The following is a 72089-nucleotide window of genomic DNA, read 5'->3' as shown; positions in this document are numbered from 1 at the left end:
CACCTGACTCGGGGGGCTTCTTGTCTCCCACGTGGACGATGGTACTGCTGAAGCTGCACTGAGAGTTGACTGAGGCTACGCTCTCCGCCTTGTGGCTGCGCAAGGCCAGGGGGGGTACCCCCGCTGAGTCCCCAACCAAGGTGACTGTAGTCGCTGGACCACCTGCAGCGCCATGCACACGCAGCAACAAGCACCCAACACACACACACACACACACACAGACCAACGTACAGACCTAGGTGAGTCAATCCTACGGATTGCTCTCATGGTAAACCCCGCCCCCCCCTCCCCAGTTTATTTCAAGCGTGTCACAACAAGCAGGCCTTTATAGAACAGACGGAAGTTCTCTTTAAGAGTCCCCTCGCTCTCGACACACTCTTTCACACTCTCTCGCACTCGTGTGTCCTGTTTCTCCTGTGGTGTGTGGACTGCAGAGACCAGTGGTCTAGTCAAAGTCTAATATAGAGACACGTGGTATACAGACTAGTGTGACCTGGAACACAGAGTCTATCTAACAGGGGCTGTAGTGTGACCTGGAACACAGAGTCTATCTAACAGGGGCTGTAGTGTGACCTGGAACACAGAGTCTATCTAACAGGGGCTGTAGTGTGACCTGGAACACAGAGTCTATCTAACAGGGGCTGTAGTGTGACCTGGAACACAGAGTCTATCTAACAGGGGCTGTAGTGTGACCTGGAACACAGAGTCTATCTAACAGGGGCTGTAGTGTGAATGTACCTTTTGCGTTCCCAGCGGTTTCCTGCTGCTGTATGTCTTCGTCCGATGTGGACGGGCCAGAGGACGAGCCAAACTTCCTCTTAACCGTGTTGGGAACGTTACAGCCGTCCAAGTACCTGGGAGGGGAAGAGGAAGTGACAGCGTAAGTCAATTTGGTTCAGTTTATGAAGTGCACTTGATTTCAATTTAGGATTCAGCCCATAAATTGAATCATTATTAATCACTTCACTATTCGCAATAAAATACCATAATTATTCACAATAAAATCACTACTAATACCATAATTATTCACACTAAAATCACTATTAATACCATCATTATTCATAATAAAATCACTATTAATACCATCATTATTCACAATAAAATCACTATTAATACCATCATTATGCACACCAGTAAATACCTTATGATGCTGTCCAGACTGTTGATCTGTTGGTAGCTGTAGTCACCGGGGGTCTCCTTCACCAGCTGCTGGGTGTTGGGCACCGGGGTTTTGGGTGGGCACACCACCTCCGGGATCAGACTCTTGATGGGGTCCACTTCTCCAATGGCTCGTAGCGTGGTTACGGCGTGTCGCCGGGGCGGGGCTCGGTTGCGAGAGTCGATGAAGACCTGCTGCCCGCTGGTCTTGACCATGTGCACGTTCTTGCAGATCTGCTGGAACGTCATCTTGGGGAACGAGAGGACAACGATGGTCAGACGTCAGTGGGGTGAATATACGGGGCGGCAGGTAGCCTAGCGGTTAAGAGCGTTGTGCCAGTAACCAAAAGGTCGCTGGTTTGAATCCCCGAGCCAAATAGGTGAAAAATCTGTTGATGTGCCCTTGAGCAAGGCACTTAACTAATTGCGCCTGTAAGTCGCTCTGGATAAGAGTCTGCTAAATGACTAACGTAAAATATGAAGACCTGTGTGTGCGTGTAGGTTTTTGGTGCGTCTCTGTGTGTCTCCATTCCACTCACCGGTTTGTGCAGGGCGACCACGGCTGCTTCCATGGCCTCCATGGCGTTGGTGGACTTGCTGTCGGACGCGGCGCTGCGGTACCGCTGCTCATGGGAGTGGGATCCATTTGAGCCCAGGCTGCTGTAACCCTGCGACCCACCGCTGTGCACCGGCTGCACCAGGAGACGGTGGATCTGCTCGCTCAGCTGCACGACCTCCGGGGCCACGGGCCGGCCCTCGCACCCCCGCAGAGGGGTGAACACGTCCTCGTTCAGGGGGCTGGTTCGAACTTTGTGGCGCCCCACGATGAAGGCCACCTTCCTGCTCCAGGGGTTGATGAAGGAGGACCAGCTGGTGTCGATGGTCACGTACTCCCCGCTGCGGGCACACATCCTCAGCGGAGAGCTGTCGAAGGGCTGGCCCGCAGACTGGAGGACTGGAAGATGGAGAGAAAAGGGGTTAGAATGCAAGAACACTGCAAGCTTTACAGAAAGAGAGAGAGTGAGAGAGACAGAGACGACAGGATTCAGTAAACCAGACAGAATGAGACTAAAATAGTAAAAAGAGTCAAATAAGATTGAAAGATGTGGAGAAAGACAGAATAAAAGATGTGTGTACTTACTCTTCCTGTGTATGGCCACCATGATGGGTCTGTCCTCTGGGTGGAGGTAGAGCAGCACGGGGGTTCCCACCAGGTCCTGGGGGAGGTATCCCAGCAACGGCACAGCCCTTTCATCTACTTCCTGGAAGAGACAGCTGGGAGTATGACTGGTGGAAAAAATCCTCTTGTCCGCAGGGATCCTGGGAGCTTCGTATCCGGAGTGTACCCGCTCAGCGATGAGCAGACAGCAGGGCTGGGGGTCTGACGTGTCAAAGTCCCTCAGGGTTAGCTGGTAGGGGGTCATGCGGAAGGGGTGGTATTTCATCTCACCTCCCTGTGCCCGGTCGGCGCTGATGCGACAGTACATGAACTTCTCCTGGGTGCAGTCTGTCGGTGGGGAGACAGAGCCCATGCAGGTGGCCCAGGGGGGCAGGCGGCAGGGGGCCGTGCTGCTGTAGAAGGTGCTGACGTCTTGGGGAGCCAGCAGCTCAGAGAAGATGGCCCCATGGAGCCTCTCTGGCTTGCAGCGCAGCAGGGACGAGCCCTGGGGGGAGATGTACACCACCTTGCCTGTCAGGAAGGACACCGCCATGGAGAAGGTGTCCTAGAGGGAGGAGTAGAGAGGAGGAGGGAGGAAGAGTGTGAGTCAGGAATGATTGCTTTCGTACTGTGAGATTCGACTGCATTACAGAATGTTACTTTTAAAAAAACAAAGTGAATTTGAATGTGTGTGAAATGCTTAGTCATTGTTTTGAGGATGTTGACGTACTGTGTTTTTTAGGGTGTACTCGGAGGTGATGTTGTCCAGCTCCTCAACGGTGTATGAGGACAGATCCAGGCTGCAGCCGTGGCACTCCTCCACGCTCCACTGGTGGTAGTACTCCTGGTTGGCCCGAACCTGCTTCACACAGTTCAGGGCGTACTTGAGGGCATCCAGGGTGCTGGAGCGACCTTTGCCCTTGCACTCGGCCGGCAGGCGGACCTTGAGCTCCTTCAGGGCTTTCAGCATCTCCTTCTGGGTCTGGACACGGGCCGTCTGGTGCTGCTCATTGCTGCTGCAGCCGGAGGTGGAAGGAGGGTCCTGCTCTGAGCTGGCTGACAGCAGGCTGTAGGCCAGGGAACTGCTAGGGGGAGACGGGCTCTGGGACTGGGAGTTAGAGCTCTTGTTGCTCTCTGTGTTCTCCAGCATCATGCCCGAGTCCTTCTGGCTGGAGGAGCAGTGGGAACTCCTGGACTGATGTCCCCTGGACCCGCTCCCTCCTTCACTCGGGTCCCTCTCCCCGGAGTCGTTCCCGCTGGATAAAGTGTCCCCGTCATCTGAGCTGGGACCCCTCTGGTCCCTTCCGGACGAGCCACCGGAGCCGGATCCACTTGGAGAGGATCCTCGCTCCCGATTGGCCGAGTCCGACGTTCCCGATTGGCTGCCACTGTTGTTGTTGCTCCCGGGGGAGCTCACTCCTGTTCCCGCCTCCTCCTCATTGGTGCTTCCCACTCGCCCCCGAGTGTCATTGCCAGGGGCGGAGTTTGAGTTGTCATAACTCATAATAGGTTAGAAAGAGGCTGGTTAGGCTTGGTTGAGATAAAGCTCTCTCACCAAGTGTAATGTAAGATAATTATAGAAAATTATATTTTCCAGTTGATTAGGTGGGACTAGTGTGACTGTAGTTGTGAATCATGATTGGTTGATTGGTTGATAAAACACTAAGGAGAGAAAACATTGTTTCTCCTGAAAATGTAAAAAAAAATATGAAATATTTGTTTTTGCTGAAACCCTCCTTTAAAGTGCTGAAGGGTGAGGAGATACACCCGCGGATTTGGAACCGAAGGGAGAGATAATATTTTGCTTATGAAACGGAGTAGCCAAACACGACTGTCACAGATGGACTGATAGAGAGACGCTGCTGCTTCTGCTCAAGACAAAACTGACTGGGAAAGAGAAAATAACAAGTCTCTACTTCTCTCTTGGCGTCTCGCCTGCTCTGTGCCGTAACTCTCTGTGCCGTGTTGCCGTTACTCTCTGTGCCGTGTTGCCGTTACTCTCGGTGCCGTGTCGCCGTTACTCTCGGTGCCGTGTCGCCGTTACTCTCGGTGCCGTGTCGCCGTTACTCTCGGTGCCGTGTTGCCGTTACTCTCGGTGCCGTGTTGCCGTTACTCTCGGTGCCGTGTTGCCGTTACTCTCGGTGCCGTGTTGCCGTTACTCTCGGTGCCGTGTTGCCGTTACTCTCGGTGCCGTGTCGCCGTTACTCTCGGTGCCGTGTTGCCGTTACTCTCTGTGCTACAGGCCACCTGGTGAGGGGGTGAAAAACAACAGGTTAGACTTCATTGTGCTCAAGTCTTCTCTTAAGATAGGATTAGTCTGATGTATTGAAGCTGGTCTATGCATTGTGTCAACCTTAGGCTGCTTTGTACCAGTACAATAGTATCTTGCTTTGTCCAAACTGCAGTACAGTGGGCTTTGTGTGAGGTTTGGCCTACAGATACAGTGAGGGGGAAAAAGTATTTGATCCCCTGCTGATTTTGTAAGTTTGCCCACTGACAAAGAAATGATCAGTCTATAATTTTAATGGTAGGTTTATTTGAACAGTGAGAGACAGAATAACAACAACAAAATCCAGAAAAACGCATGTCAAAAATGATTAGCATTTTAATGAGGGAAATAAGTATTTGACCCCCTCTCAATCAGAAAGATTTCTGGCCTCCAGGTGTCTTTTATACAGGTAACGAGTTGAGATTAGGAGCACACTCTTAAAGGGAGTGCTCCTAATCTCAGCTTGTTACCTGTATAAAAAGACACCTGTCCACAGAAGCAATCAATCAATCAGATTCCAAACTCTCCACCATGGCCAAGACCAAAGAGCTCTCCAAGGATGTCAGGGACAAGATTGTAGACCTACACAAGGCTGGAATGGGCTACAAGACCATTGCCAAGCAGCTTGGTGAGAAGGTGACAACAGTTGGTGCGATTATTCGCAAATGGAAAAAACACAAAAGACTGTCAATCTCCCTCGGCCTGGAGCTCCATGCAAGATCTCACCTCGTGGAGTTGCAATGATCATGAACGGTGAGGAATCAGCCCAGAACTACACAGGAGGATCTTGTCAATGATCTCAAGGCAGCTGGGACCATAGTCACCAAGAAAACAATTGGTAACACACTACGCCGTAAAGGACTGAAATCCTGCAGCGCCCGCAAGGTCCCCCTGCTCAAGAAAGCACATATACAGGGCCGTCTGAAGTTTGCCAATGAACATCTGAATGATTCAGAGGAGAACTGGGTGAAAGTGTTGTGGTCAGATGAGACCAAAATCGAGCTCTTTGGTATCAACTCAACTCGCCGTGTTTGGAGGAGGAGGAATGCTGCCTATGACCCCAAGAACACCATCCCCACCGTCAAACATGGAGGTGGAACATTATGCTTTGGGGGTGTTTTTCTGCTAAGGGGACAGGACAACTTCATCCCATCAAAGGGACGATGGACGGGGCCATGTACCATCAAATCTTGGGTGAGAACCTCCTTCCCTCAGCCAGGGCATTGAAAATGGGTCATGGATGGGTATTCCAGCATGACAATGACCCAAAACACACGGCCATGGCAACAAAGGAGTGGCTCAAGAAGAAGCACATTAAGGTCCTGGAGTGGCCTAGCCAGTCTCCAGACCTTAATCGCATAGAAAATCTGAAGGTTCGAGTTGCCAAACGTCAGCCTCGAAACCTTAATGACTTGGAGAAGATCTGCAAAGAGGAGTGGAACAAAATCCCTCCTGAGATGTGTGCAAACCTGGTGGCCAACTACAAGAAACGTCTGACCTCTGTAATTGCCAACAAGGGTTTTGCCACCAAGTACTAAGTCATGTTTTGCAGAGGGGTCAAATACTTATTTCCATCATTATAATGCAAATCAATTTATAACATTTTTGACATGCGTTTTTCTGGATTTTTTTGTTGTTAATCTGTCTCTCACTGTTCAAATAAACCTACCATTAAAAGTATAGACTGATCATGTTTTTGTGTGGGCAAACGTACAAAATCAGCAGGTGATCAAATACTTTTTCCCCCTCACTGTATATATAGTGAGGGGGTCTCCTAGTCAATACTTGCGGTGCCAACTCCATAACCCTTTGATAGTGGCTATAAAAAACAACATACTGAAGCTCCTTTGATGTACCATGGGGTTCCGGAAGCTTCAAGGCCTCAAATGGAGGCCACCTTTTCAGTTGAAATGGAGGCCACCTTTTCAGTTGAAATGGAGGCCACCTTTTCAGTTGAAAGCAAAAGGGAATATCAAATAAACCCATTGCAGACAGCTGACTTGTATCTCTCTCTCTGTGTGTGTGTGTGTGTCTCCACACCTGTCAATACCTTTACTATTAATAGTATACATCATTTTGTTCTTCCTTCTGTCTAGCTCCCCATCTGTCCATCTGTGTGGGTACAACACTACCCCTGAGTCTCTGTCAGCTGGTCTGTCTTTGAGAGCAGCATGCAGTTAAAGCTGGTTCCAAGCTGCCCAGCATGGATGAGTCTGGCTGTGTGTGTGTGTCTGTGTGTGTGTGTGTGTGTCTGTGTGTGTCTGTGTGTGTGTGTGTGTCTGTGTGTGTGTGTGTCTGTGTGTGTGTGTCTGTCTGTCTGTGTGTGTGTCTGCACATGTGAACAGCACCCAACTGTTGGTCCATTTCCCAGACAACCTGTGCAAACCAGGCCTCCCTCCAGCTTGCAATAGAAAGACGCCCATCTGCAGCCCATCTGCTGTCAATATGCACCCCAGTACCGATAAACGAAAAATGGAACAAAATCCCAATTGCTGCCAGCAAACTTGTCATTTCAGCTCTGATTCTCTTGCAGAACAAGTTAAAAAACAAAATTAAGTCTGTTCAATTAAGAACATCACTCTCCCTGGGTTGGCGCCATAAAGATCACCGGTTATTCCTGAATGGTCCTTCGCCGGATCACCGGCAGGCCGGTCCTGTACCCAGGTAATGTTCCTTCTCTAGTCATTCCCCAGAGACATCTCCCCCTAATCCCACAAATATTTAGAACTAGAAGCTCTCTCTCCCACATCCGGTGGCCTGTAATTGGGGTGACGCAGGCAGTGTCGACAGCAGCCAGGTTTTAAATCCAGCAGCGCACCGTCACCGAAGAGCCGTCTTAGTTCTCAGTCTGAGTGAAAGGGCTCAGAAAGAAGCTGATGACTCGGGAAGGATAAGCCTAATTTAGTAAATGCGTGTATTAGTGTGTGATGAGTGACAAGGCCGGATGTGATTACATTTTTTAAAAACAACAACAAGGAAAGAACATCACCTTGGATTACCGGTACATGGTAAAACACATTATCTTATAAAGTGAATGCAAGTAGATTGGATGAATCGACTCATACTAATTTGATAGACAAGACACCATCGATATACACTACAATAGCCATGTTGGACCAAACCCTGTGTCACCATGTTAAACTGTTGGTCTGGGTGGCAGACAGACCTGGTCAGTAGACATACGGATGACACACAACAGCACAACACAGTCACTGCCTCAACTGGGAGATGGATACATTCATGCATACTTCCCAGACTGGGTAACTGTTCTCAGGCTACTGTGGTACATGGATACAGCTGCCATGACCCAGGGCCCCATCCATATCACCTCCCGGGCCCCATCCATATCACCTCCCGGGCCCCATCCATATCACCTCCCGGGCCCCATCCATATCACCTCCCGGGCCCCATCCATATCACCTCCCGGGCCCCATCCATATCACCTCCTGGGCCCCATCCATATCACCTCCCGGGCCCAACCGCTAACGCCTGAAGCAGTCACACCCAGCCAGCCACGCAGTCCCAGTACCCCATTCCTACACTCACCTAGCCTAACCCTAAACCTAACCCCAACCATGATATGACAGAGTCATTATAACTCAGTATTATTAGGATAATATTAACTACGGGCCTAACGGTGCCTGGCTTTTACCCATTTATTGCCGTTAGGGTGTGCTCTATCCAAACTTGGGCTAACTGGATCCTGATTCAAGCTAAAAAAAAAAGCTTTTTCTCTGAATGAAGAAATATTGGCAGGAAATATATTGACTGTTCAAAGCTGTGTAATAATGACAGGAAATCCGACGAGGAGTGCGTCAGAGTGCGAAAGCCAGTGGGGAAACGGGGGGAAATGTTGTGAAAAAGCCGGGATGTACCCAGATGAGTTTCTCAACATGGCATTGTGCCACCCTAATACAACAATATTGCAGCATTGTGTACATAAATACAACTTCTCAATATAAGTGGCAACTTCCTGCTTACAGATGACGCCAACTACACAGTTCAATACACATGCTTTGTTCAAATAATTGTCCCTCCCTCCAGCCCCAGTTTTACAGTTGTAGACTCACAAAAGCGTTTACAACTGTGGTCTATTCCTGTTATGTAACAAACGATTAAGAGCTGAAGTTCAAGTGCATCCAGCGGTCGACGAAATCAACCTTTTTTGGGGGTTATTTTACCCCTCATTTTTTATAAACAGCAGTAAAATAGCCGAGAATTCTTGTAAAGAATCTAAAAAAGGCAAGAACAATAACATTATGTCCCATATTGAGAAATGCATGCATTACAGAGCATCAATGTAACTACAATACATCTAGAAATGGCTAATAAATTAAATTCCTACCACAATGTGCAGATGGGGTTGCAGAGGCATGTGGCTGGCGCATGTCGATGAATCAGAAACATGTGTACAATTATCCTCTACTAATGTTGCTAAGAGGTAGCAGAGAAGATGGCATATGGCTCAAACTACTCAAAACGATTAAAGTTATGCGTGATCATATGTGCATTAAATATGAAATCATTCACAGTCATAGGTTTGAGGCGGGCGGGTCCGTTGGTTTCTCTATGCGCGCCTGTAAATTCTGTCCCTTGCATATAACTCCCGGAGTCTACTGGGATTTTATTGGCCCGTCAGCGCTCCCTTCTGTTGCTCTGTGTGAACACATGATGCACGTGTACTCTGCTGTGCTTTACCCGAGCCTTGCAGGCTGCTCATTGGACAAGAGCGCCCAGCCAATGACAGAGAACTCAGTACTGTGCATGTTTCTCACAGTGGCCGCACCACTCTGATGAAATACCAAATGGGCCTGCTAAGAGTCTGTTTTTTTTCTAAATAGCGATTTAAAAAAATGTATTTCCCACAGTAGTGATAAACATATTTATTAAGAAAAAAAATACATTAACTATGCCTTCTTCAAAATAATGACATCCTGATATAAAAATTGTCACGATATGACGACAGGTTACCTACCCCTCCCTCACACCTTAGGAGACTAACCTCATCAACTCAACTGATGCAGCCCAAGTCGGACCCATATTTAGTAGGCCAATGTATAGGATTTTGAATGACCCAGTACCGACGAGTAACTAAATCGATTTATTTCAGCAGGGGAAAGTAATTTTGTGTGCCATCACACTGTAATTACAGGAGCCATTTATATATCATCATGATATTATTATTATTAGGCCTAAGGCTCAAGTGTTGTGGTTTTAATAGACTTGCGCATTAAAACCACGAGTCGTCATAGACTACACTAAATAATGGATTAAAAAACAGCCACCAAAAGAGAAGAACTGGAGACATGATTGTACATTTCCAATCATTCAATCAATACATTCCAAGTAACAGTAGTTGTCAGAGCTGACCGAGACGTAGGCTCATCAGCACTGACGCCACATATAAATGCAATGTGCCCAAGCAAACCATTCAATGACCACAATGGCCATCAGAGAGAGCCATGCTCAATAGAAAACTGTAAATGACCCAAATGTTCAAGCTCATGAGAAACTGTCAAATCCATTTCCCAAGCAGCTTTCTTCTCAAAACCTAGCATATTAGACCGATTGGCCGACTTTTTCCACACAAGCCTTTAGCCTGCATCAAAACGCTTTTACTTGAGGGCCGCTGTCAAGAGCCACAGTGAAGTTGTTCGTTTCCTTAGAAACTGCCACTTACAGTGTGACCTGACAACATAATTGGTGTGGACTTACTTGACTATTGCGATAAGACGTGATCTGTAAAAAAGGCGACTGCAAAGTGGCATTACAGTTGTGAAACAGTTGATTGAGCTGGTAATGACACCCATAACACTGGAGAAACTGTGAATGTAACAAGTACAGAAACGTAATGTTACAATCTATAAAAGTTATTTCCTCAACCTTCTACGCCAGTCACTCACTGATATGCAACCTACCTACTAAACTTCCAATGAAATCTCCCAGCATGCTTTGTTAGCCAGGTGGCACTGGCTCCTCTAACACACAGACTGTCCCGCCAGTGACTTGTTGATGCCATGCAAGAAACAACCACGGGGCATAATGCGATAATGGATGTCACCAACAGGTTCCAGAAGTCTCTCCGGTTTCGTGTAAAATATTAAAGCGAGAAAATAGGTACACGTGAACAGACCATTGTTGTTTACGCCCAATGAACCACACACACCTCTCTGAGGTAAACCAAACGTATTCCTCTAGGATAACGTGCTGTTTCTTAGAAGAGGCCACCAACAGTGACCCGTCTAGAAAACACATCCAAGCTCTAACGCAACCCTACAGCCCAGCGCCATCGACACGGGCCTTTTCACTGTCTCGCCTGGAGAGGTGCGTGGCCTTTACCCAGCAACGCTGCTGTAGCCGTTTGCTAACGAGGACACCTGCTTCCAAAGGATTACGTTGTTTTCTCAGACAGATACCATTAGGCTGAGTCCGAGTCACAGTGGTGTACGAGTCCTTGGCTCTCCCCGTCCCCCCTCTAGTGATCGTGACCTGTGTCTATCCTAATCCGTTGGTTTTGGGTGTCCTCTTATTTCGGCCAGGTCAGGACAGTAAGTTTCGGTTAGGCTAACTGTGGTTTATTTTGAAAGTGCTGAGTGTTATCTGTTCCGTTGTGTCTTCATGGCCACTATCAATAAGACACAGTCCCCCTCTATTCTGCATATGTTCTCCCACCTACTCGTCTCCCTCTCCCCTTTGTAAAAGCCTGATGGCTGGCATGTTCAGCAAAGCTGGTCATTCTAAAGTTATTAGGTGACCATTGCTGCCATGCACAAGGCAAGTGCACATCCATCATTTTAGAAACATTAGGCCAGACAGGATTTCTTCAAATATGGGAGATGATTCCAGAGAGGTGGGGGGGGGGGGGGGGGGCAATAGGGTTCGACTTAAAAATATGCGACAATTATAGATACAATGTATTCGTTTTCAACAACAAGCGACATTTGGGAGTTCGTGAACATTTCATCAGGGTTAGACCAGCGGAAAAGTAATAGTATATCGTTCATTTGAACCACGTCCAGAGATCTACCTAAATCATATTACAATTACATTGTTGTTACCATGAAACAGAACTGTTGGAACAAATGTTTTTTTTTTTTTTAGGATAGAGGGGGGACTAGCTACAGGACACTCTTGCAAGTGAAAATGTAATGTGTTTGAAATACAGTAACACGATAAAGTTAACGTTACAACAAAGTTATAATACGTCACATTTTCAACACTTAAGAGTAAACTTCGCACATGCGCATAGACCCTATCCCCATGCATAATTAGTTAGAACGTTGTTATTCTTTTGGGTCAATCAAAGTCACAGTCAACGAGCCAAAAGCAGCAAGTCTTCATTGCTCAGTGGATGTATTTGAGCCCGCGTGGTCATGTTAGCTGCCGGGTGATCTTTAGATACATTTTGATTAGATTATTTAGTTAGTTTTTGTCATATGCTTTGTGAACAGCTGGTGTTGACTAACAGTTGAATGCGTTTACCAGCCCTTCTCAACAATGCAGACAGAAAAAATACAATAATAATAAAATAACACGAGCAATAAATACACAATATGCGACTACCTATAAATAAATATATGGCAAGGTATCAATTATCAACAAAAACTGTAAACAAACCGGAAAAATTCAATATTTGAAATAGTATTTTGTGTCAAGGGTCTACATAGCTAGTTGGTATTGGCTGACGTTTCATTCAAACGCTACTCCCAAAGCGCGAGCACTGTTAATGTATACAAATAAAAATAAACCTTACCTTTAATTTATATTTTGTCCTTTCAAAAGTGTAATGTCCTTTTTAATAAGTAATATCTTAATTCAAACGGTATGGACCATAGAGATGCTTGACTTCACTCCCCTGCTCCGTTTCGGTTCTATTGTATGGCACACATTTCGCTTCACCCAAGTCAGTCTACACGCATAGGTACACGTGCCCTGTATCGGTTCCATGGTAATTTTTATTGAACAAACTCATTGGCTCCCAGTTAGCAACAACCCCGCCCAGTTACGCCCAGGAATGTTTTCATTGGTCGAGGAGAGCGGCGCTTGCTGCACGGGACTCTGCTGCTCTCCACTCTCACGTTGCATGGTGCCTGCTCTCGGAAACTCAAAAACAGACTTGTAGATAGGCGCAGTGCCCTCACTGCTCTTCTATGGACCAAACTGTCTCAAATATCGGCGCACACATAACATCTTAAAACAACGAAAACACAACTGTTATTAATTCTGTTGAATGCAATCCTGAAAAAATAGAATTGACTGAAAAAGCGTCGTATAATGAGTAGTAAACGGGTACGTTAAAAACAGTGGCATTGTAATTTGTTTACCTCTCAATTGTTTTGCTCCACGTGCGCCACTATACAATTATTTGCAGCTGCTGGAAGGCTTTCCATGCACAAGGCAACGTGCCTCTGCAAGACGAGCATGGTGACGTTGAATGTTGTCCCAACCCACCTCGAAAATCACGCGGCTGGCTGGGTGGTTGAGAGAGACCTGGTATTTCTGGTAAACAGTCCTCAAAACTAGGGCAGTGCGAAAGGAACAAGGACATGTGACCGTGAATTAGAGCTAGAATTCTGCAGAATAGCCCCCATGTCCTGATCAGGGCACTGATATGAGGTCATCAAATAATTTTCAATTATTTTGTAGACTATAGACTATTACTAGATCTTTGCCCATATGTTCTAGACAGACAAGTCACATATAGGCTAGTGGCCTATCCTCAAAAAGGTATATATATATAAAAACAAATACCCCTACCTGAGTTAGAACAAAACACAACCATGTTTTTCACATCTCTAATGTCTCCCATTTATGAAATGGATGGTTGTGAAAACATATTTTACTGCAAAAGTGGTTAGATTGATAGATATTGTAGCGACCCGCACAGACAGCTGTGTGTTATGTGTTAGGCTAGTAGATGGTTGTGTTGTACCTACCAGTACCCAGTGTTCGCGGGGTCCGACATGTCAATCAACCTGCTATCTGCCAATCACGGGAATGCCTGGAATGTTCTGATGCCGGGCATCCTGGCGGTTGGCGGAGTGGCGTGGAGGGGGGTTGGGCAGGGGGATGGAGCATTGGAAGTTAAGACCAGGTTTAGCCTTTGTTCTCTCTCTTTTTACGTCTGGGCTTCACAAGAGAAGGTCACGATTGGCTTGTGGGTTATCTTTCATTTATTTGGCGTGGGCTACGGCCAAACAGTAGCCTGTGTAAAGTTGGTTTAATAAACCGTCCATTCGTAAACTCAATCCTCTGTCTGGACAGTTGTTCTTTTATGATCTAGTCAGATCATCACAATATTATGACACACCCCCTAAACTCAAACAGTGTAGAATAATTCCTGGCTGAGGGGGATGGGCCACATAGGCTCATGTAAGCCAATATTACAAGCTCCGATATTGCTAAAATGTGGAATAAAAATAGTTAGTTGTCTGCCCTACGTACACAAACAAACAGCATTAGGACATCTTAATGCATCTTGGAAATATAGACCTATGAATATTTATGATGAATGTAAGCTTCACTTTTTGTTAGCTGATTATTAATACACAACTTTCCAAGTCAAATGTCCTCCCATTCAGTGCTGTATGGTCCTATGTGACAAAAATACATAGTTACACGTCTTTTGATGTTGTGACAATTTTAATTGCTCTAAGGAAAACTAGTGGGCTCAGACATCAAAATTACATTTTTTTTTTGTAAGGGGGCCACCACTGATGATCTTTGGGGCCACCCTGGATTTTGCCTGAAATCCAATATGGCTGCCATAATACCATTTGATGGAGGTTAAATGACGTGTAAATACCTTTATTTTTATTGTATTTTTTTTGTACAACACTCATGCCCATAACGACTATTTTGGTGTGAATACATTTTATTATGAACCCAACATGATTACATTCAAACACCTTAGTAAATGTTAAATAATAAATAAAAATGATTTAAATTAATTAAATAAAAAATAAATGAAAGGGCTGCCACAAACCTACCCTTAGATCTTTGCAACATCTACTGTAATTGACCTGTTATTGGATAAAACATTTTTATGTTGAGTGTGGCAAAAAGTCATGCAGGTCACGTCCTACTTATTTCTTTATATTACATTTACATTTACATTTTAGTCATTTAGCAGACGCTCTTATCCAGAGCGACTTACAGTTAGTGCATACACTATTTTATCGAACCCACAACCCTGGCATTGCAAACGCCATGCTCTACCAACTGAGCTACATCCCCTGCCGGCCAAATCCCTCCCCTACCCTGGACGACGCTGGGCCAATTGTGCGCGCCGCCCCATGGGTCTCCCGGTCGCGGCCGGCTACGACAGAGCCTGGATTCGAACCAGGATCTCTAGTGGCACAGCTTGCACTGCGATGCAGTGCCTTAGACCACTGTGCCACTCGGGAGACTATATTCCTTGGAAGTCGGGTAGAATGATTATTTGGCTGATATTTACTGTGGGTAATTGGCTGTGATTACGGTCTGGGGCAGGCCCAGTAGGAGATGAGGACAGTGACAGGACCTGTGAGGGTGACCTAGAGGTTACCTAGAGGTTACTTAGAGGTTACCTAGAGGTTACCTAGAGGTTACTTAGAGGTTACCTAGAGGTTACTTAGAGGTTACCTAGAGGTTACTTAGAATGTAGGTCATGTTTGTGAGCAAAACAACACAGAAACCATGTTGAGGATCAATTCTGCTTTTGTCGCTGATCATCGACTTTGCACACGACTGATCAGACTGACCTAGAAATCATAATGAGTAGTTGTATTTATAAATCAATCAGTTTGCTTTAGTCGGTGATAAGCAACAGAGCTCTAAAACAGAGGCTAGCTTCACTTTGTGCTGGATGTAATCAAACAGTTGTGACACACCTGTGAAAACAGCGTCTGCTAAACGATGTAAATGTAAATGTGTACAGTAACAGGCAGAGCTTGTGCACTATTAATCAATCAATTCAATAGAATTAACTGTAGCGGTTTAGGTGTAAATGGCCCCCCCCCCGCAATGCATTACAACAGCATCGTAATGCATTATAACGGCATCATAGTTGGCATCATAATTCATTACAACAGCATCGTAATGCATTATAACGGCATCATAATTGGCATCATAATGCATTATAACGGCATCATAATTGGCATCATAATGCATTATAACGGCATCATAATGCATTTGTCTAGTAACACATTCTAGTAACACATTTTACGGGTTTTAAGTCAAATGTGTTACTAGAATATTAAATGAAGTGACAATTGGTTCATGTACAGACGTAGTTTGCCTGCGTGACCTTGAAAGTGGCCCCCCAAACCTGAAGCTATATTTTCAGGGTCAGGTGTCACCTATTGACTTTTGAACAAGGAGTGCAGGGCAAACCAAGTTGATACATATTTGACCAAGTCACACACAGGTGATCATGGTATACTTTCATACTGTTTGAAAGGAACTGGCAACAAACAACGTGCAGAGGTAATCGTGATGCGTGTTATCATACATTTTATCATGAATAGAAAAGTGACAGCTACTTGTACATTCTTCACTTCACTGACTAAACATGATCCAATAGACCATAGGACTGTGAGGCTTGAAATGGACTGAAAATAGGTGCCGGAACTCCGTAATTAAGCCATTATTCTATAAGAGGTACGGTACCAGTATTCAAGCAGTAAAATGTTGTATTTTAGGTATTCATAGGTACTACTTTAGTACCAGTGTGTTCTGGCCCTAGCCAAGCACCCATACACAAAAAAAATGTATGCACGCATGACTGTAAGTCGCTTTGGATAAAAGCGTCTGCTAAATGGCATATTATTATTATTATTATTACTATGAGCACACAGGCCGGATGAACATGTCTCACCCGGACAGGATGTTAAAAAGTGTGATCTAAATTGTTTGGTAATCATTCATGACAAAATTAAATTATGTAAATGTCCTCACTATCATGTCTCCATGACAACAGGTGTGAGAACAGTAAGACCCCTATGCCAGAGCCCACAACAGTGTCTCAGGGTGTCTTCCCTACAAGGTCATTTTAAAGGTAGACTCAGCGATATGACGTAGATGCAGAAAGTAAACAGCATAGTGGGTAAATTTCCGCAACAACTAAGAGCGTTGAAGTGTGAGGCTCAACTTCTCCGCTGTTTTGGTGCCCCGGCTACCAGGCTGTGAACAGCGTGAAGCTAACCCGTGCTCAGATACTGTGTGTGACTGTGTGAGAGCAAAGTGTTGCATCTCGCTCGTCTCAATATCTCCGGTGCTGCTCGTGGCAACATCATGTCGTGGAGTCTACCTTTAAATGGATTAAACTTGATTAGGTCACCTTTCATTCAGATAATTGAACTATGAGCAGTACTTGACTTGGAAAGGAGCTCACCGGAACTGAGTACCGGCATCTAAAATATTTGACTGCTTCAGTTCCTGTACCTAGCATAAAAACTGAGGCAGCAGACTTTGTGAAAATTAATATTTGTGTCATTCTCAAAATGTTTGCCCACGACTGTAAAGCACCACAACTTGCAGCAGTGGCTGTGCATGTGCAGACACTCATAGACCACGATGGGCTGCTTGTTAGGAAAGGATAGGGCACCACCTAGGGTTAGTTTGATGTATTGATCTTTAGTTTGCAGTCAGAAATGACATGTGCACAGCGTCAGTGTTCTTCTTACCGTGCCTGTCCATTTCCTCACTATCAAATCACCACGAAAACAGGTGGGGTGCATTCCTTAGACTTTTGCTTGAAAAACAAGAAAAAAGCGGCAATAGCACTTTTTGTCCATCTTGAGACGCCGTAGCCAGTATACACTTCCTCAAAATAGTTTGTTTTAATTCATGTTTTATTGCCAATGTACAAAATCAAATACAATAAGGCATAACATACGTTCAAATCGTGTCAGTGGGAAACAGAGCACAAAAGGGTAACATAGCTAAATAAACAAACCAAAATACAAAAGCAAATAAACAAAAAAAAAAAAAAAAAATAGGCTACAAATGAGGCATAATTTAAGCTATAGGGTCTTCCTCAAAATAGTCAGAATTAATCTAAGGTAACTCAAGAAATCTGTCATTAATTTGTATGTTTTTGCAGAGGAGATCTTAGTTGCCCAATTTTACATCTAACTAGTCGTCTCTCGTTCTTCTTCTGTGGGTTTTATGTAAAATGTATGCACACATGACTGTAAGTCGCTTTGGATAAAAGCGTCTGCTAAATGGCATATTTATTTATTTATTTATTTATGATTTCTATCTTCCTGGACCTTCTCTCCACCTTGGCAGTGACATTTATCACCATAGCTATAAAGGCCACAAAGTCCACCTTCTTAACCTTTAAAATGTCAGGATCCTGCTGGCGAAAGGCAACCCCTGCAGCCTGCAGTGAAGTCCTATCCACCACCATGGACTCTTCAGGAGCACCATTCAAACCCTCAACCCTTTTAACAGCTGCTGCATATGATATGCTCTGGACAGCCCTGACTTTGGCCACCTCCTTCTCTTTAACCTTGGTGGGGCGTTCAAAAGACGTGACTTCATGGTTCCCACCACAATTGCAACATGTCACTTTCATCGCTTTTATAACACATACAGTGAGGGAAAAAAGTATTTGATCCCCTGCTGATTTTGTACGTTTGCCCACTGACAAAGACATGATCAGTTTATAATTTTTATGGTAGGTTTATTTGAACAGTGAGAGACAGAATAACAACAAATAAATCCAGAAAAATGCAAATGATATAACTTGATTTGCATTTTAATGAGGGAAATAAGTATTTGACCCCTCTGCAAAATCAGCAGGGGATCAAATACTTTTTTCCCTCACTGTAATATGATATTTTCCACAACTTGGATATCTCGGCCTCTCCCTTCTGCAAACACTTGAAACATGACCAAATGCTTTACAATGATCACACTGCATTGGTCTTGGAATAAATGCTCTGACTCTGTAGTTAATATACCACACCTGTACTTGAGTATCAAAAAACAAAAGAACAGAGACTTCACTTTTTCTTCATTCACCACACATCAATTACTCCAGGAATATTTTTTCATCTCTTCAACATCTAAACTCAGCAAAAAAAAGAAACGTCCTCTCACTGTCAACTGCGTTTATTTTCAGCAAACTTAACATGTGTAAATATTTGTATGAACATGACAAGATTCAACAACTGAGACATACAGTTGAAGTCTGAAGTTTACATCTTAGCCAAATACATTCAAACTCAGTTTTTCACATTTCCTGACATTTAATCCTAGTAAACATTCCCTGTCTTAGGTCAGTTAGGATCACAACTTTATTTTAGGAATGTGAAATGTCAGAATAATAGTAGAGAGAATTATTTATTTCAGCTTTTATTTCTTTCATCACATTCCCAGTGAGTCAGAAGTTTACATACACTCAATTAGTATTTGGGATCATTGCCTTTAAATTGTTAACTTGGGTCAAACGTTTCAGGTAGCCTTCCACAAGCTTCCCACAATAAGTTGGGTGAATTTTGGCTCATTCCTCCTGACAGATCTGGTGTAACTGAGTCAGGTTTGTAGGCCTCCTTGCTCGCACACGCTTTTTCAGTTCTGCCCACACATTTTCTATAGGATTGAGGTCAGGGCTTTGTGATGGCCACTCCAATACCTTGACTTTGTTGTCCTTAAGCCATTTTGCCACAACTTTGGAAGTATGCTTGGGGTCATGGTCCATTTGGAAGACCCATTTCCGACCAAGCTTTAACTTCCTGACTGATGTCTTGAGATGTTGCTTCAATATATCCACATAATGTTCCTTCCTCATGATGCCATCTATTTTGTGAAGTGCACCAGTCCCTCCTGCAGCAAAGCACCCCCACAGCATGATGTTGCCACCCCCGTGCTTCACGGTTGGGATGGTGTTCTTCGGCTTGCAAGCCAACCCCTTTTTTCCTCCAAACATAACAATGGTCATTATGGCCAAACAGTTCTATTTTTGTTTCATCAGACCAGAGGACATTTCTCCAAAAAGTACGATCTTTGTCCCCATGTGCAGTTGCAAACCGTAGTTTGGCTTTTTTATGGCAGTTTTGGAGAAGTGGCTTCTTCCTTGCTGAGTGGCCTTTCAGGTTATGTCGATATAGGACTTATTTTACTGTGGATATAGTTACTTTTGTACCGGTTTCCTTCAGCATCTTCACAATGTCATTTGCTGTTGTTCTGCGATTGATTTGTACTTTTCGCACCAAAGTACGTTCATCTCTAGGAGACAGAAAGCGTCTCCTTCCTGAGCGGTATGATGGCTGTGTGGTCCCATGGTGTTTACTTGCGTACTATTGTTTGTACAGGCATTTGGAAATTGCTCCCAAGGATGTACCAGACTTGTGGAGGTCTACAATCTTTTTTTCTTCTGAGGTCTTGGCTGATTTCTTTTGATTTCCCCATGATGTCAAGCAAAGAGGCACTGAGTTTGAAGGTAGGCCTTAAAATACATCCACAGCTACACCTCCAATAGGCTAATTGACATAATTTGAGTCAATCAGAAGCTTCTAAAGCCATGACATAATTTTCTGGAATTTTCCAAGCTGTTTAAAGGCAGTCAACTTAGTGTATGCAAACTGGAATTGTGATACAGTGAATTATAAGTGAAATAATCTGTCTGTAAACAATTGTTGGAAAAATTACATGCACAAAGTAGATGTCCTAACCGACTTGCCAAAACTATAGTTTGTTAACAAGAAATTTGTGGAGTGGTTGAAAAACGAGTTTTAATGACTCCAACCTAAGTGTACGTAAACTTCCGACTTCAACTGTAAACTGAACAAGTTCCACAGACATGTGACTAAAAGAAATTGAATAATGTGTCCCTGAACAAAGGGGGGGTCAAAATCAAAAGTAACAGTCAGTATCTGGTGTGGCCACCAGCTGCATTAAGTACTGCAGTGCATCTCCTCCTCATGGACTGCACCAGATTTGCCAGTTCTTGCTGTGAGATGTTTCCCCACTCTTCCACCAAGGCACTTGCAAGTTCCCGGACATTTCTGGGGGGAATGGCCCTCGCCCTCACCCTCCGATCCAACAGGTCCCAGACGTGCTCAATGGGATTGAGATCCGGGCTCTTCGCTGGCCATGGCAGAACGCTGACATTCCTGTCTTGCCGGGAAAGCACGCACAGAACGAGCAGTATGTCAGGATGAGTGTTACGTTCTCCCTCCCCTATCCCACTGGCTATAGGGTGAACGCACCAATTGGTGAGTCGTTCTGGATAAGAGCGTCTGCTAAATGACGTAAATGTGCCCTTGAGCAAGGCACTTAACCCTAATTGCTCCTGTAAGTCGCTCTGGTTAAGAGCGTCTGCTAAATGACTAAAATGTATGTAAAAATGGGTGTAGTTCGTCTGAGGAGGAGACGTAAATGCCTGTGCCTACGCACACAATGTAAACTAGACGGATGGGGAAGAAATGTGGGGTGTAACTAACTAAAATAACCAGACACAACAACCAGAACTCAATGTTACCCCTCTGGGGACGTTTAGTAAGGTACTGAACAACATATACAACACCCATAAAGAAACAGTAGTAAAACATAGACCAATCAAACAAACCAGGGATGGTAAGAGAAGGGAATGTTTGGGAACGGGGTCCAAGTAATGAAAATAAACAAAAAGTCCCTCCTCTTCTACACACCTAATCCTTCCTAACACACTCTAAGCCTTAACCCGCTTTCCCATGGGCAGAACTACCTTCTCTCTCTCTCTCTCTCTCTCTCTCTCTCTCTCTCTCTCTCTCTCTCTCTCTCTCTCTCTCTCTCTCTCTCTCTCTCTCTCTCTCTCTCTCTCTCTCTCTCTCTCTCTCTCTCTCTCTCTCTCTCTCTCTCTCTCTCTCTCTCTCTCTCTCTCTCTCTCTCTCTCTCTCTCTCTCTCTCTCTCTCTCTCTCTCTCTGCAAACAGTTTATATACTCTAGTCAATCAGTCACTCAACCACAGCTGCCAGGACTCCGGACCGAAGCCACGCCCACCATCGTCAGCCGCAACTCAGCACACCTGTAATAACCTTAGTAGATTGACATAGGCTAGTGCTTTTGCTGTTCGTTAGGCCTACTCATCTTGTTGGCTGACGAAAAGTAAATGTGGACAGTTCTTCCAATATCTTCAATATGCACCTCGGAATTGGATAAGGACGTGCGCAGTTGCGTCCCCGATATGTCTGTCTTCACTTGTAGCCTGTGAGAAAGACCCGATCACGTGACGGAGCTCGCAGCACTCCGGGAGAAGCGCACAACAGCCACTGGCACATAAAGGAGATGCCACCGTGAAATTCTAGGCATTATCAAGTGCTTGTCAAATTGTGAATGAGTGACTGATGTAGTGTTTACAGCCTGCGCAAAAAACAAAGCACAGCTCATGCCTTTCAAGCTAATTTTTTCTAATCATCATTAGAGTTGCATCATGCATCCTTACAATGTATTAAAAATCAAAACATATAGCCCAACGTTTGTAGAACAACTAAAGTCACATGAATAACTCTAAATTAAGCATATAGGAATACCTATTTCTTTGTTAACCGCTCAACACAGAATAGCCGCATGTGTGCACTCCCTCAAATCGTTTGGAGAAAATATCCTTTCTAATTTATTCAGCTTTGTTCAATTGTATTCTTCATACTATAAAATAATGCCACGGAATTCTAAGCAAATCTTGCCTGCTAAATGAACTAGTGTAGCCCACAGCCATTTGGCATAGCCAGATCAGGACCTAACATAAGGACAATTAAGAGTATGCTATTCTGTTCATCTGAAATAGACTACATTGTCTTCATATCATGTTTCTTTAGACCTGTCTAAAATAAATAATGGATTAATTGTGAAGGTGTAGGCTATATTACATGGATTTATTCAACTTTTTAAAATATAGATGTTCCAAAGGTCTGCATCAGTGGCTTGGTGGCTATGTGTGGAACCCAGGAGGTGCTAAATGTGGTTATGTTAATTAACGGTCAATTACCGTGAGACAGACAGTTATTTGCTTGACAATCAAATTTCGTGACCGCCACAGCCCAAGCTGGAACCTGTCCCGAGCGAAATAACCAAGGGGTCAAGACTATCTATAGACTGTTCTTATTGCCAGATCTGTTTTCCCTATCAGCCACTGCATGTGCTTCTTCAAATATTTTGTTTAACATTTATTTAGAGGCTGTATTTAGAGGCCTGTATTTAGAGGCTGTATTTAGAGGCTGTATTTAGAGGCTATATTTAGAGGCCTATATTTAGAGACTATATTTAGAGGCCTGTATTTAGAGGCCTGTATTTAAAGGCCTGTATTTAAAGGCCTGTATTTAGAGGCCTGTATTTAGAGGCCTGTATTTAGAGGCCTGTATTTAGAGGCCTGTATTTAGAGGCCTGTATTTAGAGGCCTGTATTTAGAGGCCTGTATTTAGAGGCCTGTATTTAGAGGCCTGTGAGCTGGGGGTCTCTCTTTAAGGGGAGCTCTATAATAAAAACAGTTACAAAACACAAATGGAGTTCTAAAATTATTCCGCAAGACACCAGAACGCAAAAAAATGATATCCTAAATTGCAATGCCTCCAATTATTTTTATTTGGATAGGCCTAAATTCAACATTGAATTATTAAAGTGATAGGCTGAAGAACTTTGGAGAATGTAGATAATTTTGGACACACATGAATTTCAATAAAACAAATGGATAAGACTGTTCTATTCTATTTGATTTAGTTCCTATTGCAACTTAGACAAATGACAGAATGAATGACATACTGACTGACTGAACTGAATGACGTTGGGAGGATGAGTTGCACGCATCATGCTCTGCACTTTATTGGGCTGGTAGGCAAACAGGCCTACATTAGGGTATAATGACTCTATGACTGCATGCCTCCAGAAGGGCATCTTCTGAGGCTGAGGGCTTTTCAGAAGGCGCATGGTGCTGTGGCGCTGCATGGAGATCACAAGCTCTTCAACTGGGCAGCGGTGTTGCGATGGAGGGAATAGCCTATACGGAGACTACCTAAGACCAACAGAGTTATTGTAAAGTGTGGGAATAAGCTTATGCCAGACTTAGCCTACGTTTAACCTCTCCCTTGTTCATTTAAGTCCATATGTTCATGACCCGATTCATATAAATCATGTCAAATTATTTTACATTCATGTTAACATCTCCTACAGAATATGCTTTGGCAAGATTTTGAGTGATTAAATAAATATCAAAATATTCTAGAAACAAATATTTTGAGTGGCAAAGACTCCAGTGGTCATACATCATTCATATATTCACCAAACATATATTATTATTCTGTTTCATTATTCCTGGTATATACTACTGTTTATGATTGCAGACAGAGCCCAGAGAATGGGATGGTGCAATATTGAATTAGTCATATCATGCATGGGGATGTCCACGTCACCCAGAGATATGCCCATGCTGTAGAGATACACCTAGCAGACTGAAACTTCACTGTTTACAAACTTCACTGTTGTAAACAAATCCATTACATTAGCTACCTAAATGTGAAGTAAACTCAACAGGAGTAATAGAGAATGGAGACTTCACTTGAAAACATGCAGGATACCTCTTTCCGGTTTCCCTGACTTCCGTTTTTTATATACTGCGTTATGCTTGTTCCAGTAGCACTCAGTGTTGCCAACTCCTCAGTAAGGAAAGTAGCTATTGGCTGTCCTAAAAGTCGTTAAATGACTTCATCACTTAATTTGCATAATTGACCATGTGCATGTAATTGCGATGGACGCTGTAGGAGAGAGGAATAACGCTGTAGGAGAGAGGAATAACGCTGTAGGAGAGAGGAATAACATTGTGGGAGAGACAAAAAGTGAGTAAAAAAACACCCTATATTTACATCCCGCCCTGAATGTAACGTTTTTTTTGTTTGTTGGTGAGATGAAACTGCCAAAACTCTGAAAGGTATTATTGTAAGTCAGAATTGCAACACAAGATTTGTACAAGACTAAAATGTTGGTCTGTAATCATAACATGGTGTTTGTATGTTCACAGATTACATTTCACGTTTACGTTCATGTTTCACGCGTGGCTTTTCTTACGATCCTAACAATTTAGTTATGGATTTTCTTACGATCTTAACGATATGTACGTTCAAACTTTCGCCAGGTATCTGGCTCCATAGCCAAACGCGGAAACTATGGATACAACTTTCTCTGCGCTCATGCATTATCATAATTCATAAGTGCGCCACTAGAAATCCCTGCATTTGCATGTTTCTGTTAGCTGATACATCCTGACAAAATACACCATATTACTGGCATGATAATGTGCCTGGACCTTGTAGGCTAAACTGCCGAGAAAAAATCCATAACTCACCCAAATGGTTGCCCAATCAGGCAGGCTACAAGCAGTTATTTCGAATGACATAGGCTATTCACTGCAGTTTGACTTAAACAATAATACCATTCTTCATTACATCGTTGTTGTTGCCTAGGTATGATACATTTCTTGTCCCTAAACTGAAACAATACGCATTCTTCAAGTGAAGGTATTTTAAGGCGTCATCATGCTTAGCAGTCGAAACAGTTCGGTAGAGTATGTGCATTATATTATGACAAAGGTTTTTGACTTCGGTGAGGGTTTTTTCATGTGTTTAGGCAAACTACATTTTTTATGGAGGCAAGCCGAAGTTCGGAGCTGAAGTCTACGCCCCTTCGTCGGTGATTGGTCAACAGTAGGGATTCTTTAATAAAGTATTTGTCATTCAACGAGACGACTCCTCGTTTTCATAGAAAAATACTGCACCAAACATCTTAGTCAGATGTAAAATTGTGTGACTAAGATCTCTAAGGCACAAATGTCGAAATTAATGACAGATTTTTGGAGTTCTCTTAGATTCATTCTGACTACTTTAAGGAAGCATATACTGGCTATGCCGTCTCAAATTGACAAACGGTACAGTCGTGGTCAAAAGTTTTGAGAATGACACAAATACTAATTTAGCTGGTTAACCATGCTGGTTAAGTGTGCCTTGAATTCTAAATAAATCACTGACAGTGTCACCAGCAAAGCACCCCCACACCTCCTCCTCCATACTTCACGGTGGGAACCACACATACGGAGATCATCCGTTCACCTACTCTGCGTCTCACAAAGACACAGCAGTTGGAACCAAAAATCTCATCAGACCAAAAGGACAGATTTCCACCGGTCTAATGTCCATTGGTCGTGTTTCTTGGCCCAAGCAAGTCTTCTTCTTATTGGTGTCCTTTAGTAGTGGTTTCTTTGCAGCAATTCGACCATGAAGGCCTGATTCATGCAGTCTCATCTGAACAGTTGATGTTGAGATGTGTCTGTTACTTGAACTCTGTTTAGCATTTATTTGGGCTGCAATTTCTGAGGCTGGTAACTCTAATGAACTTATCCTCTGCAGCAGAGGTAACTCTGGGTCTTCCTTTCCTGTGGCGTTCCTCACAAGAGCCAGTTTCACCATAGCGCTTGATGGTTTTTGCAACTGCACTTGAAGAAACGTTCAAAGTTCTTGAAATTTTCCGTATTGACTGACCTTCATTTCTTAATGTAATGATGGACTGTCATTTCTCTTTGCTTATTTGAGCTGTTCTTGCCATAATATGGACTTGGTCTTTTACCAAATAGGGCTATCTTCTGTATACCACACTTACCTTGTCACAACACAACTGATTGGCTCAAACGCATTAAGAAGGAAATACATTCCACAAATTAACTTTTAACAAGGCACACCTGTTAATTGAAATGCATTCCAGGTGACTACATGAAGCTGTTTGAGAGAATGCCAAGCGTGTGCAAAGCTGTCATCAAGGCAAAGGGCGCTACTTTGAAGAATCACAAATATAAAATATAATTTGATGTGTTAAACACTTTTTTGGTTACTACATGATTCCATATGTGTTATTTCATAGTTTTGATGTCTACAATGTAGAAAATAGTAAAAATAAAGAAAAACCCCAGACTGAGTGCGAGAGGTAGCTTAGTGGTTAAGAGCGTTGTGTTAGTAACCGAAAGGTTGCTGGTTCTAATCCCCGAGCCGACTAGGTGAAAAATCTGTCGATGTGCCCTTGAGCAAGGCACTTAACCCTAGTTGCTCTGGATAAGAGCGTCTGCTAAATGACTAAAATGTAGTAAAAATAAAGAAAAACCCTGGACTGAGTAGGTGTGTCCAAACTTTTCACTGGTACTGTATATATATTTTTTTGCTAAACATGTGGGTCTCAAAACAGGTGGGGCTCTGCACCTGCCCTGAATGATGTGTCGACACTGAAGGGGAGGAAATTAAGAGGCATAAAAAAACAATGCACATGATTCAGATAATATAAAAGCTTTTAAAGTTTTCACTGTGGAAAATATATTGTAGCCTAACAAGCTACTAAACCAGTGTCTATTACATTGGTTAATTATATTTTGGCTACTGTATCATCCAAAATAATGCATATAAACTGCATTTGAGTATTATTATTTTTTTTAACAGATTGAATTGATACTCCTTTTATTTGTGATTCCAGATCAGTTTTTCGCACAGACGTAGCTCTTGTTAAGCGGGTATGGTACATCTTTAAGAGAAGGGTGTTCCTCCCGGGCTCAGATACGAAAGAGGAAATACAAGCAACAGTCAGAAAAAGTATGAACGCGTATCCCTCGGTTTCAACTGCCAAAGTTAGCTGTATCGTAAAAATTCATGAAAACAACAATTAGCTTTTTGATCTTAATTCAAGGTTAGGTTTAAAATCGCATTGTAAGAAGAGAATTGTAGAAATAGGCGGGGTTTGTGGCTGTAGTGACGACCATATCCCTCCCTCCACAGACCCAGACCCAGACCTGTCGTTGACCGTAGTAGCCAGCGTCCAAACCAGGCTGCCACAAGCCGAAAACATCGCCACACCCGGGCAGCAGTAGTTTTGAGCATGGCTAGTTCAGCTGTGACCGGTGTCGTACCACGTAAGTTATTAACTTATTTACTTCGCGTTTAGGGACAGACTCTCGCATCCGTCTCCTGAAATCAATGCGGACTCAGTAAGCTTGTGATTTGACACGTTAATTTCTCTGCAACTTCCACCATCAGATTAAGATCCATGTGTATGTGCAGTGGCTACTTTAAATGAATTCATAGTCGAGGTTTCTGTTTAGAAATGTAACCACGTTATATAAAAGGTGGACACTACACGACTTTCAAAATCCTAAAATCGCTGAGCCTCCTAAATTAAACGACTGTTTTTCCGGTCGTTTCTTTGTGGCACAAACGGTGGTCACGCACTACAATATTCTTCACTTGGGCGTGAGGATGGTTGATACCGTGCAGTCTCCCGAAAACAACGTGATTTTAGATTTAACGTAGTTACTAGCTGTGGCTCAAAGCAGCCTCACAAACGTAACGTCAGACATTCACGCATACCATACAGTTGTAACATTTTTGAATTGAATAACATTGCTTGTCAATTTAAGAGCTGTAACGATTTGACGCTTTGGTTAAAAGCAGGTACAAACGCATGCTAGTAATCAATCGCTCCTGCTCGAGAGTACACATTACATTTTTACATTTTTAGTCATTTAGCAGACGCTCTTATCCAGAGCGACTTACAGTTAGTGAGTGCATACATTTTTTATTTAATTTATTTTTTATTTTTTTATTTTTAATGTTTTTTTTATTTTTCATACTGGCCCCCCGTGGGAATCGAACCCACAACCCTGGCGTTGCAAACGCCATGCTCTACCAACTGAGCTACATCCCTGCTGGCCATTGCAACAGAATAGCCTTACATCAACCTGGTATTGGATAGCCTACAGCGGGGATTACACGACCCTCTTCCTGGACATCTACCGTCCTGTGGGTTTTCAGTCCAACCCTAATTTAACACACCTGATTCTACTTATTAGCTGCTCAACAAGACCTTAACTAGCTGAATCAGATATGCTAAATTAGGGGATCCCTGGATTTTCGTCTACTATGTTACGTCTAGTCTGAGACCATCCTCCCTACAGTGACACAAAGTTTCAGCACCAGAGTGGATACTGTTGCCGACAGCCATGTTGTTTTTGAATTTCCTGTGAGGCACATTGCATGGATCTAGCCTAGCAATGCGCCTCTGTTGTCACCTTGTGCAGAACGTAAAACTGCACCTTATAACATGCCTATCCTGACCTATGGATCCCTTTCATCTAAATGTGTACTGCCATAATTGGTAAGGTGGTATGGGCAGTACAGAGTGGAAACCTGTAGCCTACTGAATGAAGATGAGGCGTACACAGGCAGAATTACTTCTGCCCTCTGGGTAACGAATTACATTTCATTCCCAAACCGGTTTAAATGCATCATTTACAATGTGAAACGACAAGCATTCATTCCATGTGAGTGGAGGAGGCGGGAGTTATTATTATGTCATTGACATGCCAAGAAGAAGAAGAAGAAGTCCTCAAAACACGAGTTTAGTTTGTGTTTTGGCTCTGAACTTCAGGCCCTCCTTTTAGATTTACAATAACATAGGATATGCCCTTTGAGGATGTTCTGCGTTGTCCCCCTTTTCATGACTAACCCATCTGTGTGACCATGCAGCTGTTGCCTGTCGCTCACGAAGGCCAAAACTTAATCCTCAGCCTCGTTTGATTAAACACAAACATCCAACGCATGGTTTTAAAATAAGCACGGGAGCACGTGATTGTAAGACGTGCGTGTCCCTCTGTCCGTTCCTGCTGCTCTGTGTAGGCCTACAGGCGGAGGTAGAAGTGACTCAGACAGCAGCTGAGTCTTAATCCAAATGGGCATGACACTCAGAACTCTCTCCGTTTTTGTTTAGCAGTGTCTGGGACAGGGAGAGGGTTTGACATGCATGAAATTCAGGGAACTCTCTGGAAAATTAGGCACAAACTACATCTATAAGTAGATACTTTCCCTAATGTTATTTTGTGACATCAGACTAGCCTGATTTAAATATTATGGACCATACTAATCCCAGATTCTGGTTCAGTGTTATAGCGGTGTCAATAAATTATTTGACTAGTTATAATCTTTGTCTAAAATGTAATACATATAACATGTAGTTGGACAGTCTAATGGGAACAGACAGGATATATCTAGAAATAGATTTTAGGAGGCAACCACATCCTCTCTCCTGTCCTTAGTGGAAACATTTTCACTGACACATAGCAGGAAGCTCCCCTTAGCCTTCTAGGTTCTGTTGAACAGTAGACTTACCCAGAGACCTGGATTTACATACAGCTCTGGACCTACCAATAAAAGTAGTTCCACACACCTTCAGCATTTCTTGGAGTTACTGCTAAATGAATGCGGAGCACTGAACAATAATTACTCACCTGCTCCATTGTCCTTTTGACATAAACCTTCTTTAGGAAGGGAACTTTCTGTGCCATTTTTGAGTTTTCCTTCCTTGCTTTAAGTAGCTGATGAACTGTGGTTAAAGTGTAGTCTGGGATTGTTTTATATTGTCACTGTTCCTTTAATGGCAAAACGGACAAATCGATGATGACTATGGGTTCACTCAATGGCTGTTTTCTCGTAGAACATATTTTCAGACGTGTTTGTGTGATGCAATGTAGAGACCATGGCTTATGATATTCAACCACTTTCAGGGGCTTCCATAGAGGAAATGCCTACTCCAACATAGATATATATATCTATCTATCTATCAGTCAAAAGTTTGGACACCTACTCATTCCAGAGTTTTTATTTAATTTTTACTATTTTCTACATTGTAGAATAATAGTGAAGACATCAAAACTATGAAATAACACACATGGAATCAGGTAGTAACCAAAAAAGTGTTAAATAAATCAAAATATATTTTGTATTTGATATTCTTCAAAGTAGCCACCCTTTGCCTTGACGACAGCTTTGCCCACTCTTGGCTGGTACTGTCTACACACACAGGGCCCACAATGAACCGCCGTAATATCCTCACATCTCCAATCATGTCGCATCACTGCAGTTACATGAATTCATTTTGCCGCTGTGTGCTTTTCGTGCATATTATTTTACATGGCAATTGGCATCAGCGGTGTCCCGCCCCTCTATGGGGAGGCACAGCACAGCACAGCGGCAGGAAATCTAAAGAAAGTCAGATGAGACGCAGGCAATTTAGGATGTAATTAAATTCCTCTGATTGGCATTAACGTGAATCACTGTAGATGACGTGTATGATCCACACAGAGATGGATGCTCTGGGACCTGCTGTTGTGGAGGTTAGGTAAGGATAACATGTGAGATGTTATCATAAAATATATTTAAAAAAGAGACGAGGTGAAGAAGCCTCTTTAGACTATTGAGATGCACCCCTAAACTGTCCATTTCATTTAATATATATATATATATTTTGTGTAGTTTAATCCAATCATGTGTTTTTATATGTAAAAGATCTGCATCAGGATGATTGTGATGTTTTAAAGCGGCATTCTGCAGTTGAAACAATAACAAAGCGCCCTCCCCGCCCCTGTTTCGATAACAAGCTGGGGGATGGGGCAGGAGAAATGTAACCATTCTCAAATTCATTGACAGAGCTATGGATGCAAGGACTGACCATCCATAATATAAAAATTATAATTTTAACTATGTTTTGAGCTATACAGGGTTTGTTTACATATATTTTGTTTACAAACATTGGAGTAAAATAGGCTCATATATATGATGCGGTACGACAGACACACACAGATAGATGGATAGTCTGTCTGTCTAATCTCACAAACACTCCATCTTTTGCCAGGTAATTGGGATGGATACACTGTAAGGTTCCTATGGGTCTTTTGGGGGCATGGAAAACATCCTGTCTTTCTAGGCATCCATTGGTCTGGCCAGAGTCCAGCCCAGATGCACAGGGCAGTTAGTGGAGCTCAGAGAGTAGATCACAGGGTGGTCAGTGGTTCTCAGAGAGTAGATCACAGGGTGGTCAGTGGAGCTCAGAGAGTAGATCACAGGGTGGTCAGTGGAGCTCAGAGAGTAGACCACAGGGTGGTCAGTGGAGCTCAGAGAGTAGACCACAGGGTGGTCAGTGGTGCTCAGAGAGTAGATCACAGGGTGGTCAGTGGAGCTCAGAGAGTAGATCACAGGGTGGTCAGTGGAGCTCAGAGAGTAGATCACAGGGTGGTCAGTGGAGCTCAGAGAGTAGATCACAGGGTGGTCAGTGGAGCTCAGAGAGTAGATCACAGGGTGGTCAGTGGAGCTCAGAGAGTAGACCACAGGGTGGTCAGTGGAGCTCAGAGAGTAGATCACAGGGTGGTCAGTGGAGCTCAGAGAGTAGATCACAGGGTGGTCAGTGGAGCTCAGAAAGTAGATCACAGGGTGGTCAGTGGAGCTCAGAGAGTAGATCACAGGGTGGTCAGTGGAGCTCAGAGAGTAGATCACAGGGTGGTCAGTGGAGCTCAGAGAGTAGACCACAGGGTGGTCAGTGGAGCTCAGAGAGTAGATCACAGGGTGGTCAGTGGAGCTCAGAGAGTAGACCACAGGGTGGTCAGTGGTGCTCAGAGAGTAGATCACAGGGTGGTCAGTGGAGCTCAGAGAGTAGATCACAGGGTGGTCAGTGGAGCTCAGAGAGTAGATCACAGGGTGGTCAGTGGAGCTCAGAGAGTAGATCACAGGGTGGTCAGTGGAGCTCAGAGAGTAGATCACAGGGTGGTCAGTGGAGCTCAGAGAGTAGATCACAGGGTGGTCAGTGGAGCTCAGAGAGTAGATCACAGGGTGGTCAGTGGAGCTCAGAGAGTAGACCACAGGGTGGTCAGTGGAGCTCAGAGAGTAGACCACAGGGTGGTCAGTGGAGCTCAGAGAGTAGACCACAGGGTGGTCAGTGGAGCTCAGAGAGTAGATCACAGGGTGGTCAGTGGAGCTCAGAGAGTAGACCACAGGGTGGTCAGTGGAGCTCAGAGAGTAGATCACAGGGTGGTCAGTGGAGCTCAGAGAGTAGATCACAGGGTGGTCAGTGGAGCTCAGAGAGTAGATCACAGGGTGGTCAGTGGAGCTCAGAGAGTAGATCACAGGGTGGTCAGTGGAGCTCAGAGAGTAGATCACAGGGTGGTCAGTGGAGCTCAGAGAGTAGACCACAGGGTGGTCAGTGGAGCTCAGAGAGTAGATCACAGGGTGGTCAGTGGAGCTCAGAGAGTAGATCACAGGGTGGTCAGTGGAGCTCAGAGAGTAGATCACAGGGTGGTCAGTGGAGCTCAGAGAGTAGACCACAGGGTGGTCAGTGGAGCTCAGAGAGTAGATCACAGGGTGGTCAGTGGAGCTCAGAGAGTAGATCACAGGGTGGTCAGTGGAGCTCAGAGAGTAGATCACAGGGTGGTCAGTGGAGCTCAGAGAGTAGACCACAGGGTGGTCAGTGGAGCTCAGAGAGTAGACCACAGTCAGATACATCATGCTCCAGAGGACGGGGACAATGGGGGAAGAAAGACAAAGGCAAACAGAAACACTGAGTGGTATGTTTGGACATAGTACGGTCACATGTAGACTCCATCGCAGAGCAGAACGCACAGTCACTACACACAGTCACTACACACCATGTCACTCCCTCGCACACAGACGGATACACACAGGAGAAACACAATGACCCGATTGTCTGCTTCATGTGGCACTGGATGGAATGTCTCACGTGGGAAACATCAGGAGAAGACCTGTCTTAGTGGAGTACAGACACACAGTGTAACCTTTGACCCCCATACCTCTCCCTCCTGACCTCCTATGAGCCAGAGTCGGTCAGGAATATGCGCGTCAGTGGGGTCTGAAATGATTGACACCCTTGATTTTAAGGGCGAGAGGGTTAGCATGTCTTTGGGGTATGATCTTTGACCCTCTTAACTTTCTCACTCATTATTATTCACGATTCATTCAGGATTATCCGTAGTCATGGTAGCATCCACATGAATGTAGAAGTGTTTAGAAACATTTTATAATAAAAGTGACTCCAAAATGACACCACATTATTTACCATTAATTTCTATTCGGCACAGAATTATCTGAAACACAACCATTGCGCACTAGGAATGTGGAAACCAAACAATCACCAGTTATTTCAGCTCTGTGAACATGGAAGGGGAACATGGAACCAGGCCAAAGGTTGTTAAGAGGGTGTAGGAGGGGACACATTGTGGTTTTGGCCTCCAAACAGTCATAGAGGAAGTGGAAAGATTTACCCATACTAAAGAGACCTTGCGGTGTGTGTGTGTCACTCATTCCTGATGTTACAGGAATGGCCGGCCCCCTGTCCAATCAACAGCCCTTAGGGACCTGATAAACCAGCCTACCAACTGTCCAGATCAACACAGTCCTGCTCTCTGTCCATCTTGCAGATCTCTCTCTCTTTCCTCTCGCTCTCTGTCTCGCCCTCTCTTTCTGCTTCCCTCTTTCCCGGAGAGAGCATGTTGAGAGGGCAAAGAACGACAGAGCGAGAGACGGAGGGAGGGAGAGCTGGAAAGTTACCGGGATTACAGCCTCCTTGGAGTCAGCAGTCTCCCTGGTGACAATGACAGTCTGTCTCCCTCGCTCTCCTCTCTTGGCCATCAAAGGGCTGTCGGCGGACATGACAGTCCGCTGCGCTGGGGAGAGAAATATGGGACCTCACTTTTATCCAGCGAGCGAGGAAACATGACGGCACTGTTCGACTTTCATTATCACCTGGGTGAACCGCTGAGTTCGGTTCAGACTAGCGCTTAAATCCTCCATCTGCTGAGTCGTAGGAATATCTGGTGCCGCTCCGAGTATGAGTCAAATGTGATCTGTTGGCAGTGGGGCCTAGGTAGGAAAGTGAATTGAATGTTGACTAATGGAGTGTCTTGTGATTACCACACATGCATTATCCATCTGTTCAATGGTCTTGTTTTCCTATCTTCCTCTTCTTTCATCCCCCTTTACTATCTCTCCTCCTCATCACCTCTCTCCTTATCCCACCATCTCTTTCTATCCCCTCTTTCAATCTCTCTCCCCTCCATCTGCCTCCTCCCCCCTGTCCCCCTGATTCTAGCGGGTCAGACAGTGGGCGGAGGCAGCAGCAGTGGAGTAGACGAACAGGTGAAGCCAGAGTACATAGCCTTCGTTCTGGTGCCTGTCTTCTTCCTCCTGGGTCTCCTGGGGGTCCTGATCTGCCACGTCCTGAAGAGGAAGGGTTACCGCTGCACCACCGAAGCTGAGGATGAGGAGGAGGCGGCCCGGGCAGCGGAGGAGGAAAAGAAGGATCTGGAGATGTGCGCAGGTGAGGGGAAAGAAAAATGAAGATGATATTTTCTCATTAAGGGGTTCATATGCAACCCAACCCGGGTTGTGAGCTAACGGGTCACAACCCTCTGTACACAATAACACTCTTCACTCAAAGTCACCTGTGTTAACTGACGGGAAAGTTCTGTTCTCACCAGTTTGGTTCTCTATGCTATTGTTATGGTCATGAGTCATGACTTGCAAACTGGTTTCTTGGATAGGGAGTTATGCATTGAGACGGGTGCGTTTTTCGAAACCTCTCTACTGAAGGCCCAAGGTCTATTGAGAGAAACCTTGGTGAAGACTGTTAGGTTTAGGATTGGATGTTCCTTGTAAACACTTTCCCTACTAGAACATCATCTTATTGGTTAGTGTTTAAGATTTCCTGAGTGACCTAGGCAAGATACGGTATAGTGTTTAGATTTCCTGAGTGACCTAGGCAAGATACGGTATAGTGTTTAGATTTCCTGAGTGACCTAGGCAAGATACGGTATAGTGTTTAGATTTCCTGAGTGACCTAGGCAAGATACGGTATAGTGTTTAGATTTCCTGAGTGACCAAGGCAAGATACGGTATAGTGTTTAGATTTCCTGAGTGACCTAGGCAAGATATGGTATAGTGTTTAAGATTTCCTGAGTGACCAAGGCAAGATACGGTATAGTGTTTAGATTGTCTTTTTAAGGATATGGAAGATGTCGCAATAGTTTCTCATCAATGTGAACGTCGGCATTTTCTGGTCTACCTTAGCTTGCCCGAGTTACAACACAGGCATGTGGAGGGGCAATAAACGTGAGCTCCATGCAGGAGAGTGAAAGAGTTTCTCTGTTCTCTCTCACCTGTTCTTTCTTTTGTCTACCACCTATTAAAGCCATTGCCATAGAACTGCATGCCTGGTTTCTCGTAAAGGAAGGTTGAGATTGCGGTCTTAGTAATGGATAAGTGAGTTTTCTTTCCACTCTCCCCTTTCACCTACAGAATGGAGAGGTTTCTTTACTAGGACTATGGCATTCCCATTAGACGTTGGGCCTTTAGTCTACGCTACTGTCTGCAGGGCATAGAACGAACACCCGCCAAATGCGGGTAGATTTAGGTATTGGCGGGTACGAATGTCAATTTCACAAGCCACGTTGGCAGGTGGTCAATTTGCAGGTCTCTACAGTGCAATCATTACATTAACTAATAAAAATAGTCAAAAGTCAAGTATGAGCACATGTGCGACGCGAGTTATCGTTAGAATCATGCTGCTGTAGCTGTATTTCTGCTGTTTTGTTTCATAGCTGCTAATTGCACAAAGAAAGACGAATCCTATATCCCACTACGCGCAGCAAGACTGCCTGATAGGGGATCTGTGCACACTGGAGTGAAGCGCTGATCGATTCATTTTTGGAGGCGCTGCGAACAGGCATACGTTGATCTAATTTACTCCAAAGTCTACAAAGTGAGACTTTGTCCCAGTGTTTCTTGTCAATTTACATGGGTTTTGTTCACAAGCTCGGTTTTTCAACGTTAGTTTGAGTCTGCTGTTTCAACTGATAGCAAAGAGATCCCAAATTTCTCACACACAGAAACACGTGACAGGACTGGAGTGGCCCTGTTACCACGGTAACCTCCCGCCCTTAAAGGGGAAGCTGGACATTTTTGTCTCATCTCTAATATTTTTGCTAATCTGTTTTTGTGTGTTTTGATGCAATTATGGTGAACAAATATTTAGCCTGGTAAAAAAATCTGAGTGGCTGGTAGATTTGTCATCTACTTGCCACAGTGGCTGGTGGACCAAAAATGACATTTTAGCCACTGATTGTCTGAAACCTCTCAAGTCTCTCCAGGCCCAACCCCTCCTCCTTCCACATTTTTTAGAAACAAAAGTGTTGGAAAGAACCCTGTTTATTTTCCACTCCACTTCCTGGTTCAACTCTGACTCAACCAGGGTTAGAGAAGGAAAGGGGAGGTTACTGGAAATGGGTTGGGTTGGGGGGGGGGGGGGGGGGGTTACTGTAGATGGGATAGCGGTGTTGGAAAGGGGGGTTACTGTAAATGGGATGGGGGGGGTGCAGAGGCCATTTTTAAGAATGTTTCACAACGCGATATAGATCTATCTTTTTAATCTAAGGGATGGGTTTTGTTCAGTAGGGCAATATGTAACTCTGTGTTGTTTTTATCGCACTGCTTTGCTTTATCTTGGCCAGGTCGCATTTGTAAATGAGAACTTGTTCTCAACTAGCTTACCTGGTTAAATAAAGGTAAAAAAAAATACTAATAATAAATGCGATTTGACTTGCGATTTAGAGCAAAACACTTGGGTGAACTGTTGGAATCATGGGCATAGAATGATTATTATAACATTAGAATATAATACTGGGCACTTTGAATACAGTGTTTGACATGACAACGAATGAAAATCCCAGGGAGGAGTTATTGTGACAGTGTAGGAACCCAAGTGTTTTCTAGGGGACCCTATAATCTTTGCCTACATGTAAATGTTCTCATAGCTACTTCATGTAGTAAACATATTTTGCTTTGCGTATTCCTCTTTGATTTAGAAGATGCTGTTGCACAAAACAACATGCTGATTGAGGTCTACACCATCCCTGGTATCATCAGGCTGTAGAGCTAGTTACAGTTGCTCTGACTCCGTACACTTATTCGCTAGCGATTAGCAGCTAACAAGATTCAGGCCAAACTTGCTAAGAAAAGACAAAGTAGCTATTTGCAGATGTAAGAAACACAAATGAATAGTGTAATTATAGAACGATAGTGGATTTACATTAAGAAGTAAAAGGCAAAACCTTTTTGCAACGGGAAATGTAAATCTGTGTTCTTCCAGTTGGACAAGTTTAGCAACTACCTCCCTGTTTCAAAACACTTTCTCCCCTACTGAATACAATTCTGTCCCTGGTTTCAACAGTACCCGCCAATGTGAATGGGGACTCTTTTTTTTAATTGTGTAGCAGCTGTCCATGTACTACACACTGTGAGTGTCTTATCTTGAACACAGGAAGTATTACCTTCCACTGGGTCACCCAGTCAACAGACACCATACGGTGTGTTTTCCACACAAGGCAAAGACGGGCTACTAGGCTATCTACCGGAGTGTCATTCATCCTTTAAGCCCCATTAAATCCTAAGGCTTATCCCCAGGTATCGGATGACATGTACAGTACCAGTCAACAGTTTGGACACCCTACTCATTCCAAGGTTTTTCTTTATTTAAAATAAATATTTTCTACATTGTAGAATAATAGTGAAGACATCAAAACTATGAAATAACACATATGGAATCATGTAGTAACCAACAAATGGTTAAATACATCAAAGTATATTTTTATATTTGAGATTCTTCATAGTAGCCACCCTTTGCCTTGATGACAGCTTTGCACACACTTGGCCTTCTCTCTGAATGTTTGGTTTCTTTAAATGTGATTTGCCGTGTGTAACGTCCATTTTTGTAGTTTCTTTCGCTACTTGAGTCATCACTCTCACCGCTCTCTCTCTCTCTCTCCATGCCGCTTTCCACACAGACCTAGCCCCGCCCTTGCCACTCAAGGAGTGTTCCTCGACCAAGAGACAGTTGCGTTCAGTCTGTATGGTCAATGCAGCACATGCAACAATATTGATGACAACGATGCTGTTTTCACTTTACTTCTTAATGTAAATCCACTATCGTTCTATAATTACACTATTCATTTGTGTTTCTTACATCTGCAAATAGCTACTTTGTCTTTTCTTAGCAAGTTTGACCTGAATCTTGTTAGCTGCTAATCGCTAGCGAATAAGTGTACGGAGTCAGAGCAACTGTAACTAGCTCTACAGCCTGATGATACCAGGGATGGTGTAGACCTCAATCAGCATGTTGTTTTGTGCAACAGCATCTTCTAAATCAAAGAGGAATACGCAAAGCAAAATATGTTTACTACATGAAGTAGCTATGAGAACATTTAAATGTAGGCAAAGATTATAGGTTCCCCTAGAAAACACTTATCAACACTTTGGTTCCTACATTGCCACAATAACTCCTCCCTGGGATTTTCTTTCGTTGTCATGTCAAACAACACTGTATTCAAAGTGCCCACTATTATATTCTAACTATAGAATTATAATAATCATTCTATTTCCATGATTCCAACAGTTCACCCAAGTGTTTTGCTCTAAATCGCAAGTCAAATCGCAATTTTTTGTATTTTTTATTTAACCAGGTAAGCCAGTTGAGAACAAGTTCTCATTTACAACTGCGACCTGGCTAAGATAAAGCAAAGCAGTGCGATTAAAAACAACAACACAGAGTTACATATGGGGTAAACAAGTCAAAAATACAAATATATATGTGTGTGTGTGCGAATGTAGTAAGTTATGGAGGTAAGGCAATAAATAGGCCATAGTGCAAAATAGTTACAATTTTGTATTAACACTGGAGTGATAGATGTGCAAAAGATGATGTGCAAATAGAGAGATTGGGGTGCAAATTAGCAAAATAAATAATATGGGGATGAGGTAGTTGGGTGGGCAAATTTCAGAAAGGCTGTGTTCAGGTGCAGTGATCGGTAAGCTGCTCTGACAACTTATGCTTAAAGTTAGTGAGGGAGATAAGAGTCTCCAGCTTCAGAGATTTTTGCAGTTCGTTCCAGTCATTGGCAGCAGAGAACTGGAAGGAATGGCGACCAATGGAGGTGTTGGCTTTGGGGATTGCAACATTTGAGTTAAAAATAAGGCCTGGTTTGTTTGCCCATTTCGTGCAGCCCTACGTGGAAATGATCTCAAATGAGTGCAGGAAGTGCAGAAATTGATCAAAATGCTGAAAATTATTTAGGGTTGAATTGAACGATCAGAATGGAGAAAGACCCATTTTAAATCACTTAGAATGTATGTGTTTTGCCCCCCTAGGGTCACGCACAACTCCTAAAACAAATGATTATTAAAAAACATGAAATACTGTATAATTTTGATATCCAATATGATATTTTGGCCGTATTGCCCAGCCCTAACTGTGTGTTGTGGCAAACCCCCAGTGTATTACATAAGTGACCTATGATGAAACATCTGTCTGGTAAGGTACCTTTACATCTCAGGTATCATGTTTGCCTTTCTAATGAACGTTAGTCACAGCCTTTCATGCCAGCGAAGAGTAATGTATTCCAGTGTTTATTGAGCTCTCTTTGTAATTGTGTGTGTTTCTCTACAGAGCTGAACGACACCTACGTTGAGGGCAACGACGACACAGTGGGACAGATCGTTCAATACATCATGGAGAATGAAGGTAACTAGGCAACAGTACTGTAACTAGTGATTTGTCTATAGATGGTGGATCACTGCTGTCTACTCCCCTCCAGACAACTGGTGATGTTGACAGGAAGTAGATTTTTAATCCCCCTGCCAAACAAAAGGTCACTTCCCAGTTCTATCAGACCTCTTGGTGCTGAGATGTCGCCCTCTCCCACCACACTGTCTTTAACAGGGGGTGGTGTGGTGTGTGTGGGTGTGTGTGGTGTGTGTGTGTGTGTGTGTGTTTCCCTGTCTGATATCCGGTAGAGGTGAGTAGGTCTGTGGTTTTACATGGTACACTAATTACTGAAGCTGCTGTATAGCTACAATAGATTTGTAAACGGAGTGGAATTCCCCATCCTGTTGTATCACAAGGTTATCACAAGTATATTGATAGCACCAGTACCGTACCATTGACTCACCCTCATTAGGTTACATTGTGTGACACACACACACATACGTGCACACGCCCACACACACATTCTGGGAGCCAGTCTTAATAGGGCCATATTGCCTGATTTTATGACGATATAGGAAGTCTTCAACTCAAAGCTTTTTCCCGCTCACGTGGCATGCTGCACAAACCCTTACGGACTTAGTACTTACTAATACTCTCCTTCCTTCCAGGTGATAACAAAGGTGTGTTGAAATGCCCTCTAGCCAGACATGATAAGATGATAAGATGATAACCGATAATATGATGGTAGGCTTATAGTGTAATGCACAGTCATAGTTAGTGGGGCAATCGGCTTGTTTTGACTGACTAGAGGAAACAGGACGTACACATGGTCCTGTTTCCACACGTCTGTCCTCATATCTGTTTATGGATTTAGTTATTGTCGACTGAAGTGTTAGCCAATATGTTCCTATACTGCTAATCACGTGTCCTTGAAGCACATTGACATTTGCCCTCATTTGTTATAGGTTATTAGTGATGTAGTAATTAAATATGTGTAACATATTTTTTATTTTTAAATTGTCCTTATCAATATGACTTTCAAAGTGTCGACCAATATGTGGATACTCTTGTCCCATACTTTTTGTCTTCATACTTAGTAATGGCTTATTAATTATAGCCCTAATGTGTCCCATATTTCAAGAAGACACTGTTGTTTTCATAATGCATTCTTACATAGCCTACACGCAGAGGTTATATTCTGAGGACTGAATGTGCTCCCGGTAATTGAATGCAGTGCACCATTTAATTGTGTTTGGGGCTTATCGGCTACAACCATATTCCAATAAATGTTTCCCCTTTTGATGTCGCTTCCGCGTTCTCCTTGCTAATTCCCACGCCATATTTTCTCTCTGTCTCTCTCTCTCTCTCTCTCTCTCTCTCTCTGTCTCTCTCTCTCTCTCTGTCTCTGTCTCTGTCTCTGTCTCTGTCTCTGTCTCTGTCTCTCTCTGTCTCTCTCTACTATCTATCTCTACAGCGAACTCCGATGCCCTCAAAGCCATGGTTCCTGAAACCAGCATAGACTCAGATGGGTAAGTATACTGTCATGGCTTCTGTAATAAAACTCTGCTGCTGGCTGCCCTAAGTCAAACTACCAGCACTCATTAAATATGCATCAAATCTGAAATGGAACATTTAAAGTAACTCACAACCTCTCTTAAGGTTGTCTGATGTCATTAACGTCGAGGCCTATGAAAATGTTCTAAAATTCCACCAAAGGGAGAGTTTTTAGGGCTGGTTTCCAAGGATACAGTACCACTTAGGTGTGATTACTTTCCTAGCCACTAGATGGCAATGTTGTCTCCCTTATGTTTTTTTTTTTTTTTTTTTTTTGGCCCCGAGCTCAAGTGGTGTCTTTGGGTCAAAGTCGAGCTGGTCTCTCAGACAGTCTTTATGGCTTAGTGAGTTTGGATTGAGGCCAGCACACCCAGGACTTTTACGACTCACAATATCAATATGATCTTATTATTATATGGTCATTCTGATTGCGGAATCGGTGCACCCCAAAGGGGACCAGTCATTTCACAGAGACTGGAAATGAAACTATGGCTACCTACATTTATACTAGCATTGACTTACTAAACAGCTCAGGATAGGCAGAAAGCAGCCTGATTCATAATAGTGACATGACCTCTTGACAGTTTCATTGAGAATGTCTTTGTTGCTGTGAATGGTGAGTAGGTCTGACTTTACAGTTCATAGAAAGAGCCTTGTCCATCAAAGAACAGACACACCCACACACTCATCTGGAGGGAGGGGGAGGGAGGGGGAGGGAGGTGGAGAGGGAGGGAGGGAGGGGGAGGGGGAGGGGGAGAGGGAGAGGGAGAGATGTGTCGGGATGAATAAATCGTAGCGAGGCAGGATGAGGTATGGCATTGGGTATTCCGGCAAAGTCCGCGAGACGGGACAGCACTCATTTCCCAACGACGCTCCGTGCTCACCGTGCAGCTTTCTCTCTCAATTCAATTCAAAGGGCTTTATTGGCATGGGAAACATATATGTTTACATTGCCTAAATGAATAAAAGGAGAAACAGTAAACATTACACTCACACACATTATGTCTATATACGGTGTTGTAACAATGTGCAAATAGTTAAAGTACGAAAGGGAAAATAAATAAACATAAATATGGGTTCAATCAATCAAATGTATTTATAAAGCCCTTTTTACATCAGCAGATGTCACAAAGTGCTATACAGAAACCCAGCCTAAAACCCCAAACAGCAAGCAATGCAGATGTAGAAGCACGGTGGCTAGGAAAAACTCCCTAGAAAGGCAGAAACCTAGAGAGGAACCAGGCTCTGAGGGGTGGCCAGTCCCCTTCTGGCTGTGCCGGGTGGAGAATATAACAGTACATGGCCATTAAGGCCAGATTTTTCTCCAAGATGTTCAAACGTTCATAGATGACCAGCAGGGTCAAATAATAATCACAGTGGTTGTAGAGGTTGCAACAGGTCAGTACATCAGAAGTAAATGTCACTTGGCTTTTCATAGCCGGGCATTTAGAGGTTGAAATAGCAGGTGCGGTAGAGAGAGAGAGTTGAAAACAGCAGGTCTGGGACAAGGTAGCACGTCCGGTGAACAGGTCAGGGTTCCATAGCCGCAGGCAGAAGAGTTTAAACTGGAGCAGCAGCACGACCAGGTGGACTGGGGACAGCCAGGAGTCATCAGGCCAGGTAGTCCTGAGGCATGGTCCTAGGGCTCAGGTCCTCCGGGAGGGGAGGGAGAGAGGACCAGGTGGACTGGGGACAGCCAGGAGTCATCAGGCCAGGTAGTCCTGAGGCATGGTCCTAGGGCTCAGGTCCTCCGGGAGGGGAGGGAGAGAGAGAGAGAATTAGAGGGAGCATACTTAAATTCACACAGGACACTAGATAAGACAGGAGAATAACACCAGATATAACAGACTGACCCTAGCCCCCCAGCACATAGTCTATTGCAGCATAGATACTGGAGGCTGAGACGGGGAGGTCGGGAGAAACTGTGGCCCCGTCCGACGATACCCCCGGAGAGGACCAACCAGACAGGATATAACCCCACCCACTTTGCCAAAGCACAACCCCCACACCACCAGAGGGATATCAACAGACCACCAACTTGTACTTTCAATGGTGTTTGTTCTTCACTGGTTGCCCTTTTTCTTGTGGCAACAGGTCACAAATCTTGCTGCTGTGATGGCACACTGGTATTTCACCCAGTAGATAAGGGAGTTTATCAAAATTGGGTTTGTTTTCAAGTTCTTTGTGGATCTCTGAAATCTGAGGGAAATATGTGTCTCTAATATGGTCATACATTTGGTAGGAGGTTAGAACGTGCAGCTCAGTTTCCACCTCATTTTGTGGGCAGTGTGCACATAGCCTGTCTTCTCTTGAGAGCCAGGTCTGCCTACGGCAGCCTCTCTCAATAGCAAGACTATGCTCACTGAGTCTGTACATAGTCAAAGCTTTCCTTTAATTTTGGGTCAGTCACAGTGGTCAGGTATTCTGACACTGTGTACTCTCTGTTTAGGGCCAAATAGCCTTCTAGTTTGCTCAGTTTTTTTGTTAATTCTTTCCAATGTGTCAAGTAATTATGTTTTTGTTATGATTTGGTTGGGTCTAATTGTGTTGCTGTCCTGGGGCTCTGTGGGGTCTGTTTGTGTTTGTGAACAGAGCCCCAGGACCAGCTTGCTTAGGGGACGCTTCTCCAGGTTAATCTCTCTGAAGGTGATGGCTTTGTTATGGAAGGTTTGGGAATCGCTTCCTTTTAGGTGGTTGTAGAATTTAATGGCTCTTTTCTGGATTTTGATAATTAGTGGGTATCGGCCTAATTGTGCTCTGCATGCATTATTTGTTGTTTTACGTTGTACACGGAGGATGTTTTTGCAGATTTCTGCATGCAGAGTCTCAATTTTGTGTTTGTCCAATTTTGTGAATTCTTGGTTGGTGAGCGGACCCCAGACCTCACAACCATAAAGGGCAATGGGTATTTTTAGCCAGATCCTATTTGGTATGTCGAATTCTATGTTCCTTTTGATTGCATAGAAAGACCCTTCTTGCCTTGTCTCTCAGATCGTTCACAGCTTTGTGGAAGTTACCTGTGGTGCTGATGTTTAGGCCGAGGTATGTATAGTTTTTTTTTTTGTGTGCTGTAGGGCAACAGTGTCTAGCTGGAATTAGTATTTTGTGCAACTGGACCATTTCCCCCCCCCCCCCTCTATCTCTCCCCTCGCTCGCTCTCTCCCCTCGCTCGCTCTCTCCCCTCGCTCGCTCTCTCCCCTCGCTCTCTCTCTCTCCCCTCGCTCTCTCTCTCTCCCCTCGCTCTCTCTCTCTCCCCTCGCTCTCTCTCTCTCCCCTCGCTCTCGCTCTCTCCCCTCGCTATCTCTCTCCCCTCGCTCTCTCTCTCCCCTCGCTCTCTCTCTCTCCCCTCGCTCTCTCTCTCTCCCCTCGCTCTCTCTCTCTCCCCTCGCTCTCTCTCTCTCCCCTCGCTCTCTCTCTCTCCCCTCGCTCTCTCTCTCTCCCCGCTCGCTCTCTCTCTCTCCGCTCGCTCGCTCTCTCTCTCTCCGCTCGCTCGCTCTCTCTCTCCGCTCGCTCGCTCTCTCTCTCCGCTCGCTCGCTCTCTCTCTCCGCTCGCTCGCTCTCTCTCTCCGCTCGCTCGCTCTCTCTCTCCGCTCGCTCGCTCTCTCTCTCCGCTCGCTCGCTCTCTCTCTCCGCTCGCTCGCTCTCTCTCTCCGCTCGCTCGCTCTCTCTCTCTCCGCTCGCTCGCTCTCTCTCTCTCCGCTCGCTCGCTCTCTCTCTCTCCGCTCGCTCTCTCTCTCTCCCCTCGCTCTCTCTCTCCCCTCGCTCGCTCTCTCTCTCCCCTCGCTCGCTCTCTCTCTCCCCTCGCTCGCTCTCTCTCTCCCCTCGCTCGCTCTCTCTCTCCCCTCGCTCGCTCTCTCTCTCCCCTCGCTCGCTCTCTCTCTCCCCTCGCTCGCTCTCTCTCTCCCCTCGCTCGCTCTCTCTCTCCCCTCGCTCGCTCTCTCTCTCCCCTCGCTCGCTCGCTCTCTCTCCCATCGCTCGCTCTCTCTCTCCCCTCGCTCGCTCTCTCTCTCTCCCCTCGCTCGCTCTCTCTCTCCCCTCGCTCTCTCTCTCTCCCCTCGCTCTCTCTCTCTCCCCTCGCTCTCTCTCTCTCCCCTCGCTCTCTCTCTCTCCCCTCGCTCTCTCTCTCTCCCCTCGCTCTCTCTCTCCCCTCGCTCTCTCTCTCCCCTCGCTCTCTCTCTCTCCCCTCGCTCTCTCTCTCTCCGCTCGCTCTCTCTCTCTCCGCTCGCTCTCTCTCTCTCTCTCCGCTCGCTCTCTCTCTCTCCGCTCGCTCTCTCTCTCTCCGCTCGCTCTCTCTCTCTCTCTCCCTCGCTCTCTCTCTCTCCCCTCGCTCTCTCTCTCTCCCCTCGCTCTCTCTCTCCCTCGCTCTCTCTCTCTCTCCCTCGCTCTCTCTCTCTTCCCCGCTCGCTCTCTCTCCTCCGCTCGCTCTCTCTCTCCGCTCGCTCTCTCTCTCTCCGCTCGCTCTCTCTCTCTCCGCTCGCTCTCTCTCTCTCCGCTCGCTCTCTCTCTCTCCGCTCGCTCTCTCTCTCTCCGCTCGCTCTCTCTCTCTCCGCTCGCTCTCTCTCTCTCCGCTCGCTCTCTCTCTCTCCGCTCGCTCTCTCTCTCTCCGCTCGCTCTCTCTCTCTCCGCTCGCTCTCTCTCTCTCCCCTCGCTCTCTCTCTCTCCCCTCGCTCTCTCTCTCTCCCCTCGCTCTCTCTCTCCCCTCGCTCTCTCTCTCTCCGCTCGCTCTCTCTCTCCCCGCTCGCTCTCTCTCTCCGCTCGCTCTCTCTCTCCGCTCGCTCTCTCTCTCTCCGCTCGCTCTCTCTCTCTCCGCTCGCTCGCTCTCTCTCCGCTCGCTCGCTCTCTCTCCGCTCGCTCGCTCTCTCTCCGCTCGCTCGCTCTCTCTCCGCTCGCTCGCTCTCTCTCCGCTCGCTCGCTCTCTCTCCGCTCGCTCGCTCTCTCTCCGCTCGCTCGCTCGCTCTCTCTCCGCTCGCTCGCTCGCTCTCTCTCCGCTCGCTCGCTCTCTCTCTCTCCCCTCGCTCGCTCTCTCTCTACCCTCGCTCGCTCTCTCTCTCCCCTCGCTCGCTCTCTCTCTCCCCTCGCTCGCTCTCTCTCTCCCCTCGCTCGCTCTCTCTCTCCCCTCGCTCGCTCTCTCTCTCCCCTCGCTCGCTCTCTCTCTCCCCTCGCTCGCTCTCTCTCTCCCCTCGCTCGCTCTCTCTCTCCCCTCGCTCGCTCTCTCTCTCCCCTCGCTCGCTCTCTCTCTCCCCTCGCTCGCTCTCTCTCTCCCCTCGCTCGCTCTCTCTCTCCCCTCGCTCGCTCGCTCTCTCTCTCCGCTCGCTCTCTCCCCCTCGCTCGCTCTCTCCCCTCGCTCGCTCTCTCCCCTCGCTCGCTCTCTCCGCTCGCTCGCTCTCTCCGCTCGCTCTCTCTCTCCCCTCGCTCGCTCTCTCTCTCCCCTCGCTCGCTCTCTCTCTCCCCTCGCTCGCTCTCTCTCTCCCCTCGCTCGCTCTCTCTCTCCCCTCGCTCGCTCGCTCTCTCTCCGCTCGCTCTCTCTCCCTCGCTCGCTCTCTCCCCTCGCTCGCTCTCTCCCCTCGCTCGCTCGCTCTCTCCGCTCGCTCTCTCCGCTCGCTCTCTCTCTCCCCTCGCTCGCTCTCTCTCTCTCCCTCGCTCGCTCTCTCTCTCCCCTCGCTCGCTCTCTCTCTCCCCTCGCTCGCTCTCTCTCTCCCCTCGCTCGCTCTCTCTCTCCCCTCGCTCGCTCTCTCTCTCCCCTCGCTCGCTCTCTCTCTCCCCTCGCTCGCTCGCTCTCTCCCCTCGCTCGCTCTCTCCCCTCGCTCTCTCTCTCCCCTCGCTCTCTCTCTCCCCTCGCTCGCTCTCTCTCTCCGCTCGCTCTCTCTCTCCCCTCGCTCGCTCTCTCTCCCCTCGCTCGCTCTCTCTCCCCTCGCTCGCTCTCTCTCCCCTCGCTCGCTCTCTCTCCCCTCGCTCGCTCTCTCTCTCCGCTCGCTCGCTCTCTCTCTCCGCTCGCTCGCTCGCTCTCTCTCTCCCCTCGCTCGCTCGCTCTCTCCCCTCGCTCGCCTCGCTCTCTCCCCTCGCTCTCTCGCCCCCCCCTCTCTCTCTCTCATCCCCCCTCTCTCTCTCTCGTCCCCCCCTCTCTCTCTCTTCCATCCCCCCTTCTCTCTCTCTCTTCCGCCCCCCCCCCCTCTCTCTCTTCCGCCCCCCCCCCTCTCTCTCTCTTTCTCTCTTCCGTCCCCATCTCTCTCTCTCTCTCTCGCTCTCTCTTTTCCCTCTTCCTCTATCTCTGGATGCGTGGTTAACTTCCTCTCCTCGACTTGCTGCAGTGCCCCTCTCTCATCATTAATCCACAGTTTCTCTGTTCTGTTACTGTGCTAGCTCTCATCCTTCTCTTCCCTCTTCTCTCTGTCTTCCCTGTTCTCTCGCTCGCTCACTCTTTCCCCTCTCTCCCTTTTTCTTTCTCGCTCTTCCCTTCTCTCTCCTCTCTCTGTTTCTCTATCTCTGGATGCGGTAGTTAACTTCCTCTCCTCGAGTTGCTGCAGTGCCCTCTCTCTTTCTCATCATTAATCCACAATCTCTCTCAGCCCTGTTACTGTGCTAGCTCTCCATCCCCCTCTCCTTACCCTCTCCTCCACCATACCTCTGTCTGTGAGCTCACCACCATCCCCCTCTCCTTACCCTCTCCTCCACCATACCTCTGTCTGTGAGCTCACCACCATCCCCCTCTCCTTACCCTCTCCTCCACCATACCTCTGTCTGTGAGCTCACCACCATCCCCCTCTCCTTACCCTCTCCTCCACCATACCTCTGTCTGTGAGCTCACCACCATCCCCCTCTCCTTACCCTCTCCTCCACCATACCTCTGTCTGTGAGCTCACCACCATCCCCCTCTCCTTACCCTCTCCTCCACCATACCTCTGTCTGTGAGCTCACCACCATCCCCCTCTCCTTACCCTCTCCTCCACCATACCTCTGTCTGTGAGCTCACCACCATCCCCCTCTCCTTACCCTCTCCTCCACCATACCTCTGTCTGTGAGCTCACCACCATCCCCCTCTCCTTACCCTCTCCTCCACCATACCTCTATCTGTGAGCTCACCACCATCCGTCTGTCCACATTTTTTTCTCTGTCCCTCTTTCTCTGTGAGCTCTCCTGTTCTCCTCACTTTTTTTATCCCTTCTTTATCACTCCCCCATCTCTTCAGCTGACTAAGTGTCTTGCAACAAACTAACCTATTTTTTTTTTCAACACAGTCTCTCTCTTCCCTCTCTAGTCTTTATCTATGCTCCTCTCTCCCTCTCATCTCTCCCTCTCCTCTCTCCCTCTCATCTCTCCCTCTCCTCTCTCCCTCTCCCCTTCATCAGGCCAAAGATTCCAGGCCAATTTCCATAGAGACAAATAAAAGTGCGGTGTGTTGATTCCCTCTGACACCACTTAAGTAATTACACTACTCCTCTCTGGACCAGGAGAAAACTCACACACACATTGGGTTAGTGGTAGACGGTTCTTATGCGTACGAACGGTCTTAAGGTCTCCCACAGGGTCTTAAAACGACCTCACACTCTTCCACTTTACACACAGATCCTCACACACACTCTTCCACTTTACAAATACACTGAGTATACGAAACATTAAGGACATCTTCTCTTTCCATGACAGAGTGCATTCGGAAAGCATTCAGACCCTCTACTTTTTCCACGTTTTGTTACGTTACAGCCTTATTCTAAAATTGTTGTTTTTTCCCCTCATCAATCTACATACAATACCCAATAATGACAAAGCAAAAACAGGTTTTTAGATTTTTTTGCAAATACATAATTTCAAAAGAAAGACTGAAATGTCACATTTACGTAAGTACTCGGTGCTTTGTTGAAGCCCCTTTGGCAGCGATTACAGCATTGAGTCTTCTTGGGTATGACAGATCCTGCAGATCCTCTCAAGCTCTGTCAGGTTGTATGGGGAGCGTCTCTCCACAGCTATTTTGAGGTCTCTCCAGAGATGTTCGATCGGGTTCAACTCCGGGCTCTGGCTGGGCCACTCAAGGACATTCAGAGACTTGTCCCGAAGCCACTCCTGCGTTGTCTTGGCTGTGTGCTTAGGGTTGTTGTCCTGTTGGAAGGTGAACCTTCGCCCCAGTGTGAGGTCCTGAGCGCTCTGGAGAAGGTTTTCATCAAGGATCTCTCTCTACTTTGCTCCGTTCATCTTTCCCTCGATCCTGACTAGTCTCCCAATCCCTGCCACTGAAAAACATCCCACCAGTATGATGCTGCTACCACCATGCTTCACCGTAGGGATGGTGCCAGGTTTCCTCCAGACGTGACGCTTGGCATTCAGGCCAAAGAGTTCAATCTTGGTTTCATCAAACCAGAGAATCTTGTTTCTCATGGCCTGAGAGTCCTTTAGGTGCCTTTTGGCAAAATCCCAAGCGGGCTGTCATGTGCCTTTTACTGAGGAGTGGCTTCAGTCTCGCTACTCTACCATAAAGGCCTGATTGGTGGAGTGCTGCAGAGATGGTTGTCCTTCTGGAAGGTTCTCCCATCTCCCCAGAGGAACTGACCAAGGCCCTTCTCCCCCAATTGCTCAGTTTGGCCGGGCGGCCAGATCTAGGAAGAGTCTTGGTGGTTCCAAACTTCTTCAATTTTAAGAAATGATTGAGGCCACTGTGTTCTTGGGGACCTTCAATGCTGCATACATTTTGTGGTACCCTTCCCCAGATCTGTGGAGAGACTCAATCCTGCCTCGGAGCTCTACGGACAACTCTTCCGACCTCACGGCTTGGTTTTTGCTCTGACATGCACTGTCAACTATGGGAACTTATATAGACAGGTGTGTGCGCCTTTCCAAATCATGTCCAATTAATTTAATTTACCACAGGTGGGCTCCAATCAAGGTGTAGAAACATCTCAAGGATGATCAATGGAAACAGGATGCACCTGAGCTCAATTTCGAGTCTCATAGCAAAGGGTCTGAATACTTGCAAAACATTCTACAAACCTGTTTTTGCTTTGTTATTATGGGGTATTGTGTGTAGATTTGAGGGAAATAATTCATTTTAGAATAAGGCTGTAACAAAAAAAAGGGGTCTGAATACTTTCTGAATGCACCGTAGACTGACAAGGTGAATCCAGGTGAACGTTATGATCACTTATTGATGTTAAATCCTAATGTTTGGTATATTCAGTGTATATATACATACATCCACAAACTCACTCCTCTACTTTACACAGATATACACACACTTTCACACACCGGTCCGCTTCTGGTTGCCTAAGGATAAGCCAAAACAATAGAGGGTAGCTGGTCGCCTGGAAAGGGAACCGTACTTTGAGTTCTAGACATTTAGTGTCAAAGGGGTGGTCATCGGTTATGAAGAACAGCAGTTTGGACATTTAGTGTCAAAGGGGTGGTCATCGGTCATGAAGAACAGCAGTTTGGACATTTAGTGTCAAAGGGGTGGTCATCGTTTATGAAGAACAGCAGTTTGGACATTTAGTGTCAAAGGGGTGGTCATCGGTTATGAAGAACAGCAGTTTGCGCAGGGTTTTTTTTTGGTCACTGCACTGAATCCCATATTTCCCACAAATAAAATTATTTGGACAAGACTTGGATTAGTGGAATCGGGTGTGTTACTGTTGTTCTGGAGCCTTCACACCATGTAGCTCTCCGGGACCAGGGGTCATGATCATGACTACTACAACGTCTTCTACTAAGGTCAGATTCTGGTCGTCTGGTTTTTAAACCGTTCCTCGTTGTGAGATTAATAAAACATTTTAAAATGAAGAAGTCTTGATAGCGTATGTCTTCACAGCCCAAAGTTACTACTTGGTGGAAGCACCTTTTGGCGGCCATTACAGCCGTGCATTTCTTTGTAATAAGTGTCGACCAACTTTGCACAAATCTCAGCAAAATGTGAAGACTGTGCTAGGGATGTGTAGACTGTATCACCAGTGTGCTGGAATCTCTTCCTTTTCTCTAACCCCTTTGTCCATCTGTCCCTCCACAGCCCACCGCTGACTCCCACCTCCCCTACCTCCCCCAGCTCCCCCCCAGTGACCCCCATCTCACCCGGTGCCCCGGCGGGGGCGGCCAAACACACCTGCAACCACCTGCACACCATTGGAGGCATGGGGGGCCACAGGAACATCTGCAACCGCTGCAACCACAAGAAGTGGCCCCTGATGAGGCATGTTTCCGCCAAGAGGATAGCAGACAGGAGGAGCCACGGAGAGGTCACTGTGTTGGCTGTGGGGAGGTGAGTGAGAGAGATAATAATGACTGGAACAGAGCGAATGCGTTCCATTTGATTCCGCTCCAGCCATCACCACGAGCCCGTCCTCCCCAATTAAGGTGCCACCAACTTCCTGTGGTCTCTAGATACGTCTGTCTGTGTGAGAGGGACGACTGTATACCTGTGTGTGTTGTGGACACTTTTTCTCCGAGACTTCTGGCCAGTTCAAGTGAATTGTGCGTATCAACCCATCCTCCCTCCATCCCTGTAGAGTAGCTGATCTGAATGGAGAGTGGCCTGGGTTTTTAATTAGCTCATCCAGATAAATGGAAGTGTACGTCCGGGGCCACGCTGACCTGGTAGGGAATATTCATTACGTGATTTAATTTAATCTGTGTAGTGCCGTGCAAGAAAGAGTGATGTCTTGGGATGGGATTCTCAATGAGAATCATAACATGGGCCAAGAGGGAATATAGCTCAAATAACAGCACACTCCTATAGGGCTGGGCCAAGATGGAATGGAGCTCAAATAACAGCACACTCCTATAGGGCTGGGCCAAGATGGAATGGAGCTCAAATAACGGCACACTCCTATAGGGCTGGGCCAAGAGGGAATGGAGCTCAAATAACAGCACACTCCTATAGGGCTGGGCCAAGATGGAATGGAGCTCAAATAACAGCACACTCCTATAGGGCTGGGCCAAGATGGAATGGAGCTCAAATAACAGCACACTCCTATAGGGCTGGGCCAAGAGGGAATGGAGCTCAAATAACAGCACACTCCTATAGGGCTGGGCCAAGATGGAATGGAGCTCAAATAACAGCACACTCCTATAGGGCTGGGCCAAGATGGAATGGAGCTCAAATAACAGCACACTCCTATAGGGCTGGGCCAAGAGGGAATGGAGCTCAAATAACAGCACACTCCTATAGGGCTGGGCCAAGAGGGAATGGAGCTCAAATAACAGCACACTCCTATAGGGCTGGGAGGCATACTGTATTTTACTATATACCGGTATTGATGCACGGACTAGTTTGGGTTTTATCTTTACCTTCATTAAACGGTATTTCAATGTTTGGTAAATGTGATGCACAACTCCGTAGCGTAGCGTAGGGTATTGTCTGTTTTTGCTACTTGAGGAGTCTTTCTCCTGCCCACGCCCCTCGCCACGCCCCCTCCCACGCCACGCCCTGCCCCCTCCCACGCCACGCCCTGCCCCCTCCCACGCCACGCCCTGCCCCCTCCCACGCCACGCCCTGCCCCCTCCCACGCCACGCCCTGCCCCCTCCCACGCCACGCCCTGCCCCCTCCCACGCCACGCCCTGCCCCCTCCCACGCCACGCCCTGCCCCCTCCCACACCACGCCCTGCCCCCTCCCACGCCACGCCCTGCCCCCTCCCACACCACGCCCTGCCCCCTCCCACACCATGCCCTTGCTAAATGTACTAAGAGGTTGATGTGCAATCCTGGTGATACACTCGTGTCCAATGCGCGGAAGCGCAGCTCCCCTCAGACTGCCGCGCAGAAGAAATATGAGCCCGTGCAGATAAGCACGAGATTAAACCACCCAACTTTCTAGAGTTTTCCCCTTTAGTTTACACTATCAACGTTTCGCTCTACTGTGGGAATTGTGATTGAATCAAAGCAATTTTAGCCAATTCAATGTAATATCCCGAAACAAACGAACTATGCAAGATTTAGTATGCAAAACTAACTATGCAAGATATTTTGTTGTAGGCAGAACGCATCTGAGTAGGATTCTATTGCTTTGACAGGCACTACTCAGCCCGTACTCTACACAGATTGGTGCGCCATAACCAATCAGAGCTGCTGTAGGCCTATATGCAAATAGGCATTGCCATATATGGATCTGTGCAATTTTACTTTGAACTGGACTGTGTTTAGGCTACAGTATGAGCGGTCACGAGGAGATGCACTTGGTTTGAGATCAGTTTTATTTTTATTTATTTATTTATTTCACCTTTTATTTAACCAGGTAAGCCAGTTGAGAACAAGTTCTCATTTACGACTGCGACCTGGCCAAGAAAGCAAAGCAGTGCGATTTAAACAACAACACAGAGTTACATATGGGGTAAAACAAAACATAAAGTCAAAAATACAACAGAAAATATATATATATATATATATATATATATATATATATATATATATATATATATATATATATATATATATATATATATATATATATATATATATATATATATATACAGGTGTGTGCGAATGTAGTAAGTTATGGAGGTAAGGCAAAAAATAGGCCATAGTGCAAAAATAGTTACAATTTCGTATTAACACTGGAATGATAGATGTGCAGAAGATGATGTAAATAGAGATACTGGGGTGCAGTGAGAGCCTCATGTAACCGTGTGCACATTTGTTCATGTTCTTTTGTTAGTGAGTTATTAGCCCAGTTATAGCTTATTTCTAGTCAACAGGAGTTGTTGCTTCCAACGAGCACAAAACGTGTACATTTCTAGACATCTTTGAAAAGCAAGTCAGGTAGAGAGAGCTTTTTTATGTCTTAAAGGGGCAGTGTTGTATTATGAGACGGTCTTGAATCATCTCCCGAGTGGCGCAGTGGTCTAAGGCACTGCATCGCAGTGCTAGCTGTGCCACTAGAGATCCTGGTTCGAATCCAGGCTCTGCTGTAGCCGGCCGCAACCGGGAGACCAATGGGACGGCGCACAATTGGCCCAGCGTCGTCCAGGATAGGGGAGGGAATGGCCGGCAGGGAGGTAGCTCAGTTGGTAGAGCATGGCGTTTGCAACGCCAGGGTTGTGGGTTCGCTTCCCACGGGGGGCCAGTATGAAAATAAAAAATAATAATGTATGCACTAACTGTAAGTCGCTCTGGATAAGAGCGTCTGCTAAATGACGTAAATGTAAATAAGCTAAGTAGCCAATAGCCAGAGGGTAGCATAATTATTAGTCTGATTCTCTGTAATAATGGTATGGGAATAATTCATTTTATTTTGTAGTGGTTTCTTGCGTCAATCACAACATTTTCAGTCACCTCCTTGTCAAAAGGACAAGTGGAGAAACGGGTGAATGTCAAAATTCTCATGGAATGTAGGCCTACATTGAACACCACACATTGGCTGCTACTGTACGCTGAATGATAGAACAGCTATTTCCATGTTAAAATGTTATGAGATGCATTTTCTCCCATAACAAAAAAATTAATAAATTGTAGTCCACTCTGGTAGGCCTACAATATGATCAAGCAGCTTACTTGGCCACTGTTAAAACGGTAACTTAAAGCGGGCACAGCCTCCGTGTTCCCAGTAAACGCACACTGGACATCAGAGGCAATATTGCAATGTTATGGTTGGTTAGCATGTGAATACTGTATGTTGTTGATATAGCTGTTAATTGTCAGAAGGGGTTGAATTTAGGTCCGGGACGATACCAGTATCATAACAGGTTTTCCATGGCAAAAATGAAAACCCGAAGCAGGCCAAACTCTTCGGCCGTTTTAAAAACCTGCTGTATGTAAAATATTGTGTGCTATAGCTTGGAAAATAAATAAGTGTGACTCTGGATGACAACATAATGTTTGTTTCCAACATTAGGGTTGTTTTCCTATAGAAGTTAAATCCACTTCATGTTTTTGTTTTCTTGCCACAATACTAACGAGTATCATGGTACTGTTGAAGTCGGAAGTTTACATACACCTTAGCCAAATACATTTAAACTCAGTTTTTCACAATTCCTGACGTTTAATCCTAGTAAAAATTCCCTGTCTTAGGTCAATTAGGATCACCACTTTATTTTAAGAATGTGAAATGTCAGAATAATAGAGTGATTTATTTCAGCTTTTATTTCTTTCATCACATTCCCAGTGGGTCAGAAGTTTACACACTCAATTAGTATTTGGTAGCATTGCCTTTTTTAAATTGTTTAACTTGGGTCAAACGTTTCGGGTAGCCTTCCACAAGCTTCCCACAATAAGTTGGGTGAATTCTGGCCCATTCCTCCTGACAGAGCTGGTGTAACTGAGTCAGGTTTGTAGGCCTCCTTGCTCGCACACGCTTTTTCAGTTCTGCCCACACATTTTCTATAGGATTGAGGTCAGGGCTTTGTGATGGCCACTCCAATACCTTGACTTTGTCCTTAAGCCATTTTGCCACAACTTTGGAAGTATGCTTGGGTTCATTGTCCATTTGGAAGACCCATTTGCGACCAAGCTTTAACTTCCTGACTGATGTCTTGAGATGTTGCTTCAATATATCCACATAATTTTCCTTCCTCATGATGCCATCTATTTTGTGAAGTGCACTAGTCCCTCCTGCAGCAAAGCACCCCCACAGCATGATGCTGCCACCCCCGTGCTTCACGGTTGGGATGGTGTTCTTCGGCTAGCAAGCCTCCCCGGTTTTCCTCCAAACATAACCATGGTCATTATGGCCAAACAGTTCTATTTTTGTTTCATCAGACCAGAGGACATTTCTCCAAAAAGTATGATCTTTGTCCCCATGTGCAGTCGCAAACCATAGTGTGGCTTTTTTATGGCGGTTTTGGAGCAGTGGCTTCTTCCTTGCTGAGCGGCCTTTCAGGTTATGTCGATATAGAACTCGTTTTTCTGTGGATATAGATACTTTTGTACCTGTTTCTTCCAGCATCTTCACAAGGTCCTTTGCTGCTGTTCTGGGATTGATTTGCACTTTTCGCACCAAAGTACGTTCATCTGTAGGAGACAGAACGTGTCTCCTTCCTGAGCGATATGACGGCTGCGTGGTCCCATGGTGTTTATACTTGCGTACTATTGTTTGTACAGATGAACGTGTGTTGGAGATTTTTTTTTAGTGGACTATGAGAACTGAGTTAATCATGAACATATAGTTAACATTCTCTGTGGCTAGGCAAGAACTTAATCCTGTGGCCTTTTGTGTCTCTCCTCAAACAAAGTGATAAAGAGCGGCGCCAGGTTTGAACAGAGTTTAAACTAAACATTAGTGTTTTTGCAAGATAAGGGATTGATTGAGTGTATTACTATTGATTCTGAACTGAATGAAAGTCGAATGTAGCCGTCCACCATAGACAAAGGGAGTGGGCGGAGCAATAAAAGAGCGGGAAACTGAGGAGGGAGGGATTTTAAAGCTATGGTGTGTGAAGGGCACTATATAAGATGGAGGGAGAGAGGAGGGGCTACTCTGCAGACCAGCTTCCTTTTATTGACATCTTGATTCAACAAAAACTCTGTAAGAACTTTTGATTGTTAAAGTATAGTGACTAATTTCCACAATACGTGGTACCTTCAGGCGTTTGGAAATTGCTCCCAAGGATGAACCAGACTTGTGGAGGTCTAAAATTATTTTTCTGAGGTCTTGGCTGATTTCTTTTGATTTTCCCATGATGTCAAGCAAAGAGGCACTGAGTTTGCAGGTAGGCCTTGAAATACATCCACAGGTACACCTTCAATTGACTCAAATGATGTCAATTAGCCTATCAGAAGCTTCTAAAGACTTGACATCATTTTCTGGAATTTTCCAAGGTGTTTAAAGGCACAGTCAACTTAGTGTATGTATATTTCTGACCCACTGGAATTGTGATACAGTGAAATAATCTGTCTGTAAACAATTGTTGGAAAAATTACTTGTCATGCATGAAGTAGATGTCCTAACCGACTTGCCAAAACTATAGCTTGTTAACAAGAAATGTGTGGAGTGGTTGAAAAACTAGTTTTAATGACTCCAACCTAAGTGTATGTAAACTTCCGACTTCAACTGTATCGTCCCGGCCCTAGTTGAATTGGGATTAAATAGTTTTATTATTTTGCAACATGGGTTGTTTTTCGGTGCTCATTTGATACAGAAAACTATCAAGTGCATTCAGAAAGTATTCAGACCCCTTGACGTTTTCCACATTTTGTTACGTTACAGCCTTATTCCAAAATTTTTATTTTAATATCATAAATCTAGACATAATACCCCATAATGACAAAGCGAAAACAGGTTTTTAGAAATGTTTGCAAATGTATTACAAATAAAAAAACATGCTTATTTACATAATTATTCAGACCCTTTTGCTATGAGACTTGAAATTGAGCTCCGGTGCATCCTGTTTCCATTGATCATCCTTGAGATGTTTCTACAACTTGATTGGAGTCCACCTGTGGTAAATTCAATTGATTGGACGTGATTTGGAAAGGCTATATAAGTTCCCATAGTTGACAGTGCATGTCAGAGCAAAAACCAAGCCATGAGGTCGGAAGAGTTGTCCGTAGAGCTCCGAGACAGGATTGTGTCGAGGCACAGATCTGGGGAAGGGTATCAAAAAATGGACTAAGAACCAGATGGTCACTCTGACAGAGCTCCAGAGTTCCTCTGTGGAGATGGGAGAACCTTCCAGAAGGACAACCATCTCTGCAGCACTCCACCAATCAGGCCGTTATGGTAGAGAGGCCAGACGGAAGCCACTCCTCAGTAAAAGGCACATGACAGCCCGCTTGGAGTTTGCCAAAGGGCACCTAAAGGACTCTCAGGCCATGAGAAACAAGATTATCTGGTCTGATGAAACCAAGATTGAACTCTTTGGCCTGAATGCCAAGCTTCAAGTCTGGAAGAAACCTGGCACCATCCCTACAGTGAAGCATGGTGGTGGCAGCAGCTTCATGCTGTGGGTATGTTTTTCAGCAGCAGGGACTGGGAGGCTAGACAGTATTGCGGGAAAGATGAACAGAGCAAAGTACAGAGAGATCCTTGATGAAAACCTGCTCAGGACCTCAGACTGGGGTGAAGGTTCACCTTCCAACAGGACAACGACTCTAAGCACAGCCAAAACAATGCAGGAGTGGATTCGGGACAAGTCCCTGAATGTCCTTGCTTGGCCCAGCCAGAGCCCGGACTTGAACCCGATCGAATATCTCTGGAGAGACCTGAAAATAGCTGTGCAGCGACGCTCCCCATCCAACCTGCCAGCGCTTGACTGGATCTGCAGAGAAGAATGGGAGAAACTCCCCAAAACAGGTGTGCCAAGCTTGTAGCGTCATACCCAAGAAGACTCATGGCTGTAATCGCTGCCAAAGGTGCTTCAACAAAGTACTGAGTAAAGGGTCTGAATACTTATGTAAATGTGATATTTCCATTTATTATTTGTTATAAATGTAACGGTCAAAAAATTTTTAGAACACCTACTCATTCAAGGGTTTTTCTTTATTTGTACTATTTTCTACATTGTAGAATAATAGTGAAGACATCAAAACTATGAAATAACACATATGGAATCATGTAGTAACCAAAAAAGTGTTAAACAAATCAAAATATATTTTATATTTGAGATTCTTCAAATAGCCACCCTTTGCCTTGATGACAGCTTTGCACACTCTTGCCATTCTCTCAACCAGCTTCACCTGGAATGCTTTTCCAACAGTCTTGAAGGAGTTCCTACATATGCTGAGCACTTGTTGGCTGCTTTTCCTTCACTCTGCGGTCTGACTCATCCCAAACCATCTCAATTGGGTTGAGGTCGGGGGATTGTGGAGGCCAGGTCATCTGATGCAGCACTCCATCACTCTCCTTCTTGGTCAGATAGCCCTTACACAGCCTGGAGGTGTGTTGGGTCATTGTCCTGTTGAAAAACAACTGATAGTCCCACTAAGCCCAAACCAGATGGGATGGCGTATTGCTGCAGAATGCTGTGGTAGACATGCTGGTTAAGTGTGCCTTGAATTCTAAATAAATCAGTGTCACCAGCAAAGCACCCCCTCACCATAACAACTCCTCCATGCTTTACGGTGGGAAATAAACATGCGGAGATCATCCCTTCACCCACACAGCGTCTCACAAAGACATGGCGGTTGGAACCAAAGATCTCCAATTTGTACTCCAGACCAAAGGACACATTTCCACCTGTCTAATGTCCATTGCTCATGTTTCTTGGCCCAAGCATGTCTCTTCTTCTTATTGGTGTCCTTTAGTAGTGGTTTCTTTGCAGCAATTTGACAATGAAGGCCTGATTCACACAGTCTCCTCTGAACAGTTGATGTTGAGATGTGTCTGTTACTTCAACTCTGTGAAGCATTTATTTGGGCTGCAATTTCTGAGGCTGGTAACTCTAATGAATTTATCCTCTGCAGCAGAGGTAACTCTGGGTCTTCCATTCCTGTGGTGGTCCTCATGAGAGCCAGTTTCATCATAGCGCTTGATGGTTTTTGCGACTGCACTTGAAGAAACTTAAAAAGTTATTGACATGTTCCGTATTGACTGACCTTCATGTCTTAAAGTAATGATGGACTGTCGTTTCTCTTTGCTTATTTGAGCTGTTCTTGCCATAATATGGACTTGGTCTTTTACCAAATAGGGCTATCTTCTGTATACCCCCCTACCTTGTCACAACACAACTGATTGGCTCAAAAGCATTAAGAAGGAAATAAATTCCACAAATTAACTTTTAAGAAGGCAAACCTGTTAATTGAAATGCATTCCAGGTGACTACCTCATGAAGCTGGTAGAGAGAATGCCAAGAGTGTGCAAAGCTGTCATCAAGGCAAAGGGTGGCTATTTGAAGAATGTCAAATATAAAATGTATTTTGATTTGTTTAACAATTTTTTTGGTTACTACATGATTCCATATGTGTTATTTCATAGTTTTGACATCTTCACTATTATTCTACAATGTAGAAAATAGTACAAATAAAGAAAAATCCTTGCTTGAGTAGGTGTTCTAAACTTTTGACTGGTAGTGTGTGTGTGTGTGTGTATATACAGTACCAGTCAAAAGTTTGGACACCTACTCATTCAAGGGTTTTTCTTTATTTTTACTATTCTAATAGTTGTCATTAATGTGATTTCTCCAGTTATTGTCAGTTGCAAACATGTTGATGCCCATGGTGTTATGTCAACTTTATCACCGGTGTTATGCTCTGATCTGTCCCTGCCAGGTTCCGGGTTACAAAGTGTGACAAGGAGAGGCCCGCCAGAGAAAGGCGGACCCTGCTCATCACAGACTCCAACGGCAGCATGCCCACGACGCCCACGGAGAAGGAACCCCCTGAGCGCAGGACCACCTCTGAGTCACAGCAGGTCAGTCTGCGGGTGATATTCAATCAAACTCTTATCACCCGAGTACACTGAAAGGTTTCCATTTCAATAAGGTCTGTCTATAGTGACGTAGTCCAAACTCCCAGGCGTTTGTCCGTATTTGAATAGTCTGTATTTGAGGCATTTTTCATTGTAAAATTCATTTTACTCAAGTGTGATTTTTCCCCTTTCAGAAAGATGAAGGGGACGACCCAAAGTGACAGAAACCAAGGTGAGTTTCTATTGGGCTCAAGTTCTATCCAAGCTGCGTATATTGGCCTCCTTAAGTAACATGTTCCAAACTCATTTGATAAAACGTCCTCGTTTCCTCTGCAGGTGCGGAGCATCGCTTCCTGAAGAGAGCCGAGGGGGTGATTATTATAATTTGCAACACTTTTTTTTTTTAAACCCAGAATCAGACCGTCGAGAAGCATCAGCGCGCGAGGGAGACCGACGTTGAAGAGCGGCAGTGTCAATCCAGGGTTAAGTCCATCCCTATCTATGCCCCTCCTCCTCCTCCTCCTCCTCCGATGGTCAGACAATAGAAGACAGCGGCGTTGATGGTGAATTGGATGATGACGATTTACACAGGAGGTTACTCTCTTAGCCCCTTGGCTAACATCAGACTTGGCCCTCTGTCTCGGTCAAGGTAGCGGAAAGGGGGGGTGGTATGGCGTGTGTGTGTGAAAGCATCATTGTGCCATTCATCAGACAGTGAGTCACTGGCAGCGCCCCCACACCCTCTCGTCACCAAATATGTGGAAACGACCACCAAAGTTAATGGTTGATTTCCCACGATTCCGCTGCAAAGGAGGGGGAAACCACAAATGCTCACCTGACCAGGAAGTTGAGATTGCATTGGGGTGTGTGTGTGTGTGTGTGTGTGTGTGTGCGCCAATAAACTGTGCACTGTGTTGGCGCCAAATACAAATGCTAAAGGTACAATCTCTACCTAGCCTTCATGTCCACTTCTGACCCACTGGGCAAAAACTGGTTGAATCAACGTTGTTTCCACGTCATTTAAACCCCCAAAATCTAAATGATGACGTTGAATCAACGTTGAAAACTAATTGGATTTGCAAAAGGTCGTCAACGTAAGGGAGTTTTAAAGAATCACCCAACTTTTAACCTAAATTCAATGTCATGGTGTTTTTTTTTTTCATAATTTTTTTACGTTAGTTGACACCTCAACCAAAAGTAGACGTTGAACTGACGGCTTCCAATTGGCTCGTTCTTCCCCCCCTCCTGTCCCCTGTAACTATTCCCCAGGTCGTTGCTGTGAATGAGGTGGTGTTCTCAGTCAACTTACCTGGTAAAATGAGGGTTCAATAAAACACGTCTGCCCAGTGGGGAGCTACTGCACTCAACTCAGTGCTCCTCTCATTGAACATACATACTTTTTTCTCTTTCCTGTAATCCTAAAGAGTCCTGGACAGAGTCTGTGGATAATGATGTGCCTTTTGTAACTGTGCCAAACCTATTCCTTAAATAAAATATCACCCCCCCTTCTCTGAACTCTGCCTGACCCATTCACTGTATCTCGTCCCCCCCTTCTAGAACTCCAATGGAGTACATTAACTAGGTTAATATGGTGAGGAGAAATTACCTTATCACCTTTTATTAATTAACCTTTTGGTTGTCATGGTGATGTATGGAACCGCTTCTGATTCCACCCCAATGAAACTACCCATTTTAATTGGCCATTGACTCATCTCTTTGCCAATATTTGATTCCTATTCAAAGGAACCGTGAACAAATCCCTTTTTTAAACTTCACTAGTAGGCCTTAAAATGCACTTATTTCTGGATCGATGCACAGACAGTCTTCCTCGGAACAGCTTGGATAGAGTATCTGCCTTGTGTGTCTCACTGATTTGAGTACAGTGGTATGTAGTGGGATGTACACTTTTTTTGGTGTGTGAGAGATTTTGTATTTTCAACGTGAATCATGAGGTCTAGTGACTTGCATATCACCAAATGTTTTGTTTTCTATGGTGAATAAAGTTTTTAGTACAGGACTTGGATACATGAACATTACCTTTTTGAAAAAGAACGGTGGCCTTTTTATCTATAACAGGAGCTGAACCAAAATGATTTCACAATGCAACAAAAAAAATCTCAGTGAGGAAAAGAAATGTCTTGTGATCAAATGCTTTAAAATGTAAATTATACTGTAACAATTCATCTTGTCTCCTAATTGCCATGAATTATAAACAAATGTCAAAGTATGTTAAATGTACAGTGTCTCAAATGGTTACCCATACCAAAGCCAAAACTATTTTCTGGGCGTTAATACTTTTTAAAAATGATTCCCTTTTACTCTGGGAGAAAACAACTAAAGTCAAACTTTACATTCTTCAACGAGTAGGCCTACATTGACCAAACCTGAACAACGTACAACGGCACTCCATCCTAAATCCAATTCTAGCCTCAGATATATATATATATATTTTTTGCCTCAACAGTCTAAAATGATTCCCTATGAACGTCTCCTCTCCTTGCAGATGAAGGAATGGAGACAAGGTGAGGAAGCCACTTTAGATGATTGAGAAATGTCTGACTTTTTGTTGCATTTAAAACTGCAACACTTTTCATCTAAGAGCTTTAATATCAATGTTTTTTGAGGATGTTCTCTTTCTGTTTTAAGTGAAATAGTTTCTTATTTGCTCTTGTGTGGTCCATTTTGGCCATGTTTGCTTGGGAGACTGTACAGTATCAATGTCTTTATCACAATGGTCTGCCTTTTTAAATAACCGTGTTGTATGGAGATGTATTTAGGAAATAAAGCAAACTGACTGAAATGTTCCAAGTTTGATGTAAAAAAATGTTTTTTTTGCCATTTTATATTGACACTATTAAAAATAAAGCTATAGAATTTAATGAGAAGATTCATATGTTTAAGGAGAGAGGGTAGAATATGACGTGTTTTTAACAAATTAAATTGATTAAACCAACAACTTGTGTTTTTGAAGTCTTCTCTTCAGTAATATTTTCTACTCTCCCTTTATCTTTCTCCCTCATCCCCTCTCGTTCAGTATTCAATAACCTCTGTTATTTATTTATCTCTCCACATCCTGCCCTCCTTTGCTTTTCTCATAAATTAATAGTGCTTAGTTTTCACGTTTTCATTTTTAATAGATATTCTTTCCATTCTTGCTGCCAAGGCTCCTGTCTTCATGTCATAGTATTGCCAGAGTGATGAGATTTAGATGTTTTGTTCTGACATGTAATAGCTGGGATTATCAGCTGCCCCTAACCTTGCCAGGCACTTTCACACACACACACACACACACACACACACACACACACACACACACTGTGTTTCCATGGAGACTGTGCGACTGTCGCACCTGTCCTTTTCCTCTGCCTTTTCAAGAGCGAGTGCAACAATAGGCTAGTTATTAGATTTTGTAACACTACACCACACTACGCACTACACACCACTACACACTACACCACTACGCACCACACACTACACACCACACTACACCACTACACACTACACCACTACGCACCACACACTACACACTACACCACTACACACCACACTACACACTACACCACTACACACTACACCACTACACACTACACCACTACACACTACACACTACACCACTACGCACCACGCACCGCACTACACACTACACACTACACACCACACTACACCACTACACACTACGCACTACACACTGCTACACACTACGCACCACACTACACACTACACACTACACCACTACACACTGCTACACACTACGCACCACACTACACACTACACACTACACCACTACACACTACACACTACGCACCACACTACACCACTACACACTACGCACCACACTACACCACTACACACTACACCACACTACACCACTACACACTACACCACTACACACTACACCACTACACACTACACCACTACACCACTACACACTACACCACTACACACTACGCACCACACTACACCACTACACACTACGCACCACACTACACCACTACACACTACACCACACTACACCACTACACACTACACACTACGCACCACACTACACCACTACACCACTACACACTACACACTACACACTACACTACGCACTACACCACTACACACTACACTACACCACTACACACTACGCACCACCACTACACCACTACACACTACGCACCACACTACACCACTACACCACTACACACTACACCACACTACACCACTACACACTACACACTACACCACACTACACCACTACACACTACACACTACACACTACACCACTACACACTACGCTACACACTACACCACTACACCACTACACACTACGCACCACACTACACCACTACACCACTACACACTACACCACTACACACTACACACTACACCACACTACACCACTACACACTACACACTACACCACTACACACTACACACTACACCACACTACACCACTACACCACTACACACTACACACTACACACTACACCACTACACACTACACACCACACTACACCACTACACACTACACCACTACCCACTACACCACTACACACTACGCACCACACTACACCACTACACAACTACACACTACACCACTACACACTACACCACTACACACTACACACTACACCACTACACACTACACCACTACACCACACTACACCACTACACACTACACCACTACACCACTACACACTACACACTACACCACACTACACCACTACACACTACGCACCACACTACACCACTACACCACTACACACTACACACTACGCACCACACTACACCACTACACCACTACACACTACACCACTACACACTACACCACTACACACTACACCACTACACACTACACCACTACACACCACTACACACTACACCACTACACACCACTACACACTACACCACTACACACTACACCACTACACACTACACCACTACACACTACAACACTACACACTACACCACTACACACTACACACTACGCACCACACTACACCACTACACCACTACACACTACACCACTACACACCACTACACACCACTACACACTACACCACTACACACTACACCACTACACACTACACCACTACACACTACAACACTACACACTACAACACTACACACTACGCACCACACTAGACCACTACACACTACACACTACACACTACACCACTACACACTACACACTACACCACTACACACTACACCACTACACCACACTACACCACTACACCACTACACCACTACACACTACACACTACACCACACTACACCACTACACCACACTACACCACTACACACTACACCACTACACACTACACACTACACCACTACACCACTACACACTACACCACTACACACTACACTACACCACTACACCACTACACCACTACACACTACACCACTACACCACTACACACTACACACTACACCACTACACCACACTACACCACTACACACTACACCACTACACACTACACCACTACACACTACACACTACACCACTACACCACTACACACTACACACTACACCACTACACACTACACCACTACACCACTACACACTACACTACACCACTACACCACTACACACTACACCACTACACACTACACACTACACCACTACACCACTACACACTACACCACTACACACTACACTACACCACTACACCACTACACACTACACCACTACACCACTACACTACAGGACATGGGATAGCATCGAGAGGACCTTGAGCAAATATTGACTCTGGTCTTGTTTGCCCTCGCTCTTACCTTTGACAAACTGGTGACACTCTCTCTCTCTCTCTCTCTCTGCCTCTCTCTCGCTCTCTCTCTCTCTCTCTCTCTCTCCGTCTCTCTCTCTCTCTCTCTCTCTCTCTCTCCCTCTCTGTCTCTCTCTCTCTGTCTCTCTCTCTCTCTGTCTCTCTCTCTCTCTCTCTCTTCATTCAATAATCTTTGTTCCACATGATATGTTGTTATCGTACATTATTGCAATAGAAATGGTAAGAGGACACTTAAATCAATAGCACGGAAATAATCCTACTAGGAATAATGTCTTCTCTTTCTCTCTCTCTCTGCCTTACATAAGGTTACTACAGTACAAATGTGGCTCATGTTGTATAGTGTAATACTACACTGCTCAAAAAAATAAAGGGAACACTTAAACAACACAATGTAACTCCAAGTCAATCACACTTCTGTGAAATCAAACTGTCCACTTAGGAAGCAACACTAATTGACAATACATTTCACATGCTGTTGTGCAAATGGAATAGACAACAGGTGGAAATTATAGGCAATTAGCAAGACACCCCCAATAAAGGACTGGTTTTGCAGGTGGTGACCACAGACCACTTCTCAGTTCCTATGCTTCCTGGCTGAAGTTTTGGTCACTTTTGAATGCTGGCGGTGCTTTCACTCTAGTGGTAGCATGAGACGGAGTCTACAACCCATACAAGTGGCTCAGGTAGTGCAGCTCATCCAGGATGGCACATCAATGCGAGCTGTGGCAAGAAGGTTTGCTGTGTCTGTCAGCGTAGTGTCCAGAGCATGGAGGCGCTACCAGGAGACAGGCCAGTACATCAGGAGACGTGGAGGAGGCCGTAGGAGGGCAACAACCCAGCAGCAGGACTGCTACTTCCGCCTTTGTGCAAGGAGGAGCAGGAGGAGCACTGCCAGAGCCCTGCAAAATGACCTCCAGCAGGCCACAAATGTGCATGTGTCTGCTCAAACGGTCAGAAACAGACTCCATGAGGGTGGTATGAGGGCCCGACGTCCACAGGTGGGGGTTGTGCTTACAGCCCAACACTGTGCAGGACGTTTGGCATTTGCCAGAGAACACCAAGATTGGCAAATTCGCCACTGGCGCCCTGTGCTCTTCACAGATGAAAAGCAGGTTCACACTGAGCACGTGACAGACGTGACAGAGTCTGGAGACGCCGTGGAGAACGTTCTGCTGCCTGCAACATCCTCCAGCATGACCGGTTTGGCGGTGGGTCAGTCATGGTGTGGGGTGGCATTTCTTTGGGGGGCCGCACAGCCCTCCATGTGCTCACCAGAGGTAGCCTGACTGCCATTAGGTACCGAGATGAGATCCTCAGACCCCTTGTGAGACCATATGCTGGTGCGGTTGGCCCTGGGTTCCTCCTAATGCAAGACAATGCTAGACCTCATGTGGCTGGAGTGTGTCAGCAGTTCCTGCAAGAGGAAGGCATTGATGCTATGGACTGGCCCGCCCGTTCCCCAGACCTGAATCCAATTGAGCACATCTGGGACATCATGTGGTCCTCTGTAGCTCAGCTGGTAGAGCACGGCGCTTGTAACGCCAAGGTAGTGGGTTCGATCCCCGGGACCACCCATACACAAAAAAAAAAAATTATGCACGCATGACTGTAAGTCGCTTTGGATAAAAGCGTCTGCTAAATGGCATATTATGTCTCGCTCCATCCACCAACGCCACGTTGCACCACAGACTGTCCAGGAGTTGGCGGATGCTTTAGTCCAGGTCTGGGAGGAGATCCCTCAGGAGACCATCCGCCACCTCATCAGGAGCATGCCCAGGCGTTGTAGGGAGGTCATACAGGCACGTGGAGGCCACACACACTACTGAGCCTAATTTTGACATGTTTTAAGGACATTACATCAAAGTTGGATCAGCCTGTAGTGTGGTTTTCCACTTTAATTTTGAGGTTGACTCCAAATCCAGACCTCCATGGGTTGATAAATTTGATTTCCATTGATAATTTTTGTGTGATTTTGTTGTCAGCACATTCAACTATGTAAAGAAAAAAGTATTTAATGAGATTATTTCATTCATTCAGATCTAGGATGTGTTATTTTAGTGTTCCCTTTATTTTTTTGAGCAGTGTAATAAAAAAACAAACATGGTATTTATCAGTGGAGGCTGGTGGGAGGCACTATAGGAGGATGGGCTCATTCTTATAATGGCTGGAATGGAATGGAGTCAAATGTTGTTTCCATACATACGTGTGTTTGATACCGTTCCATTTATTCCATTCCAGCCAATGCAATGAGCCTGTCCTCCTATAGCTCCTCCCACCAGCCTCCACTGGTATTTATAGTAGGACCCAAAGTCGCTTAGTGTGTCAGATCTCAGCCTCCATTCCTGGGTGTTAGCCAAGAGGAAGAAGCTGTCAGTCCCCCGGAGGGAAAACTTTAAACGTTAGAGAAACATTTAGTGAGCGTGGGTAGTAGGTCTGTCTGTTCAATGATTAACACCTTGCTGAAGCTATGTGGCAACAGCAACAACCTTAATGACCTTGTAGTGCTACAGAGGGAGTTCACACTCACTTAGTAACCTAACCTGATACCTGAAGGCACTTAGTAACCTCACCTGATACCTGAAGGCACTTAGTAACCTCACCTGATACCTGAAGGTACTTAGTAACCTCACCTGATACCTGAAAGCACTTAGTAACCTCACCTGATACCTGAAGGTACTTAGTAACCTCACCTGATACATGAAGGCACTTAGTAACCTCACCTGATACCTGAAGGTACTTAGTAACCTCACCTGATACATGAAGGCACTTAGTAACCTCACCTGATACCTGAAAGCACTTAGTAACCTCACCTGAGAGCTGAAGGCACTTAGAAACCTCACCTGATACATGAAGGCACTTAGTAACCTCACCTGATACCTGAAGGTACTTAGTAACCTCACCTGATACCTGAAGGCACTTAGTAACCTCACCTGATACCTGAAGGCACTTAGTAACCTCACCTGATACCTGAAGGTACTTAGTAACCTCACCTGATACCTGAAGGTACTTAGTAACCTCACCTGATACATGAAGGTACTTAGTAACCTCACCTGATACCTGAATGCACTTAGTAACCTCACCTGATACCTGAAGGCACTTAGTAACCTCACCTGATACCTGAAGGCACTTAGTAACCTCACCTGATACATGAAGGCACTTAGTAACCTCACCTGATACATGAAGGCACTTAGTAACCTCACCTGATACCTGAAGGCACTTAGTAACCTCACCTGATACATGAAGGCACTTAGTAACCTCACCTGATACCTGAAGGCACTTAGTAACCTCACCTGATACCTGAAAGCACTTAGTAACCTCACCTGAGAGCTGAAGGCACTTAGTAACCTCACCTAGACCTGAAGGCACTTAGTAACCTCACCTGATACCTGAAGGCACTTAGTAACCTCACCTGATACCTGAAGGCACTTAGTAACCTCACCTGATACCTGAAGGTACTTAGTAACCTCACCTGATACCTGAAGGTACTTAGTAACCTCACCTGATACATGAAGGTACTTAGTAACCTCACCTGATACCTGAAGGCACTTAGTAACCTCACCTGATACCTGAAGGCACTTAGTAACCTCACCTGATACATGAAGGTACTTAGTAACCTCACCTGATACATGAAGGTACTTAGTAACCTCACCTGATACCTGAAGGCACTTAGTAACCTCACCTGACACCTGAAGGCACTTAGTAACCTCACCTGATACCTGAAGGCACTTAGTAACCTCACCTGATACATGAAGGTACTTAGTAACCTCACCTGATACATGAAGGTACTTAGTAACCTCACCTGATACCTGAAGGCACTTAGTAACCTCACCTGATACCTGAAGGCACTTAGTAACCTCACCTGATACATGAAGGTACTTAGTAACCTCACCTGATACATGAAGGTACTTAGTAACCTCACCTGATACATGAAGGCACTTAGTAACCTCACCTGACACCTGAAGGCACTCAGTAACCTCACCTGATACCTGAAGGCACTTAGTAACCTCATCTGAGACCTGAAGGCACTCAGTAACCTCACCTGATACCTGAAGGCACTTAGAAACCTCACCTGATACATGAAGGCACTTAGTAACCTCACCTGATACCTGAAGGTACTTAGTAACCTCACCTGATACCTGAAGGCACTTAGTAACCTCACCTGATACCTGAAGGCACTTAGTAACCTCACCTGATACCTGAAGGTACTTAGTAACCTCACCTGATACCTGAAGGTACTTAGTAACCTCACCTGATACATGAAGGTACTTAGTAACCTCACCTGATACCTGAATGCACTTAGTAACCTCACCTGATACCTGAAGGCACTTAGTAACCTCACCTGATACCTGAAGGCACTTAGTAACCTCACCTGATACATGAAGGCACTTAGTAACCTCACCTGATACATGAAGGCACTTAGTAACCTCACCTGATACCTGAAGGCACTTAGTAACCTCACCTGATACATGAAGGCACTTAGTAACCTCACCTGATACCTGAAGGCACTTAGTAACCTCACCTGATACCTGAAAGCACTTAGTAACCTCACCTGAGAGCTGAAGGCACTTAGTAACCTCACCTAGACCTGAAGGCACTTAGTAACCTCACCTGATACCTGAAGGCACTTAGTAACCTCACCTGATACCTGAAGGCACTTAGTAACCTCACCTGATACCTGAAGGTACTTAGTAACCTCACCTGATACCTGAAGGTACTTAGTAACCTCACCTGATACATGAAGGTACTTAGTAACCTCACCTGATACCTGAAGGCACTTAGTAACCTCACCTGATACCTGAAGGCACTTAGTAACCTCACCTGATACATGAAGGTACTTAGTAACCTCACCTGATACATGAAGGTACTTAGTAACCTCACCTGATACCTGAAGGCACTTAGTAACCTCACCTGACACCTGAAGGCACTTAGTAACCTCACCTGATACCTGAAGGCACTTAGTAACCTCACCTGATACATGAAGGTACTTAGTAACCTCACCTGATACATGAAGGTACTTAGTAACCTCACCTGATACCTGAAGGCACTTAGTAACCTCACCTGATACCTGAAGGCACTTAGTAACCTCACCTGATACATGAAGGTACTTAGTAACCTCACCTGATACATGAAGGTACTTAGTAACCTCACCTGATACATGAAGGCACTTAGTAACCTCACCTGACACCTGAAGGCACTCAGTAACCTCACCTGATACCTGAAGGCACTTAGTAACCTCATCTGAGACCTGAAGGCACTCAGTAACCTCACCTGATACCTGAAGGCACTTAGTAACCTCACCTGAGACCTGAAGGCACTTAGTAACCTCACCTGATACCTGAAGGCACTTAGTAACCTCACCTGAGACCTGAAGGCACTTAGTAACCTCACCTGAGACCTGAAGGCTTGTTCCACACTCACTTAATAACCTCACCTGAGACCTGAAGGCTTGTTCCACACAGTGCTTTAGCCAAACCATAACAAAAGCAGTCAGAGGAGGTAACTAAGCCTGCAGCACATACAGATCTGGGACCAGGCTAACGCCTCTGTAGCCAGTGACTTT

The 72089-nt window shown here is 45.2% G+C and overlaps 2 protein-coding genes across 5 annotated transcripts in view; one reads left to right on the top strand and one right to left on the bottom strand.

Moving 5' to 3' along the window:
• The window catches only part of LOC311132778 (period circadian protein homolog 1-like), a 17319-nt gene extending 4330 nt beyond the window's left edge, over positions 1–12989 (bottom strand). The window contains exons 1-8 of one of the 4 annotated variants that reach the window (XM_084166096.1): positions 12911–12989; positions 12340–12776; positions 3048–4564; positions 2300–2882; positions 1698–2113; positions 1142–1407; positions 739–854; positions 4–162 (exon numbers count right to left, since the gene is read on the bottom strand). In XM_084166096.1, coding sequence (XP_084022222.1) covers positions 4–162; positions 739–854; positions 1142–1407; positions 1698–2113; positions 2300–2882; positions 3048–3821 — 2314 coding nt within the window. In that variant the 5' untranslated portion in view covers positions 3822–4564; positions 12340–12776; positions 12911–12989. Of the gene's footprint in view, positions 1–3; positions 163–738; positions 855–1141; positions 1408–1697; positions 2114–2299; positions 2883–3047; positions 4565–8931; positions 9591–12339; positions 12777–12910 lie in introns of those variants that run through there. The other 3 variants (XM_084166099.1, XM_084166098.1, XM_084166097.1) reach the window with 3 other exon arrangements.
• A 14160-nt stretch (positions 12990–27149) lies between these two features.
• Positions 27150–62856, top strand: LOC311133002 (RELT-like protein 1). Its single transcript, XM_084166420.1, has 9 exons — positions 27150–27263; positions 27353–27486; positions 34503–34730; positions 39909–39983; positions 41422–41476; positions 51487–51735; positions 60614–60755; positions 60947–60984; positions 61089–62856. Exons 2-8 carry the CDS (start codon positions 27453–27455, stop codon positions 60971–60973), a joined length of 810 nt encoding a protein of 269 aa, XP_084022546.1. The 5' UTR covers positions 27150–27263; positions 27353–27452; the 3' UTR covers positions 60974–60984; positions 61089–62856.
• The last annotated feature ends 9233 nt before the right edge of the window (positions 62857–72089 follow it).

The sequence above is a fragment of the Coregonus lavaretus genome (genome assembly GCF_964263955.1).
Source record: "Coregonus lavaretus genome assembly, chromosome: 7".
NCBI classification, from domain to species: Eukaryota; Metazoa; Chordata; class Actinopteri; order Salmoniformes; family Salmonidae; genus Coregonus; species Coregonus lavaretus.
Note: the sequence above shows the minus strand (reverse complement) of the source record. Positions and strands in the feature narration are given on the sequence as shown.

What these genes read in the sequence shown, in the direction of transcription:
- LOC311133002 (XM_084166420.1), top strand. Translation starts at nt 27,453, where the DNA reads ATGGCTAGTTCAGCTGTGACCGGTGTCGTACCAC. An exon ending in GGATCTGGAGATGTGCGCAG is followed by an intron (nt 34,731 to 39,908) that starts GTGAGGGGAAAG and finishes GTTTCTCTACAG; the next exon opens with AGCTGAACGACACCTACGTT. An exon ending in ATACATCATGGAGAATGAAG is followed by an intron (nt 39,984 to 41,421) that starts GTAACTAGGCAA and finishes CTATCTCTACAG; the next exon opens with CGAACTCCGATGCCCTCAAA.